The sequence below is a fragment of the Peromyscus eremicus genome, chromosome 8a (genome assembly GCF_949786415.1).
Source record: "Peromyscus eremicus chromosome 8a, PerEre_H2_v1, whole genome shotgun sequence".
In the NCBI taxonomy this organism is placed as follows: domain Eukaryota; kingdom Metazoa; phylum Chordata; class Mammalia; order Rodentia; family Cricetidae; genus Peromyscus; species Peromyscus eremicus.
In genome coordinates this window covers 35,327,616-35,397,514 of record NC_081423.1, presented here as the reverse complement: position 1 = coordinate 35,397,514, position 69,899 = coordinate 35,327,616, and the positions used below count along the sequence as shown (strand labels likewise).

The 69,899-nt window shown below is 49.1% G+C and overlaps 2 protein-coding genes across 5 annotated transcripts; one reads left to right on the top strand and one right to left on the bottom strand.

Annotated features, from left to right (window-relative positions):
• Nucleotides 1–11,251: 11,251 nt before the first annotated feature.
• Tcf7 (transcription factor 7) lies at nucleotides 11,252–41,211 on the top strand. Of its 3 annotated transcripts, none has more exons than XM_059270531.1 (11): nucleotides 11,252–11,539; nucleotides 11,699–11,765; nucleotides 12,200–12,324; nucleotides 31,364–31,475; nucleotides 32,453–32,543; nucleotides 35,345–35,464; nucleotides 36,268–36,430; nucleotides 36,539–36,646; nucleotides 37,121–37,169; nucleotides 38,255–38,327; nucleotides 39,466–41,211. In XM_059270531.1, the coding sequence occupies exons 1-11, from the start codon at nucleotides 11,288–11,290 to the stop codon at nucleotides 39,761–39,763; spliced, it is 1,458 nt and encodes a 485-aa protein (XP_059126514.1). In that variant the 5' UTR covers nucleotides 11,252–11,287; the 3' UTR covers nucleotides 39,764–41,211. The 3 variants fall into 3 exon arrangements, with proteins under 3 accessions (XP_059126514.1, XP_059126516.1, XP_059126515.1); XM_059270533.1 differs by lacking the exon at nucleotides 38,255–38,327 and adding an exon at nucleotides 34,152–34,244 and having other exon boundaries at nucleotides 39,466–39,666; XM_059270532.1 differs by lacking the exon at nucleotides 38,255–38,327 and having other exon boundaries at nucleotides 39,466–39,666.
• A 4,972-nt stretch (nucleotides 41,212–46,183) lies between these two features.
• Nucleotides 46,184–61,600, bottom strand: Skp1 (S-phase kinase associated protein 1). 2 transcript variants are annotated; one of them, XM_059270529.1, is made up of 6 exons: nucleotides 61,466–61,600; nucleotides 57,469–57,565; nucleotides 51,693–51,766; nucleotides 49,768–49,911; nucleotides 48,502–48,642; nucleotides 46,184–46,878 (listed from the first exon to the last, which is right to left on the bottom strand). In XM_059270529.1, the coding sequence occupies exons 2-6, from the start codon at nucleotides 57,563–57,565 to the stop codon at nucleotides 46,843–46,845; spliced, it is 492 nt and encodes a 163-aa protein (XP_059126512.1). In that variant the 5' UTR covers nucleotides 61,466–61,600; the 3' UTR covers nucleotides 46,184–46,842. The 2 variants fall into 2 exon arrangements, with proteins under 2 accessions (XP_059126512.1, XP_059126513.1); XM_059270530.1 differs by lacking the exon at nucleotides 61,466–61,600 and adding an exon at nucleotides 60,900–61,157.
• Nucleotides 61,601–69,899: the final 8,299 nt, after the last annotated feature.

The following is a 69,899-nucleotide window of genomic DNA, read 5'->3' as shown; positions in this document are numbered from 1 at the left end:
ATGATACGAGCAGTCCCAGCCTGGTGCTCAAAGACACTAAGCCGGGGACCAGGGTTTCCGGATCTTAGGCCCTGGCCCTCCAGATTGTTTATGGTAACCCAGCTCCCTCTGCAGGATCACCTCCAAGGGACATACAGCTAGTCCCTCTTCTAGACTGTCCAGCCCAGAAACTCTCTGTTTTCTGGTCCCCATGGGGGAGATTGCTTAGCAGGTCTACAATTTGTAATCCAGCCTCCAACCAGTAAGTTCTCGAGCCCAAGGGGCCGACTGGCATATTGTTACCCATTTAGGGGGACACCTCCTCTCTTTTGAGAAGCTGCCAGCCTCAGAGCAGAGCCCACTAAGGCTTTAGGCCTCAGTGCTTTGTCTCACTGCCTGACCTTGGACAAGACACATGATTGTGATCTTCTTGGATTCAATTTTTCTAAAAGTGCTCCTTCCACCGGATCCCGGCTGTTTGGAAACTAAACAAGATAACTGGTGTAAGTCCTAGGTAGGGCTGAGCTGTCCAATTAATTTTTATCTATTTAGTTAATATGGGACTATGCTAAAAACAAGAACTCTCTAAACATTTTATTTGCAGGCTGGGCAGTGGTGGCACATGCCCATAATCTCAGCACTGAGAGGCAGAGACAGATAAATCTCTGTAAGTTTGAGGCCAGTCTGGTCTACAGAGTGAGTTCCAGGACAGCCAGGCTACACAGAGAAACCCTGTCTTGAAAAAAACAAACAAACAAAAAACCAAAAACAAAATTGTTTATTCACTTTTTATTACTTTTTTTTTGAGTGTACACACGTAAAGGTCAAACCACACGGGAGGGTCCATTGCTCTTCTTCAACCACGGGGGTCCTGGGGATCAAATTCGGGTTGTTAAGCTTATGGCAGTCACCTTACCTGCTAAACCAACTCATTAACCCTTTATTATTGTTGTTGCTGTTCTTTGTTCTTGCTGGTGTGTGTGTGTGTGTGTGTGTGTGTGTGTGTGTGTGTGGTGTGTGTATGTATGTATGTATGTGTGTGTGTGGTGTGGTGTGTGGTGTGTGTGTGTAAGTGTGAGTGTGTGTGTGTGTGGTGTGTGTGTGGTGTGTGTGTATGTATGTATGTATGTATGTGTGTGGGGTGGTGTGTGGTGTGTGTGTGTAAGTATGAGTGTGTGTGAGTGTGTGTGTGTGTGGTGTGTGTGTGGTATGTGGTGTGTGTGTGGTGTGTGGTGTGTGTGTGTGTAAGTGTGAGTGTGTGTGTGTGTGGTGTGTGTGTGGTGTGTGTGTGTGTGGTGTGTGTGTGTGGTGGTGTGTGAGTGTGTGGTGTGTGTGTGTGTGGTGTGTGTGTGTGGTGGTGTGTGAGTGTGTGGTGTGTGTGTGTATGTGTGTGTGTGGTGTGTGTGTGGTATGTGTGTGGTGTGTGTGTATGTATGGTGTGTTGTGGTGGTGTGTGTGTGTGTGGTGTGTGTGGTGTGTGTGTGTGTGTGGTGTGTGTGTGGTGTGTGTGTGAGTGTGTGTGGTGTGTGTGTGAGTGTGTGTGGTGTGTGTGTGAGTGTGTGTGTGGTGTGTCTGTGTGGTGTGTGTGTGTGAGTGTGTGTGGTGTGTGTGTATGTATGGTGTGTGTGTGTGAGTGTGGTGTGTGTGTGAGTGTGGTGTGTGTGTGTGAGTGTGGGGTGTGTGTGTGTGTGGTATGTGTGTGAGTGTGTGTGGTGTGTGTGTGTGAGTGTGTGTGTCTGTGTGGTGTGTCTGTGTGGTGTGTCTGTGGTGTATGTGTGTGTGTGAGTGTGTGTGTGTGTGTGTGTAAGAGGGGGCAGCACTATGCCACCAGGACAGTCTGATGCCATTGTTTCTCTCCTTCCTTTAGGAGGGATCGAACCCAGGTCCTCAGGCTTGCACCACGACAAGCACTTCCCTCACGAGCCATCTCACCAGCTGTGATAACTCCTCCAGTCCTCACAAGAACCCATGTGCGAGACAGGAAGTGTGATCACGACCTCCGCAAGCCCAGAGTGACTTTCCCAAAGTCAATGGCAAAGCCCCTCTGGCTCTCCTCCCTCCCACCCCCGGTTTTAGAACAAACTGAAGTCATGGGGGAGAGTCTACCTCACAATCTGCTCTTCCTGGTTCTAGCGAGGTAGAGAGGGTACCGGGGCGCAAAGCTGGCGGACTCCAACTCCACAAGGGACCCAACTGTCTCTCCCCAAAGATGCCATTGTTGCCTAAGCACCGTGGAGATGGATCTATTGTAGGACACCCCCCATCCAAAGCAGTCCCCAGCCCCCATGTGGAGCCTATTACCCCACATCTGGTCAGATGCCTGCCCTGGCTCATGGGACCAAGGCTGAGCAGAGCCACCCTGAAAATAGAGGGGACTGCCCTCATCCTTGGAGGGCTCGTGGTGTAAAGACACCTGGGCAGCTTGTGTGCCGCAAAGCTCTGCTGCTTCTCCCACGACTCTGTGGACAGAGAACTCAGCTGAGCTGGGCTGCCATGGTCCACCAGACCTGACTGGTTGGTACACTTCCTCAGGCCCAGATGAAATCTCTTGAGTAATTTCCTTCCATTAGTCCTGTCTCTACCCTCAGGGCCAGCCCTCCTCCAGCCTGCAGACATCTGGAGATTGGACTCCTAGCTGGAGGAGGCTTCTAGCAGGCAGAATGTTCTGGATGCTTCTGCTAGCAGCAGAAAGCAGGTTTCGTACCCTTTTACCCTGGTCCCCACTCTCCACCCACGATCATGGCCCTGCAGCTATACGCCGAGCCGGTGCCTGGCTGGGAATTCATGTCTCCAGCATGAATTCACTCTATCTTCTCAAATCTGACAGACCAAGTATCATTCCTTATCCCCACTTCAGAAGGTTCCAGAAGGCCTTGCCCACAATGCACACAAGTCAGAGTTCTGATGAAAACCAGCTAGTTTTGAGGTTTGCTTGCTTTTTGGTTTTTCGAGACAAGATTTCTCTGTGTATCCCTGGCTGTCCTGGAACTCACTCTGTAGACCAGGCTGACTTCAGACTCACAGAGATCCGCCTGGCTCTGCCTCCCAAGTGCTGGGATTAAAAGCATGTACCATCGTGTGTGTGTGTGTGTGTGTGTGTGTGTGTGTGTGTGTGTGTGTACATGTAAGTGCCTGGGGAGGCCAGTTACAGGCCTTTGTGATCTACCCAAATAATATGGATGCTCAGGATAAAACTCAGGGTCTCTGCAAGAGCAGTAAGTTCTCTTAACCACTGAGGCATCTCTCCAGCATTTTTTTTTTTTTTTTTTTTTTTTTTTTTTTTTTGAGACAGAGTCTCATGTAGCTCCAGGCTGGCCTCAAGCTATGTGGTCAGGAAGGTCCTTGAACTCCTGATCCTCCTGTCTCCACCTCCCAAGTAATAGGACTACAGACATGCACCCAGTTATTTGATGCTGGGGATCAAACCAGACTTTGCACATGCTAAAAGTTTGCTCCACCAACTGAGCCACATCTCCACCCCTTTTTAATCTTTACTTTTCCTTTCCCTTTGGAGACAGGGCTTGCTCTGTAGCCTATAACTGTCCTGGACGTCTTATATAACCCAGACTGGCCTTAAACTCAAGACCTTCCTGCGTTAGACTCCTCTGCAACTGGAGTCAGAGACCTGTGTCACTATGCCAGACCAAAATCCAGCTCTTGATCTCCAAGAGGCAAAGACACAGCCACCAGAGGACGAGAGACCCAGGGATCAACCCGAGGGCCTGGGATGTCTTGAGCATCTTCAGTGCAGAGGCCCATGGGAGCCCTGAAGGGAAAAAGGACCCTGCAGACCTGCAAAGGTGGGAGGCTTTGGGGATTGGGAAAGATTACCAACGGTCTTAAAAACACACAGGCCTCTCCGACACCGTAGAGATGCCAACTAATAAGCTGAAATGCTACCCCGGTGTTCCAGGAGCTTGGAAACCATGCTGGACCTTTGTGCAATGGCTGTGTCCTCTGGTGGAAAGCATGTATTAGTCACAACAATATGCATGGGTCCTATTTACACTCAGAAAAGGCACAGATGAAAGGTCCACTGGAGTCAGTGAGGTGGTCCAGCCTGTAAAGATGCTTGCTCCCTGTGCCTGGTGATTGGAATTCAACCCTAGAGACCCAAAAGGTGGGAAGAGAAAGAACCAGGTCCACAGAGTTGTCCTCTGACCTCTGAGTGTGTCATAGTACACACACACACACACACACACATACACACACACACCCATAATAATAATAATAATAATAATAATAATAATAATAATAATAATAATAACAATGAGTTCAATTCCTAGAACCCAGATGGTGGAAGGAAAGAACTGACTTCTGCAGTTTGTGCACAGGTCTCCACGTTCGAACACTAGCACTTGGCTCACACTAAATAAATAAACAAACAAATAAGTAAATAAATGTAATAACAATTTTAAACAAAAAACAAGGAAGCAAACTAACAAACAAAAGCCACAGGAGCCACGGAGATGGCTCAGTGGATGGAAGTGCTTACCACGCACTCTCGGTGACCTGAGTTTAAATCCTCGGAATGCATGAAAAAAGATAGGGTGACACACATCTTTAATCCCAGCACTCAGGAAGCAGAGGCAGGCGGATCTCTGTGAGTTCGAGGCCAGCCTAGTCTACAGAGTGAATTCCAAGACAGCCAGAGCTACATAGAGAAACCTTGCTTTGAACACCACTCCCTCCCCGCCCCCCTCCAAAAAAAAAACTCCAAGGCAAGCCACCCTGGAGTACAGTACAAGACCAGAAATGACAGATTCTGCCTCAAAAATAAAGTGGAATGAGAAAACCAACCAACGAAAAATTGTCCTATGGCCTCATAGCATGGCATCCCTCCTGATAAAAACACTGAAAGAATAGTGATCTAGGGTGGTATGCTGGTGGTGTGTTTCATGACAACTTGACACAAGCTAGATTTATCTGCAACAAGGGAGCCTCAATTGAGAAAATGCCTCCATAAGATCCGACTGTAATTAATTAGTGATTGACAGGGGAGGGCCCAGCCCACTGTGGGTGGGGCCATCCCTGGGCTGGAGCTCTTAGAGTTCTATCACAAATCAGGCTGAACAAGCCATAATGAGCAAGCCAGTAAGTGGCCTCCTTCCACGGCCTCTGCATCAGCTCCGTCTCGAGGATCCTGCCCTGCTTAGTTCCTATCCTGACTTCCTTCAATGATGAACTATGATATGGAAATGTGAGCCAAATAAACCCTTTTTCTCCCCAACTTGCTTCTTCGGTCCTGGTGTTTAATAGAGGCCCTGACTAGGACTGGTGGAAATCTGGTAGAGTTGCTACAGTGCTTGTCCAAGCATGAAGCCCTGAGTTCACTCCCAGCACCACATACACGTGTGGAGGTTTGTAACTCTAGTATTCAGAAAAGTGGGAGCTGAAGGCCATTCTTGGGTACCTAGAAAAGCGAGAGAGAGAGAGAGAGAGAGAGAGAGAGAGAGAGAGAGAGAGAGAGAATAAAGATCTTAAGGCGGAGTAATGGTTCACACCTACCATCCCAGCCTTTGGGAGGCAGAAGTAGGAGGGATTTATAGTAAGTTACAAGGCAGTGTGGGTTAGATAGGAGCGTACTGTCCACACGAAACAGACAGACAGACTGACAAATAGCTAATGATGCTTTTTGCCTTATGAGACATTCAGGAGGCCTGGGAAGCCCAAACCAGTGTCCATATAGGTACATCTCTCTTGAAGTTATAGGCACACCTCCTTCTTTTTGTTTTTGTTTTTGTTTTTGAAGACAGGGTTTCTCTGTGTAGCCTTGGCTATTCTGGAACTCCCTCTGTAGACTAGGCTGGCCTTGAACTCACAGAGCTCTGTCTGCCTCTGCCTCCCAAGTGTTGGGATCAAAGGCGTGCGCTACCACCACTTGGCACCCCCTTCTTTTTTTCTTTTTTTCTTCCGGAGCTGAGGACCGAACCCAGGGCCTTGCGCTTGCTAGGCAAACACTCTACCACTGAGCTAAATCCCCAACCCTAGCACCCCCTTCTTATAATGCTTCTTGACTTTCAGCTCTAGGCTCATGTCTGTGGACCCCTCACTGCATCCCCGAAACCATGTAAGGGATACCTGCAGTTTCTGGATAATTCTGGGCCCAGAGAACACACAGGAATTACTTAGATTTGCTCCACAAGCCCCTGGTAGATTGGGGATCCTGGCACAGGCCTGGGCCTATCCAGTATTAGGGTGACCAGTGCACATGGCAAACACCCCAGGCTTACCTTGGAGCTTCTAACCTAGACCATTTCTTCTGGTGAGTGAATTCCAAGCCCATTTATTAGGAATTCAGTATGGGATTTGGCCTGTGGGAAATAGTGGTAACAGGCCCTCTGTGGTACTGATTTCTCTCTTTCTTTTTTTCTTTTTTTTTGTTTTTTTCAAGACAGGGTTTCTCTGTGTAGTTTTGGTGCCTGTCCTGGCTCTTGCTCTGTAGACCAGGCTGGCCTTGAACTCACAGAGATCCACCTGCCTCTGCCTTGAGAGTGCTGGGATTAAAGGCATACACCACCACCACCAGGCACAGTCAGTGCTTTTAACCAGCCCTCATATTTTAAAAAACGTGTGTGTGTGTGTGTGTGTGTGTGTGTGTGTGTGTGTGTGTGTGTGTGTAGGCCAGAGGACAATCTCACAGGTCATTCTCAGGAGCTGTTAACCTCCAGACAGGATATCTCATGGGTCTGGAGCTCACAATTAAACTAGGATGGCTGACGAGGAATCCTCAGCCTATGTGGTGCTGCAGACTAAAGCCAGAGCTTGAGCCATGCTTGGCAAGCACTCTACCAACCCAGCTACATCCCAGGCCTCATCCTTCTCTATGAAGGAAAAAATGGCTCCCTATCACTTCCTGCTCCATTTCTAGGCAGCTGCCTTGCGCCACTGTATCATTGTTGTTGTGTGGCCATACAATCCTCCTTTACACACACACCCTTACACACACATACCCTTACACACACACCCTTACACACACATACCCTTACACACACACCCTTACATACACATCCTTTCTTACACACCCTGACACACACACACATTCCCCCTTAACACACACATCCCCCCTTACACACAGAAAGAGACTACCTAGCGTCCAGAGAGTTTCTAGGAACAGACCACAGTTTGCCTCAGGGACTGTGTGTCCAGCTCTGGCCCGAGAGAAGTTTGCCCATGGGGAACGGTCCTGCCCGGAGCCTGCAACCACCCTGCAGGCAGCTCCTGGCAAGTCCCAACAGGTTGGCAAGTGGGCTGGCAGGCAGGAAGAGGGCTGCCCTCTGCTTGCTCCTGAGTCTCTCCCTGCTCTAATTTACTCAATCCATCTGGGGCTCCTTTGAGCTATTTTCTGGAAATGCCACATTTCAAGGATCTCCCTGTTAGTAAAGGTCAGAGAGTTCATGAGGTCCTTTCATGTTAAAGGAACTTGAAAGGAAAGGAGAGGAAATGTGTATTTTCAGCCTTAGCTATGATTAAGTGGGCTCAGGCCATGAGAACAGTCAGATGATTTACATGGCATTACATGAAGAGCCAATTAGCCTAACAACTTCCGAAAAATATCTAGCTCACAAGCACCCATTTATTAGAGCCTTGGAATGTGCCAGGCTTTGTGCGGAACTCTTTACTAGGAGACAGTGATTCACCCAGCCTCACACTAGCATGAAGGAGAGGCAGGCCTAGATCAACACCCAGGTCCCCCGGGGTAGAAACTCCAGAGGGGTCCTTTGACTCCTGCCTCTGAGGCCCATCAAATTCACCTGGTTCATTTACATAACGATGAAGTCTGTTTTGCTCTTACCACTTGTGGCTTGGCCACAGAAAATTTGGATCTCCCCCACAGCTAGACTGGTCCTCCAACTCTCTGGGAACTTCCACGGGAGTAGCCACCAAAGGGCTTGGCCGCTGAGACACATTTTGAGAGAAGATCCCCTTACCCATTTGAGACAGGGTCCTATGTAGCCTTGGCTATTCTGGAACTCCCTCTGTAGACTAGGCTGGCCTTGAACTCACAGAGCTCTGAGACAGGGTCCTATGTAGTGGGTCCAGGATGACCATGAACTTCTGACCTCCCTACATATATCTACTGAGTTCTAGAATTGTAAGCATGAACCACCACCCTCAGTTTATGTGGGATCAAACCCAGTGCTTCCCCCAAGCTAGGCAAGCATTCTACCAACAAAGCCACACCCCTAGCCTCTAGTCCTCTCCATAGCCTTTCCATGAAATAAGAATCGTCCTCAAAATCAGGATCTTCTATTAGCCATTCCTGGTTCCTCAGCATTTTGTTTGCCAATGCTATACAACCAATAAGAAGTTCCTTCCCAGCCCTCCAATGGCAGAGGCAGGCAGATCTCTGTGAGTTGGAGGCCAGCCTGGTCTCCAAAAGATGTTCTAGGACAGCCAGAGCTACACAGAGAAACCCTGTCTTGAGAAACCCTTTCTCTGAGACCTGACTGGGATCTAAGTGTGGCAGTCAGTTAGGTTCTGGAGTCTGACCACCAGGAGCTGGAAGCTCAGCTCAGCACCCTCATTTGGAAGCTGTGACACCTTGGGTGACTCACACAACCTCTCTGAGCTTGAGTTTCCTCATTAGTAAAATGGGGACAATTGTCCCTGTGTCACAGGGTTCAGTAATGATTAAATGAGATGATATGTGTGCAGCTAGCTCCTAAGGATGCTGGCACACTGTAATCACCTGGTATATGAAGCCATCTGTCAGGTGATAGTCAAGGAATTCGTTCTGTCTGGGCAAGGGGCTCCTGAGGGGGATACCTGCCCATCTATTTATGTATTTGTTTGTTTGTTCGTTCATTCATTCATTCATTTTCTTCAGACAGAACTTCACTGTGTAGCCCAGGCTGGGTTAGCTCTCCGGGTTAGCTCTCCAAACCCTGGGGCTTTCCACACCCTGATGAATTCCACCACCCCCACCTCACCCACCCCCCAGCCATCCTGACTGCTCCAGGTCCTGGGACCCCACTGTGCCTGCTCTACTGCCCACCATCTTGTGTGAGTGCACAGTAGCGGCTCCTCAGCAAGCCGTTAGACTGAGCGCAGATGTGGATGTGAGCTCAGCCCTTCTATCCCAGGCCTCCCCTCCTCAAGCTCCTGGTCTCCTCACTCCTCCCAGTCACTGCTCATCAGGATGGGGTGAGGCTGGGAGCCAGAATCCCTCAGGGCAGTGCTTCCCAGGCTTGGGGGATTTCACAGCTCTATAAGTCGTCCAAAGACACTTGAGGGTGAGAGGGCGAAGAAATCAGGAAAAAGTATATTTTCTTTTGCCAAATAAGGGCATATAAAAAATTCCCTTTTCACCACCATTTCAGGACAGGCTATTGCACCAATAAAGTGGAAGGGCCTTGCTTGCTCTTTGATAAAAAGGCAATACCAAGCTAGGAAAAAAAATTATCGGGGGGGCAGGGGGCGGGGATCACAAGACCCCTTCCCTGACTTTTCTTCGTGGATAGAGAGAAATTTGACCCCCAATGGCCTGTGTCAGTTGGGACATCATGGTCTGCCAACCAGCACGGAAGTGACTTTGCCAAAACTGGAGTCTCCCATAAACACAGGAGGATCCACAGTGCCTGGGTTTAAGATAATCTCAATTCCTGTGCAACTTTCTCAGAGAGGAGCTCACCCCAAAACCATCCCCAACAGCCTCGAAGCTGAGGTCGGCGAGGCCTCGCCCCGGGACCGTTCCTCTCCTGTAGCTTTCCATTGGAGCCCCTGCCCTCCCTCAATCTAGAGAGGATGGGGTCAAAATCAGCTGCAAGCTGGCACCTGCGGGAGGAAGACTCGCGAGGCGCCAAGGGCGGGGTCTGCACCGCATCTCTATTGCCAAGCTGAGCACTAATGGCCAAGTCCCCCAGCTCTGGGGAGGGGGGGAATGGGCATCCCGGCCGGGAGCTGGAGGACCCAGAAGCCCCGCTGGCAGGGCGCTGATAGGATCTGAGCGCCGAGAAGCAAGGCTCTGTCTCTTTGATCCTTGGCCAGGCAGGCTGGGCCTGGACCGGGAGGGGCGGTGCGGCTGTCTTCCGGCCGGCTTTGCACCGCTGCCAGGGGTCCTGTGGGGCCCGGAGCCGGAGAGGCGGCTAGTGTCCTCCTCCACAAATTGCCCTCTGTTCCAACTGCTCTCGCAAGAGGTGGAAGGGTCCACACTGACTCCCAAACCGAGACGCGCTTGGGGCGGAGGTGTGTGCGCCTTCAGTTTACTGCATCGCTTTCCGAAGGGCCTAGTGTCTTGCAGAAGCAGTGGCCGGCCAAGGCCACCTGTGTCCTGGAGGTCCGCGTGGATACGGCCCTGGGTGCCAAGGAGATGCCACTGAAGACGCGGCCCTAACTAGCCTTAGGGTCAATGGGCTCCGGGATGCAACTTCTCGGATTGGGTTGCTGCCTGAAGAGCCCAAGACCGAATCGCGTGGCCCACGTGGCCGCCGGAAATCTTAGTTCCTGGGCAGCAGGTTCTAGGCGTCGAACTTAAGTTGGGAAAGTCTTGGCGGGCTGGTGAGTGGCTGGAGAACCCGCGTGCGTGGCCACGGTCCTTCCTCGTCCTCTGCGTCTTGGAGCCGCCACATGTCATATATTTTCAGTGTTTGAGTTGCGCGTGCAACAGGCGCTCAATAAGCGTGAGGCGCGAATGCTTGTGCCTATGTTGGTGGGAGGTCTGGAATAAGGTCCCTGGTCGGAGCAGTGAAAGAGGCAGGGATGTGTGTGTGCGTGCGTGTGTGTGTGTGTGTGTGTGTGTGTGTGTCTGGGTCCAACCTGCAGCAGTCCGGACCCCTAGGAAGCCTCCAGATCAAGCACAGGACGCTGTTCACACCAGGGTTCCAAGCCACCTACATATCCCATGGGTCTTAAAAAAAAACGTATTCTCCGCAGCTGGAGGAGAAACTCGGGCGCAAGTTGTGACTATCTTGTAGGTAAGGAAGCGGAGTCCTACAGTTACGCGATGGATTTCAGGCTGGGAATAGCTCGAGGAGAGCGAGCCCTTTAAGACTATGTAAGACTATGCCCAGTAGGCCTGTCCGGGTCTCTCCAGGGAGAGGAGGGGCGGGGCCTGGCGCGTTAGCCCCTCCCACCCGGGCCCCGCCCCGGCGCCCGTCCCGCCCCCGGCTCTCTGCCCGCGGCGCCTTTGATGTTCCGACCCGCCAGCTCCCGAAGCCGCTGTGCCCCGCGCCCACTGGCCGCTCAGGCGGAGTCAGCGCGCGCTCCGCCCGCCGCGCTCCGGGCTCGGAGCTCCGCACCCTGGGCTCGCCGCCTCCCGGGCCGCCTCCGCGCCCCGCACCCGGCGCCCCGGCGGGCGCAGCGCACCATGCCGCAGCTGGACTCGGGCGGGGGCGGTGCGGGTGCAGGCGACGACCTCGGCGCGCCCGACGAGCTGCTGGCCTTCCAAGACGAAGGCGAGGAACAGGACGACAAGAGCCGCGACAGCGCCGCGGGCCCCGAGCGGGACCTGGCCGAGCTCAAGTCCTCACTGGTGAATGAGTCCGAGGGCGCGGCCGCGAGCGCCGGGGTCCCGGGTTCCGGAGTCCGGGTGCATGGAGAGGCCGAGGGAGCGCCCGAGGTGAGCCCGGCCCGCTCCTCCCCGGAGGGCCTCGTCCCGGGTTGGGATCGTGCGGACCCGCCCCCCCCACCCCCCCGCGCCCGCGGCCCTCGTGGGTTCCATCCCGGGATCCCCTTGTGTCTCCTCTGCCCCTCACGACCCCTCTCCTTCGCTCTGCAGGCCCTCGGACGAGAGCACACTTCGCAGAGACTTTTCCCGGACAAACTTCCAGAGTCCCTAGAGGACGGTGAGTTCTGCGCGGCTCGGCAAGGCGCTAGAACCCGGGGTGGGGGAGTGGGGGGCGGGTTTCCCGGGCGCCGCTGAGCTAGAGTCACTTCCGGTGCCCTGACCTTTATAGGAGTAAACAGACCCCCGCCATCTCCGCCTCCCCTCCAGCCCAGGTGACTGACTAATCCTTTGCCTTGGGGAGCAAGCCTTGGCTAAGGTTCCCAGGCGGAGGGCGGGGTGAGGAGTCAAGTCCCGGCCGCTAAGTGGAGGCCTGGACTCTGGGTCTTTCCCCCAAAACTTGGCATTGCGGATATTGTCACCCGTTCGCCGGTCAAGTCACGAACCTGAAGGGGACCCCTTGGCAGTTTTTTTGTTTTTCTCTTGATCAGACAGCTTTCAGCCCTTAGGAGCAGCTGGCTGGGCTGGTGTCTGACCCAGCTGTGGTTTTTCCAGGCCTGAAGGCCCCGGAGTGTGCCAGCGGCATGTACAAAGAGACCGTCTACTCTGCCTTCAATCTGCTCATGCACTATCCACCGGCCTCCGGAGCAGGGCAGCACCCCCAGTCTCAACCCCCGCTGGTAAGTGACCCCAGAAGTCAGGCACTGTAATGGACTGGCTACCTCCTTGCCTATGCAGATGAAGCTTGGACAAAAAGGGACTTCTGCCCGGATGAGAATTTCTAGATGCGCTTTTGCAGTTCACACTCAGTGGAGTCTGACCCAAAAGGAGAACTCTGACATGCCTGCTCTCCGCTCTTTCTCACCTGGGGTGGGGGGCCTGTCTTTCTTCCCAGCTTGCTCAAGCAGGTGCCGGTGTTGGACCATGCTGGGGTTGGGGGTCGGGGTCTTCTGAAACCTGTTTGGAGTTGATATGCTTCCCTATCGTGATGTGCGTGCTCTGAATAAGAGCTTTGCGGTTAGCCTTCTCCAGAGAAGCAAGGTTAGCTTTCTCCAGGGAAGCAAGGGAGCTCGGGTGAGAAGAATGGGTCGACCTAATCTTTTCCGTTTCCTAGCTGTGCCTCAGGAGTTACCGTCACCGGTCCACTGTCCTTACTGGCCATACATAGGCCCTTGCTAGGGACCCTTTCCACACGGTGTGGGTTTTGAGCAGGCTGGCCTGGCCTCACACACACCAGGAAGAGTGCTACAACTCACGAGTGTTGGTTAGGGGTCGTCAGGCTTTGTGACGTGGTTGTGCTCGTCGTGAGCCAGACCTTTGGCCCTTTGCTGCAGGTAAAGTGTGGCGAGCTGGTTCTGAGCTGGGTAGCAGCAAAACGCTATTTTTGAAAAGTGCTAGGATTCCGGACTGTCCTCAGTTGGGGACTAGGGTGTATGGAAAGCATGGAGGTCTGTTGGGTATAGCCACACCAGTGCAGGTTCCCCAGGCTAGAGGCTCTGATGGCTAGTGGCAGGGTCCATGCAGAAGACAGGATAACTACAAGAATGGTCGTTCTAAAAAGCAGCTCCCTAGTGAGGCTTGTGGGAAGCGAGAAGATGGATGCTGTTCTCCAGGAACAAGCTTTGTCTAAGGTTTCCTGCTAGGAGGGTGAGGTGGGGAGTCTGGGCCACTTAGCAGAGGAGAACCTGGTACCCTCTAGAGATGGACTCCCGTTCTTCACCTGTAAGCTGTGCGTGCCGGCTGTGCGGTCTGTCCGCCTGCCTTTCTGCTCTGGGGTGGCTTGGTGTCTGAAGTGCTTCTCTTGTATACGAAGAGGTGGCTGGCTCCGGACACTGTCACTTGCTCTAGAGACTTGTGCCTTGTACAAGCAATGCTTAACAAAGACAACCTTTTAAAATCCCCTAGTGGGTGTAAAGCCATTGAGCTGGGGGCCAGCTGGCATAACCTACCAGTTTGAAATCACTGGCAAGCATTATTTGGGCTGGGCCTAGGCTCACTGTGGTAACCATGAGTAGACAAAAGGCAGAGCCCCCCAGGATCTGCCTGGCAGGGCAGTCTTTCAGGACGGCACAGCAACACAGGAAGAGGGCAGTGTGATTTGGGGGTTCACTCATAGATTGAGCCAGAGACAGGAGATGCCTCGAGCTGCCAGCGGTGGGTGGAAGGGCTATTCAGCCTGCGTAAGGGTGATGGGACCCAGGGAGGACCATGAGCAGGAGAGTGGTGGTGGATTCCCACAGTCAGGACCAGTAGCACTCACCTAGCTTAGGGCTATGCGGATTTTGTTTTGGAGTCCTTCTCGAGGTGCAGCAGATGGACAGCTGTGTGTCACTGTCCCCTGCCTTCCTTGTCAGCCACCGTCCTCTGGTAACACGGGAGGTGGAGGACAGGCTCTGGTACTGAGTTTCTTGACCATGGCAAAAGCTGCTGAGCAGGGCTAGACAGACAGAGGCAGGGGCTTGTATTGGAGGGGTGCTGGGTTAGGGGGATAGATGTACATGAGTGTAGAGAGACTATCGTGTGTGTGTGTGTGTGTGTGTGTGTGTGTGTGTGTGTGATGCATATGAGGGCGTGCACACTCCAAGGATAACTCTGTGAAGTCTTCTCTCCACTCTGTCATGGGTTCTGAGGATGGAACTCAGATCATCAGGCTTACACAGGGTTTTTAGCTGCTAAGCCATCTTCCTGGCTCGAGAGAGTCTCTTAAGCAAATCTGACAGAACACAGAGCAAATATAAGTTTAAAAAAAGTAAGAATAGCTTGCAACCTGTGAAGTGTTGGGTGTTTCAAGTAGAGTTTGGTTTTACAAAGCAAAGTTGGTCATCCCGTGTTTTGGGAGCACATTGGTCACCTGACTTCAAGGCTCACTTGTGTGGTGCTGGGAAAGACGCCCTCATTCTCTTAACAGGTAAGGAGTGCCTTGCAAGGGCCCTGGGGCAGGGAGTCTTTTGCCAAAGCTGATTCTTTCCCACACCCCTCTGTAGGAGTACAGACAGTAAGCCACTCATGCCCTGCCGACTGGCCTTGGACACAGGCTTCCTCTCTCTTTTACCCGGCCTTTCCTGAGGACATACAGGAGATCAGTAGTTATGCTGAGATGCTGAAGACCAATGTGTAGACCTCCCTAGGTATTAGGGAAAGCCTGCTCCGGGGAGCTTCCCTGCCCACGTGGCTACCACATTGGAGACATCTAAACAGGCCAACTTGAGCCTTGCCCAGAGCAGTGAGCCAAATTCTGAGTCACAGCCAACTGCCGTGGAACACAGACTCTCATCCCTTGCCCAAGTAGCTTTTTTGGTGTTTTGGCGTCTTTTACACCTTCTCCAGGAATGGGAAATTGGTCAAAGTTGACTCCTCCACCGGTGTTGGTGAGGCATCTCCTGTTGGCTTGTAGACAATGGTCTAGACCAATAGCCGGGGATTGTGTGGGTTTTTGTTTCTACACACTCATGCATGCTGCTGCGTGTGTGTTGGGTCAGAGAACTTGGGGGAGCTGTATTTCTCCTTCATGTGTGTCCCAGGGATCAAACTCAGGTTCTGGTGCCGGGCTGGGCAGCAGGCCTCCGCCTGTTTTTTGTCCTGTTTCCTCTGATTTCAGACTCAGAACAGGGTTGGGTAGGGAGAGTGGGGAGTGAGCTGATGCGCTAGGCTGGGCTCTGGGGGTGGGTGCTGGGCTGAGTAAGGTGTCATTCCTTAAGGAAACTCAGGCAAATGGCTTTGCATGATGGTGCTATCCTGAACAGGACAGAGACAGCATGAATCTTTGGCCCCTTCTATGGGCTCTCTTGGTTGTTTTTTGTTGTTGTTTCGTTTTGATTTTTGTTTTTCGAGACAGGGTTTCTGTGTGTAACTTTGGAGCCTGTCCTGGAACTCACTGTGTAGACCAGGCTGGCCTCGAACTCACAGAGATCCACCTGGCTCTGCCTCCCTAGTGCTGAGATTAAAGGTGTGCGCCACCACCGCCCGGCTTCTATGGGCCCTTGTTGGAGCCTGTGAGCTGGAAATAGCAAATCATTGAAATGGTTGAGAATAAGGGGGCTGATCGCTAGTGGCCGTGGGGTTCCTTTTGGGGTGACGAAGATGTCAGAATGAGCTTGTGGTAACTGATGCACAGCCTTCCATAGCTACTAAAAGCCACAGAATTGGATGCTTTAAAGAGGTGCACTTTGTGGTACATGACTTACGTCTCAATTTTTTTGTTCGTTTGTTTGTTTTGTTTTTTAAAACTGAAGCTTTTGTCCATGGCAGAGGTCACATTCCGGGTTCCTAGTCCCCGCAGGTCTCTGGTACTTGTCTAGGTGCTCATCCGGTGGGCCTAACCGCCCTTCCTGTTTGGAGGCTGAAGGTGGAGACAGGACGCATCCTTGGGCCCCCGGCCCCTCTGTGCTCCTGAGTTGAGGTCCAGGCTGAAAGCCGTGCAGTGAACAACCCTTGGTGGAGCAGGACTCCTGGGAGCCCAGGAAGGAGGTACCGTTGCCTTGTGTGCTCCCGTCAGAGCTAGGTGAGGAGAAGTCCCTACCATCCAGCCGTCCCCACAGAGAGGGTTTCCTGCAGGCCTTAGCGGTAGCACCAGTCTAGGTCATAGTGAAGCTTGTTGGGGGAGTTAGGTGGAGTGTGGCACCAGGGTGCCACATGACCGTAAGCAAGGTTGGCCCCAGGAATGCCCAGCTCTGGCTGCGAGGGACTCCAGTGAGCAGCATTGTAAACCACTGGGTGTTCAACAGAAGAGGACAAGGAAGGGCCCAGCATGCACTGGGGCCTCCCTCCAGAAAGTTATGTGGATCAGGGATGTGTCTCCAGAGACATCTCAGACCCCCCTGTTCTGGACTTTGTCATGCCACCCGCCCAGTACCCACCCTGTTGCTGTCTTCTGGATGGCAGCAGATGCCTCCTCCAGGGTCCCCTTGCTTTGCTCTCTGTCCCCGACCCATACCTTAACCAACAGTCACATACTAGTGAAAGGGTGCCTTAGGAACCTGGGTCAGATCTCATCTCTTGCCTCACTGGACCACTTAGGACTTGCACTGCTCACGGAGGAAGTCTAAACTGCCTACCACAGCTTGAGTGCTGAGGCTCCCCATCTTCCCCTTCCCCCACAGCAGCTGGCTCCATGTCCTTGTGGGGCCCACACCTAGAGGGTCGTGTCCCGTCCCGTCCACCCCCTCCCCCCCCCCCCCCGTGCTGTCCCTTCCCCAGCTCTTCGTGTGGGTACCACCTCATTCCTTGTTCGGCATTACTTCAGGAACCTCTGACCAGTCGTGCTCAGGGCCTTGGCTACCTGGCAGCTCATCAGACCAAGGCAGTGGGCGCTGCTCTCTAGGGCACTTGCTGTGTCCTTCTGTTAATGTCTCCTGGTTTCCCTTCTGGACAGTGGACTAGGAAGCACCCTTCTAGAAGTAGAGTGAGGATGTGCAACTTTGCCAGAGAGGAGCCAGGGCACTTGGGGGCAGCCATTGGCCGTGGTTGATCTCGGCTCTCCTGGGCCCAGGAGTGGCTCATCGGCCTTCACGTGGCTTCCCATCTAGAGGGCTGTGCTTCCTCTTTGGGCCAGAGAGTTCTGATTGTCTGAACCCTGAAGGTATAGGGCTCAGGCTGCCAGGCTCCTACCTGGCACCTGCCCCGCCTCAGGGGGCTCTTGGGTGGGATGCAGTATTCCTGAAAGGCCCCACCACCACCACCACAAAGGTTTAGTCCATACAGAGCTGTCGTTGAGAATGTGAGGGAATCAGATTTTGTAAGGAAAGGGGAGAAGAGATTTCCCGTCTTTGGCTGCTGAACCACTGGCAGACTTTTTCCTGGCCCTGCACACACAGGCTCCTGGTTTATGGAGCTCTGTGGAAGTATAGCCCCCAGGCGCCACCCATGCATCTGCTTACAGTTCTTTACCTCAGTGTCCATTTGGATGATGCTCCCAGAGCACACATCCAGAGTCATTCTAGGACCAGGAAACAGTGCAGCCCCAGGTCATTCACTGTAGGTTTTGAGTCTGCAACTGTCCCCAGCGGGTATAAAGCCTGAGTGCCCCTGGGCTGAAGTGACATTTTGTCTTTGTTGCTTTGCACTCAGTGGGTGGGCAGTGGGACTTGAAGTTCCCAGGAACTGCATTTCTTTGAAGCCTGGGAGGGCTGTGAAGGATTGGGGTAGCATTTGGGCTATTTGCTGCCTCTCCTCTGTCCCTAAGCTGGAAATTTCTGAAGGTGCCTTGCACCTTACTGCTGTTATCGGGGCCAGGAAGCCTGCCCTGCAAACTCCTGCTTAGAGCTGGGCTATCCTGCCCTGGGCAAGGATAGCTACAACTCAGGGCTGCTTCTGACTCCTCTGGGAGGGCAGGAGGAGCTAGCTCAGCAGGGCACAGAGACTGTATCCTCAGGCTCAGAGGCCAACACAAAGCCCTGATGGGGTGGTTGCTAGGACCAGTAGGACCCAGTTTTCTGCCCCAGCTCTGCCTGGATCTGTGGTTGTATCTGAGCCATGGGTTGGGGTGCAGTTACAGGAGGGTGGGGTGGAGGGTGTACTCTGTAGGGACCACAGAGCTCCCCTGTCCCTGAAAGCAGCAAGGGTGAGTTGAACTGTTAAGCATTCTGGGGGTGCCAGTTTAAAGTCCTATAACTGCTGGGGTTAGATTAGGTTGCCGAGGAGGGCGGGGAGCCACAGTCCCTCTGAGCCTCCTCAGGTCTGCTGTGGTCCCAGAACCATAGAGTCACACCCCCTCACACCTTGTGACTGGGGTTTCCTGCCACTGTGTACAAACAAGGCTCCGTTGGAGGAAACAGGTGTTTTATCAGGTCACAGGAACATCACCATCCCCCAACTGTACAGTCCTCAGATTCCTGAGCAACACCCTCCTGCAGTGGGGACAGGGAAGCCAGGTGAGAAGGAGTTTAGCACAAAGAGGAAAACCATTTAGTCTGGAAGGTCCATCCTCTGCTCCTGGTGGGTATGGCACTCCCCAGCTGGATGGCCCTGGGAAAGTTACCTGCCACCCTCTGAAAGCAAGGATGTGAGGGCTCTGTTCTCTTTGGGGAATGAGACATGACATGTGAAGTCCACATTGAGTGGGCCATGGCAGCTTGTGGCCTCCTATCCTTCGGGCTGGGCTGGGGTCCCCCAAGCAGCCAGCATCTCCTAATAGTAGTGCCTGTTAGAGCCTTGGGTCCACGCTCTAGTGTTGAGCCACATGGATGGGAAGGTACCACTGCCCACAGAGCTCAGTCCTTGGCGAGACAAAGAGCTGCTGCCCGAGAACCCCAGCTCAGCTGAGGTTCTGCTTTGCTGAATGGAAGGCACAGGAGTGGAGGAGGCTGCCGGGCAGGGGCAGCTGCAGAGGCTTCCGGAGAGAAGCCTCTGCCGCGGAGAGTGGGAGGGCGCCCTGGGTGGAGCACAGCAGAGCAGAGGAGAGAGGCCTAGATGGGCTTGTTTCCATCACCTGGACAGACCCAACCCCAGGGTCCTTGAGGAGTGTGAGGTGAGGCTGGGGAAGGCTGCCAGTAAGGATCTTGCTTGTGACCCTGGGGCCCAGGCCTCACTGGTTCCAGAGCCTGGGGGGTGGGGGTGGGCACATGCCATGGGTTGGCAGCCATGGCAGGGCAGGGCGGTGCCCACCACAGATGGTTTGGGTTGGACATGGAGGCGGAGGGCCGTGGCAGGCAGAGCTGGCAGCTGGGGCAGGGTGGACACTGGGAGTGGCGGGGTGATTGGAGGAATGTGAGCAGACCGCAGGAGGGGTGAGCTCTGGGCTAGGGAGACCCAAGGATGCTGGCCAGTGTAAAGGCTAGAGAGTCTCCAAGATGGGTGCTCTTGTCATTCAGCCCATTGGTGATCCAGTCAAGGTGGAGGAGGGCCTCTAATCAGGAATTCATCTAGCAAGGCTCTGAGGTCCCAGACTTAAGGAGGTTCCTAGAACCCAGAATATTCTCTGCCGCCTCCTTCAGGCAGTTTGAGGCCTCCCATCACACACAGACTCTAGTGGTGCACGCCTTTAATCCCAGCACTTGGGGGGCAGAGGCAGGTAGATTGATGTGAGTGCAGGGCCAACCTGGTCTACATAGCAAGTTCCAGGACAGCTGGAACAACAACAAAACCAAAATGAAAACCAAAAACCCACAACAACAAACCACTTAAAAACTAACAAACAAAACAGACTTTAAAAAGATGTAGCTAGGCTGGAGCTGGAGCTCAGTTGGTAGAGTGCCTGCCTAGCATGCACATAGCCCTGGGGTTAATCCCAGAGTTCAAGGCCAGCCTGGGCTACGTGAGACCCTGTCTCAAGAAAAACAAAGGAGCATGGCTTCGGTAGTTGGCTTCAGACTGGAAAGCTTTCTTCAGCCTGGGTGGGCTCATCATCCATTTTCCTGGGTTTTTGTTTGTTTGTTTTTGGTGGTACTGGGGGTTTAAACAAAACCTCTCCACCACTGAGCTATATTTCCAGGTACCCCTCTTCTCTCTCTGGTTAACTTGGAACTGGCTGTGTATGTAGCCCAGGCTGGCATGGAATTTGTAAAGATCCTTCTTTCCTCTGCCACCCAAGTACTTAGGAGTTAGGAGCCGCCATACCGCCATACCGGTCCATGCTCTGTAAGATAGGTCTCACAGCGTCTCCTCAGCTGGCCGTGCATCCGCTCTGGGACACTTGCAGCTCTTGAGCTGCTCCTGTTTCAGCCTCCTAGGTCATTGAGGTTACAGGCTCGTGTCTCCAAAACTCAGTGGGGTTTGCTCTCGTCAGAGGTTTTGTACCCATCTGCTGCCGCGGGTCCTTTTGGTGAAGGCCCTCGGGATGGAGGATGTGTCTGTCACTTGCTGGGGGCCTTTGCCTCAGCAGAGCTGGGAAGGGTGTGAGTTTGGTTTTCTCCTGCCAGGAGGCTGCTCTCGTGGCCTGTCCCACCCATGGAGACTGCCTCCCTGGACTGCACCCAGATTCTGCCTTAGAGCCAGAGCCAAGCGGGTGACACAGCCTTCCCTCGAGGCCCCGACTCTACAGCCAGAACTCCCTGGAGATCAGAGGAAGTAGACACGCTGTCAAATAAATACGCTTCCTTCACAACCCCTCATCCCCCATTAAAACAGCCACCTCCCTCTCCAAGGCCAGGGGAGCTGTCTGGGCCCCACACTGTCTGCTTCCAGATGACGTGTATATAGCAGAGACTCCAGGCCTGGGTGGGCAGGTCTGGGCCCCAGGGAATAATGGGTGTGGGCTCAGGATGTGCATGGTTAGTGCTACCCAAACCCCATTAAGTCTGAGCAGGCCTGGGGTCAGTGGTGGTGGAGCACTCCCTTCAGGCTGGTTTCCCTGTGAGGGCAGGGGGTTGTGGTGGCCTGTTGACTTCTCTGGGACTCAGTGTCCTCAGTGGGTCGGAATCCTGGCCCCAGCAGGATTCCTGAGGTTCAGATAGGTATAAACTGGAAAGGCCTGATGAGGTGGGCCTCAGGTAGGATTTGAAGGCCATTGCAAGGACCAGCCTCACCACTAGGTAGCAGGAGCCATGGGAAGGGACGGACAGGGGATGGGAACCCAGGACGGAGACGCTGAGTAACTCTGACTTGTCTCTGGTGTCAGGGGCCCAGCCTCCTGGCCTGCTGGGCCGCCATCTGAAACGCATTACTGATGCTTTGTAAACTCCCATCATTCAGCCACATGAAAGCCTCAGACCTAAAAATAGCTGCTCCCAGAGGACGCCCCGCACTGGTGGGGCTCAGCTGACCTCTGCACACCAACCCTCCTCCATGCCACCTCCCTTGCCCAAGAGCCCCGAATGGCAGGGCTGCACATACCCACCCACCCAGTGTGGGCAGCCACTGCCTGAGGCCGCTCTGTGTAGACATGTCTCTTACTCTGCTGGCCAAGGCTTCAGGCCCGAGGCCTTACCTGGGGCGGACTGTCTGGAACAGGAGAAAGGCTGCTGGAGGGTGTGTTGTGGACCCTTCCTTAGGCTTGTCCTTTCCTGGAATCCTGTGGGAGGCTCCATATGCAGCAAGTGGAACCATCAAGGGCACCAAGGCCCATCCCAACATTGACTGTTAAGTGTGGGACAGGAGGGTCACTGGCTGAGGTGCTGGGAAGGGAAGGCTGGGCCTGTCTGATGATGGGTGGCGTGGAAAACCAGCAGCAGGAGGCCTCCCAGCTGCTAGCACTGACTCCTTGCCCTGCTTTCTGTGGGCTCCCTCTCCCTATGGTCTCTGACCAACTGCAAACCACTCTTTTCTCTAAAAATAAACACGCTTATGGAATTGGGGGAAGCTTTGTAGCTATCAAAGGAAATAATAGGGTGTTTAAGAAAATTACATTGCGTTTTAAATAACCAGCATGAAAGTCATTAAGTTTGAAGTTTCACTCAGATCAGATGGCTCTGTGGCCGCCTGGTGGCCAGGCAGGCAGAGGGTGGGTGGGCCTCTGATGCTTAGAGGCAGCCTGTGGGGAGCAGTGGGGTCTTTGCCAGGCATGGCTGGACACTTGGGGTGTGCCGGTTGTGGCAGCCACCCCAGAGCGTGATGGTGGGCTTTGAAGCAGTGTGCGGCCCCAGGAGCTGCCCTGCTGTGGGGGGTAGCCCTGTGGGTGGGGGTCTAGGGAACAAATGAAACAGGGAGATCCAAGGCCAAGAGGTTGGTTGCTATGTCAAGTGAAACACGCAGGGATGCTTTGATCAGCAACGGCTGGAAAGGATAAAGGGTCCAGGCTGCATCTGCTCCTTTTAATACTAGATTCTCAGTGCCCACTCAGGGACTGGCACTCACTAGGTGCTCAGAGAACAGTTAAACATTTCAAGCCGGGCGGAAGGCAGAGCCAGGCGGATCTCTGTGAGTTCAAGGCTGGCCTGGTCTGCAGAGCGAGATCTAGGACAGGCTCCAAAGCTACACAGAGAAACCCTGTCTCAAAAATCCAAAAAGAAAAAAGAAAAACAAAACAAAACAAAAAACATTTCATGTATCGTGATATATCTTCCTTTATGCCAGAACTAAAACAATATAGGTTCCAAGTACTGCCTGGCACACTGGAAGCCCTCCCTAGGTTCAGTCCCTAGTGCTGCATAAACTGGGTATAGTGGTCGACCCCTATGATCCTAGGATCAGACAGACCTTCAGGGTCATCCTCAACTATGTATCGCGGTCAAGGCCAAGGCTACACAAGGCCCTGTTTGGTTTGGTTTATTTAGCGGGGGGCTCATTTGGTAGCGTGGTTGTTGTATAAGCAGAAAGACCTGAGTTTTAGCTCCTCAGCACCCATGAAAAGTTGGGTGGTAGTGTATATTTGCAACTCCAGTACCAGGGTGCAGGCATAACTGACCCCGGAGCTTTCTAGCCAGCCAGCCTAGCTGGTGAGCTCTGGATTTCGTGAGAGAGACCCTGTCTCAGAAAATAGAAAACGAGGAGGAAATCTTTGACCTCTGGCTGCCATATACACACACTTATGCACATGTTCCTACATGCGCACAAACACAGAAACATAAACACACACACACACACAGTGAGTGTGTTATTGCCATCATCTTCAGATGGGGGAGCTGAGGCTCATAGAAGTACGTGGTGGTCAGGATGGGGATGTGGCTCTTACCCTGCTGTCCATCTGTTGCTGCTTGTCTCCATCTGTTCTAGAATATGAGAAATGGGAACAGTGCAGGTATGGAGCTCCATGTTTTCCTCTGGCCCCAAGAAGAGACTTGGGCTCCCCCTGCCCTCCTAGCTCTGGGCCTGGGCCTGGGCCGGGCTGGCCTGTCCTTGGATACCTGGCAAGGTCAGTCCTCCCAGAGTGAAGAGGGCTGCATTTCTTGGTTGGGAGACAAGGCTCCAGGACTTTCCCTTCTCCAAGAAAATGTCACACGAAACAGTTTGTAAATGACCTGTGAGGTTGAGCCAGCTTTGGTGTGTGGCAGATGATGGTTAGAAATCATCCGTTGTGGAATTTTCCTTACCAGCTAGGTCTTCACTTAGCCCACAGCCTGTTGCTAGGCTTCCTGGGCCAAGGTAACCCCTTCTGGGATGTCTAGGGTCAGACTGAAGAGTTTCCTAGGCCCCGAGTCCTTGGAACTACCTGGGCTAAGGAGTTGAGGGCACCCCAAAGGCCTGGGTATGACACCTGTGGACAGAGCCTCCTGCCAGCCTCAGGGGGGCATTTTGAGGACAGCGTTTTTGAACTGTCCCTGTGGTCACTGCAGGCCAGAGAGGAGCTCAGAACCCTGGTCTGGTGACCAGGCAGTGGTTCAAAGGACATTGAGGGCTGGCAGTCCCCATTTGGCATGGAGCTGGCTTTCCTGAAAAGCCTTTATCTAGGGACAGGGCTTGCTTTTGTCTTTTTTTTTTTTTCCTTTTGATCTTAAGTACAAAAAGAATATTAGCAAATGCAATTAAGAACTCACCTAGGCCTCAGTACAGTCCACCAGCTCATGGGCATTTTATAGGTCGGAAAGTGTGGATACCAAGAGTGCAAGTGTTGGAGGAGGGATTTGAACCCAGCTCCTCCACAATGCCCTGTTGCTCTGTAGGCAGCATGCACGGCACAGGCAGCTGGGTGCTTTTGGCTCTCCTGTGCATCTGCCTCCTTGCCCGTGGGAGGTTGGTGTTCCCTGCCCTGCATAGGAACACACTGTTCCTACAGGCATGTAGCAGTGTCTTTATAGTGTGATTTTACGTGAGCCCCAACTCCGCTTCCTTAGGGGCTTTGTCTCAGGGCCCTGTGTTGCCGATTAGAATAGCCCCGCCCTATCCCAGCTCACACTGGGTGTAGAGGTTGTGGAGAGCACTCTAGGGCAGGGAGCCTTTAACAGCTTCTTTCTGTACGTTGTCTCGTGACCTTGTGGATGCCTGGCTGGACTGCGTCTGTACAGAGCTCCTGGGCCTTAACCCAGAGTAGCGGGAGGGTCAGTCCAGAATGAGCATCCTGATATGGCCTCCAAGCAAAACTGTCTTCTTGAGGCAGTCTAGGCAGTCCAGGTGACTTGGAGGGCCCTGCACTGTCCTTCATGGATTGAATTGGGGCAAAAATGCAGGCTGTCAGCATGAGGTCTCTAAGTTTCTTCTCTTCTACACCCTTTCCCTCAGCTTCACCTTTCAGGGCTTGTCTGGGATCTCTCAGGCCAGCCTGAGCTACAGAGTTGAGACCCTTTCTTAAAAACAACCGACCAACCCTGATTTCTTTGGCAGAGAACCGCCAGCGTAAGTACTGCCCATGAGGTCTGGCGGGGTGGTAGAGCTGCTGACCAAGAACACAGAGGGCTGGCCTCAGATCCAGACTGCTCACTGCTTGCTGTGAGACCTGAGTGGTTCCTCATCTGAAGACTCTTCATGCACAGCACAGTGGCTGTGGGAAACTGGTTGGAGTCTGGCACAAGGTGGGACTCAGTGGACTGCTGGGGACTGAGGAGGCCATTACTGGACTGGCAGGGACCACCAGCTCTAAGTCTGCCCTTCTTTGCTATTCTTGGCCGTCCATCTCTAGAAGCCTCCAGCTGGGCCCCCAGGGGCACAGAGCTTCTAGCTTGCTTCTGTGCCTCCCTATTGCTAAGGCCACATCCACGGGAGGCCTGACGTTGGATACTTGGGAGGAGCAGAGTGACTACCTGCACTTGGAGCATGGCCAGCCCTAGGCTGCTTGCAGAATCCCCAGACAGGGTGTTCGTAGTGTCAGCTAGCAGCTCAGCTGCAGCAGTTCCCGGAAGCTTCTATTTTCCTCTGAAAACATCCTGTCCTGAGGGGCGTTTACCTCAAAGATGACGAAGGAAAACACAAGCAGACAAATGAATAGAAACCACGAGAGGCCATGGGCAAGGCCACTCAGCTTGTGGGGTTCAGCTCACTCTAGGCTGGGCTGGGTGGAGAAACCTGCGGTTTGCCAAGGCTGCGTGCAGGGACTCTGGTCCTCACCTCCGGTGAGGCAGGTCCCGTTATCTGATGTCAGGGCCAGGAGGCTAGTGGACTAGCCACATGCACTTGGCAGGGCTCTGCAACCATGGCAACAGCCTTGTTGCTGGCAGGTGGATCTAAGGCCTCCTGGACTAGGGTGGGGCCCAGCCATCTCCAGGCCCTTTCAGCCCTGCTCCCCCAAGGCCGTGGCCCTGGTTCTGTGGTAGGCATCTGGCATAGGACGTTGGTGAGAGCTTCTAGGTTGCTGTTCCCTGGAGAGCACTGTGTGGTGGGTAGTAGGAGCTGTGGCCAGAGCTGGGGACGAAAGGACCAAGGGCTCTTCTAGTCTCTTCCTCTCTGCAGCCAATCTTGAGTGTGTCTGCAGAAGAGGGCCTGGGTAAACTGCATCCTGGGAAGCTCATTCTCATGGGCTCAGGCACTAGGGAGTACCCTGGTCCAGCTCCTAAGTGCCCTTGGTGCTGGACAGTGGTACTGTTGTGCTCCACATGGGGAACTGGTCACCTGTCTGTCTGAAGACAAGTGAGATTGGAGGGGACTTTTTCAGTGGCCACCACTGGATTGTTTAGGGGAGCTAAGCTGAGGATGAAGCCAGCCTGCACAGTGTTCCCCAAGACAGAGGCTTGGGTGTCTGTGCCTGGGTGTACCTTTGCTAATTAATTCGAGCAAAGACACCCTATGTACTCGTGGCAGGTCTAATTGTGACTTTCTGAGTCCCTCGGGGACAGAGGTGTAGGAAGGAGGAAAGCAAGGGGGCTCGGATGCCAGACGGACTATCCCCTGACCCTCAAGTGGCCCCAGTTCCCTCCCGTATGCTGCTGTAACCCTACATCCAGTCCCAGGCTTCCCCCATGCTCCAAGGCTTCTCTTTGAACGTGGGCTTATCTGCACCTGCTACTAGAGAACCAGCCTGGATGCCAGCTTTAGTTCAATGACAGAAATTAAAGGCATAATCCCAGAACACAGGGAGGAGAGAAGGCAGATAAGGAGCCATGTGTGGAGGGCAGAAAGGCCTCCCAGAGAAATTTCTTTTCTATGAGACAGGGGGAAGAGCACTCCAGTCTTCTGTGGCTGGTGCTGAGTGAGAAAAGGAAAGTTCAGAGGGGTGTGACTATCTGGCATCCTTGGTGACCCCAAGAATCCTTGAAGGGGCCCAGCAGGCTGTGTGCTGTGGATGACATCCCCTCCGCAGAGCCCCGCTCCATGCCTGGCTGAGATGAGGCGCCTCCTGTTTACACTACTCCGTCCCACTGTGGTGCTCGGCAAACACAGTGGGCCACCGTGGCAGGAGCCCACGAGCCTAAAGAGTGAGTGCATCTGCCTCTCCTCTAGGTGTTCCCTAGAGGCCACTCTCCAGCTCTGCACGATGGGCGGGAGGCAGCCTCTTGCCCCAGGGACTTGAAGTTGCAGTTACAATGACAAGTTTGGGTGGGATGTGCAGAAATTTGGGGCACCAGGAATTCCCCAGGCCTTTGTTCTAAGGCTTCAGGGAATGACTGGAGTGCAAAGCCCAGAGAGCCGGAGATAACTAGTTCTCTAGGATGCTCAGGTAGCTGCTTGCCAGGCTGGCAGACCCCTAGCCAGGTTAGAGGTGACCTAGGTCTGTGGAGGAGCCAGTGCGGCAAGGAGCAGAGGAAGTATGAAGTCTCCTGGGAGTGGGAAGAGGCATTGATACAGAGAGCTGGGTGTCTAGGTAGCACAGGGGCATGCCAGTGGTGGGCAGGGAGACGGGGCTAGGGCCTCGGGTGTGTACGGCTTTCACTGTAGGTAGGCTTTGGACGACTGTAGAGTCCGGAGCACGGACTCAGCAAAGTGTAAGCTGGTCCAGCCGAAGGGAAAGACGGATAGAGCCTCCTCTGCACTCCTGCCTCCTGCTCTAGCCATGCTAATCCCAGGTCTTGGCACTGTAGCAGTTGGCAGCAGAGCTCTAGTTGTGACCTTGTGCTTTGGTCTCCTTACCTGCCAGTGGTGACAGTCACTGTGCCTGCAAAAGGTAGGTCTGTTCAAGGAGGGTTGTCTGCTCAGAACTGTGCCTTCCTGAGGCCAGCACCAGGTCATTAGCAGATGCTGTTCTCAGCCTCAGACATTCTTTGGTCTGGCACATGCTAGGAGCTCAGGAACACATCCTGATACTTGTTCAAGCTCATGGGTCCTGGCTGTTCAGGGAGGCTTCTTTTGGCTCAGACCCTGCCACAGGGCTTTCTTGAGAGGACCTGTTCTTCCACCCCCATTGAGCTTGAGGCCAGAGGAAATGGCAACTTTCTTCGCTGGGAAAGTGTTGTGGGGCTTAAGCACTTGGGGGTTTTTAGAGTCAACCGTCAGAGGCGAGGGAGTTTCTCTGCTGGCGGTGACAGGGGCTCTCGGTGAGCTCACAGCCCTGTGAACAGACCGCTGCGGTCTGCAGGGAAAATGCCGACTGTGTTTATTTTTTACCTGAACCTACAGGAAGTGGCGGGCCAGGGGCAGCCTAGCTAGGCCCAAGCTCAACTCTTGAGCAGAGAGCTCAGGGGTCCCCCATCTCTACCTTGTGCTGCCTTGCCCTAAGGAGGTAGCCAGGCTAGGGCACTGGAGTTGGGACTTCGCAGAAGATGCCTTGGGACCATAGCTGAGGGTGGGTGTGGGAGCATCTTTGAATAGTAAGAACATGCCAGTAGCAGGGAGGGAAGGGCGACCTCTGTTGGGAGGGAGCTGGTCATCAGGTGGGTAGCAGGCTAGATAACTCCTGGCAGGAATAGCGGGGTAGCTGTGGGCACCCCTGGGGCCCGAGTTTTGGACCTGTCCTGGAGTACCACAGGCTGGTGGGAGCAGCTGCCCCCACTCAGGCCAAGGCAAGGAGTTGGGATGTGGGGAAAAGAACCAAGTGCAGTTGAGTCTCTGACTCGTGCTTGCATGTTTATGTCCCATTATGCTCTGACACTTACTGTGTCCTTTCCTAAGGAGATGAGGGACTATGCTGTTGAGGTGCTCAGTGCCTGGTGGGGACAGTCAACCCAACCTGCCTGCTTCCCTTGGAGGCTAGGGACAGTCACCCTCAAGCAGAAGAGGGAGGTGGATGTCACGTCCCTGGACTTCCCAGGCACACGCCAAGCCCTAGGCGACCCCACCCTGTTGGGGTGTCTGGCGCTGAGACAGCCCTGTGGTGAAGCCCTGGAGCGGGACGTTCTCCCGGCTGAAGGGGGTAGGGAACTTTGTGCCAGACAATACCCCCTGGCTAGCACCATGAAGCATGGAAGGGGCAGAGGACTTGGATGTAGAGGCAGACTGCACAAGCATGGGAAGGACTGGCCAGGCCCACAGTGCCTTCCCTGGAGCCCTGGCCTCGAGGGCCTCTGGCGGCTGCTGGGTTCTTTGCCCCCAACCTGCCCACCCAGTGCTTCTGTGGTTTGGCTGCAGACTTCTAATTAATGAGGCTTTCCCCAAATACCAGGAAACACTAGTAGACAGGACAGGCCCACCTTTCCCAGGACTCCCAACCCTAACCTTGCTGCCTTGTGTGTGTGCGCGCGCACAGACAGACACAGACACAGACACACAGACACACACACACACACACACACACACACACACACACACACAGTAGGAGTTACAGGCCAAGCTGGATCTCTGAGGTTTCTTAGGCAGCAGAGCTGCACTGCACCCTGGGGCTCAGGAAGCAAATCTAGGCCTTAGGCAGTGAATCGGTGTGGTGCCTTATGCCAGAGTCTAATACTCACGAAGGAGTCGAGTTACCACGAGGCTGCTGGCTGGCTGGCACTGTCTTGCGATCTATGAGGATAAAAAAGGCCTTAAAGATTATCAGGAAGCTTCCTATTGTAAAGGGTCTCAGCAAGATTTCTTTCTTTATGACTGATGAGGTAGGTGGGCAGGACTGATTGTCATTCCTGTTTAGGAGCGGAGAGGTCCAGATCAGGGTCCTGGAGTGACAGGATCAGGAAATGGTTAGCAAGCCTAGAGCTTCCAAACTTCCTTCACACCATGGTGTACCTCAAAACTTAACCCTGGGTAAGAGTGTTGTGGGGTTCCTTGGCACTGTAAGCAGGACATAGTGAGCTGTTAGGGAGCTGGGGTGATCACAGACCTGTCACCAGGTAGAGTGACATGCTCTGTGTGCTGGAGCCTGGCTAAGGGGCAGAGAGGACCACTGGTCCAGGTGAGAGGTGATGGCCTAGACTGGTTGGGAAGGAGGCAGGAAGTGGTTAGGGTCTAGATTTTGAAGGTAGAACATTAGAATCTGCTGAGAAATTGGACACGGGTCAGTGTGAAGAATGACAAGGTTGCCGGGCGGTGGTGGTGCACGCCTTTAATCCCAGCACTCAGGAGGCAGAGCCAGGCGGATCTCTGTGAGTTCGAGGCCAGCCTGGGCTACCAAGTGAGTTCCAGGAAAAGGCACAAAGCTACACAGAGAAACCCTGTCGCGAAAAACCAAAAAAAAAAAAAAAAAAGAATGACAAGGTTATCTGTTCTGAGCAGTCCTCAGTTAATGGAAGGATGGAGCTTCTAGTAACCCAGTTAGTCCGTAGCATACAGGCAGAGTCAAAGGTTCTTTTTTGAGGGCTGAGGATGTAGCTCAGTAACAGAATACTTGCATAAGTATGGAGTTTGGGGACATTTTAGGACTAGAGTTGAGGTACTTACAAACGTATACACAGTGCCTAACATGTGTCCACATATCTCATAGCTACCCCGGTTCACTCCTCACCTCCCTTAATGGACACAATATGTGCTCTGGCTGTGGCTGGCTGGAAACTATGCAGACCAGGCTGGCCCTGAACTCATCCACTTGCCTCTGCCTCCTGAGTTCTGGGATTATAAGGGAGCACCAACATACTTCGCTTCAGACATCAACTCTTGTTTGTCTAAGACAGAGGGAAGCCTGGGTAGCCCAAGACTTGGGAAAGGTATATATTACAAGCTAAAGGCAGGATGCAGAGAAGGAAAGATGGCAGACCAGGACTTCGGTAGAGATCTACCGGAGCTGTGCCCAGTTAGAGGCCTCGTGCCCAGCTTTCCCTCTGGGTTCACCCTAGAGCTGCAGTGCCAAGTATGAGTGCAGTGCTAGGCCTCATTCACTTCCAGGAGAAGACACACAAGATCTGAGGGTTGTTCTGCCGAAATGCCCACAACGGCCTTTACCTGCTTTTCCCAGGCGTTCTATCCATTGTCTTGCTCCAAGATGTCTCGTTTCTTCCTTTGGTGCCATAGTGAGTAGTCACTCCTGTGTGCTTTCAGCCAGGAACATTCCCACTGACAGGTTTGTCTGGGTGGGAGCTGAGCCTCAGTTGTAGATGCCCCCAGGACTCTGCCCTGCAAGAGTTCTGAAGACCCAAGGCCTGGCAGCGACTCCCTGTGGCTGGGCCCTGTGCTCTCTCTGCCTGCTGAGTCATCTCTTGACAGAACTATTTGACTGTGAAAAGAGTCCTGCAGCTGAGGAAACACAAGAGCTGTGTGTGAACAGGCTATCCCTTGGGGGAGCCAGGTACCACCTGACCTCACCAAAGTTAGAGGCTAAAGGAGGTCCCTGCCCTGTGCCAACATACGCAGTTAGAACTGAGGTGGGACAGTCTGGGCCCTGCAGGAGGAAAAGGCTGCAGACAGCCATTGGGGGTCTCTGGGACCAGGAGGCCAGGAAGGACTTTCTGAGAGGAGAAACACTTGAGTGTCCCAGAAGAGGCTCACTAGGAGGTGGGACAGCACAGGCAGTCCTGCAGGGTTGGGATGCAGGAAAACAGTGTCACAAGGACCCAAGGTATGTAGAATGCCCTCTTCCCATAAGCTTGTGATTTTGACTGCTGGGCTGACCACAGAGCTCAATCCCCTCTGTCCCTCTGTCCAGAACACTCCATGTTTACCAGCCTCCTGGTTGTTTTTCAGCATAACAAGGCTGGCCAGCCCCCACATGGCGTCCCCCAACTTTCTCCACTCTACGAACATTTCAGCAGTCCACACCCGACCCCTGCACCTGCGGACATCAGCCAGAAGCAAGGTATGGGATGGGGATGGGAGAAGCCCATTGAGGTAGGAACTTGTGGCCCAAGTTCCTTCTGAGGCCGCATAGGCTGGCCAACATTTTATAACTGTAGAAGCTGGGATTTTGCAAACCCAGGGCCTAAAGAAAATGTCAGAAAGGAACCAGGTGTGGTGGTACATACTGCACCTATAATGCAACTAGTTTGGAAGGCACAGGCAGGGGGATTGAAAGTTTGAGGCCAGCCTGGGCTACACAGTGAGTTCCAGACAAGCCTGGGCTACAAAAACAAGATCCTGCCTCAGAGGGGGGCGTTTAAAGAACAAAACCAAACAGAAACAGACTGAGAGTCTGAGAGCACCGTGCACAGAGCATGGGGAGGTGGGCCAGATGAGAACGAGGCTTCTGACCCCCATGCCAGGGCGAGAGTGGCATCTGTGCAGTGCCGCAGCTGTAAACTCATGGCCTTTCTCCAACCCCGGTGAGAAAATGGAAAGTAGTGGTTGTGACGGCTGACTCACCTCAGCCTCAGCCAGAGTCATTCTGAAATCCACCATTGTCAGCTGTGGGAAACCTGCTGACTCAACCTGGGGCTGGGTGGAGCCCTGGCTCCTCAGGCCAGGTTCCTTTAGACCAGGGGGCTGCCTTCTACCCAAAGAGCCAGGCCAGAGTCCTAAGCAAGACAGAGCAGCAGTGCCCCAGGAATTGGAGAGGTCTGACCTCATTCCTGAGTGACTCCAAGCTTTCCCTCTGTCCAGCCAGTGTTCTCAGGCAAGTCCCTCAGCACCTCTGTCCCTGGTCCCTTTTGCTCTGTCAGAAGGCCGTTGTTATTACCCTAGGACAGTTCTAAACAAACCAGCTGATATGTGGACCCCTGGCCAAAGGAAGCGGGATCTTAGAGGTCCCTGTAGGAGGCTCCAAAGGTATAGTAACTGCTGAATGTCCCAACCTCCCAGGTGAGGGTGGCCTACTCACTTGGCCCCTTTCCACTACAGGAGTTCCCAGGCCGCTGCAGACCCCTGATCTCTCTGGATTTTACTCTCTGACCTCAGGCAGCATGGGACAGCTCCCCCACACTGTGAGCTGGTAAGTGTGGGCCCAGAGAAAAAGGGGCACTGTGTCTGCCCTCCCATGCTTCTCCTTTACCCATCTTGCTGAGACCCGAGCTGCCAGCTCTGTAGCCAGCAGCTTTAGCCTGCCCTGGCTCTGAGCTAGCAATTCTTGTGACAGTAAGCATCCCGCAGGTAGCTTGACGTACTTCCTCTATGGAGGTAGGAAAGCTGGCTGCTGGTCTCAGCCCTCCCCAACTAAATTCTCCAGAAGGTGAGAAGGAAAAGTTGAACATGTGCAAGGAGGCGCATAAACCCCCACCAGGAGAAGCTACTGCCTCTGAGCAGCCTGGTAAGCAGACAGGCAGTTTCCTGGTGGCCTCAGTGTCTGCTGCTGGTCTGACCCTTCTTTGGCAGAGCAATGTGAGGAACATTTTGGTCTTCCTGGTCTCTGATGTTTGTTTGAGCCACACTCCTGACCAGCCTACTGGGAGGGTCTGTTAAGGCTGGACCAGGCCTGACTGTGGACCAGAGTCTGTTCTCAGCTGGAATTGGGTCTCAGTAGGCCACTTGGCCGACCTTTTATTCATTAACCAGTGTGACCTGAACAGGTCTCTAACCAGTAGCAGGAAAGGCTGTCTCCCCAAGAAGGCAGTGAAGGCCAGACCTTCAACCTGGGCCTACCGGTCCTGTTCCACTGGCCCATTATCCATGATCAGCACACTCCTCCATTTCCAGATTGTTTTGGACAGAGTTCCATTCTACCCTGTGATTACCCCCAGGACCAAGGTGGGGCTCAGTGCTCAGCCTGATGGTGCCAGGCCAATGTTCTGAACAGCCTCCTAATAAGTCCCTTAGGCCTGAAGCTCCAAAGGCCAGGAAATCTGAGCCTTAAGAGGATATTCATCAACTGAATCTCCAGAGAAGGGTATAGGCCCAGGGAAGGGAAGCTCTGTGTTCTTAGCTGCTGCAGGGTGAGCCATGGGTCATTTTCATCCTCTGCACTGAGTCATCCGTGTGCTGGGAAGGGAGCTGAGTGCCAGAGAAACACCAGTGGAGCTGACTGTGACCTTAGGCCCTGCCCTTTCAGAACAAAGTCTGTCTAGTGGACAGCTAGGCAAGAAGCCAACAGTTACGGGCCACTGGTACCACTGTCTTGACTTTTGGGACTAAAGGAGCCCAGAGAGACACCTCATTCACCTTGGGACCCCTGGGCTTTTGAGTGGAAGCAGGGCTGAAGAGACGGCTAAGCAGTTAAGAGCATTGGCTGTTCTTTCAGAGGACCCAATTTGGTTCCTAGCACCCATATGGTGATCCAGGGAATCCAATCCCATCTTCGGACCTCCTAGAGCACCAGGCATGCATATGGTGCACAGACATACATGCAGGCAAAACACTCATACACATTAAAAAAATAAAGAGTTGAAGCAGGCAGATTGGGACGGAAGAGCAATCCAGACAGTATCAGTAGAGGGGCTATAGATACCAGTTTCTGGGAGAAGGCTGCCATTTCTAACCTTTAAACATCAGTGAAAGCTGGCAGATGTATGCAGCACTCTGTGAGTCCCACCACACAAGGTACAGAAGTCCTTCCCCATGTCTGGCTAGCAGTCAGACGGCTAACAGCTGTCTCTCCCAACCACAGGCCCAGCCCTCCTCTCTACCCCTTGTCCCCTTCCTGCGGATATAGACAGCACTTCCCTGCCCCCACTGCAGCCCCTGGCGCCCCCTATCCCAGGTGAGTCCCCTATCCCTGCAGCCAGGCTCCTGCTTCCTGTTGCCCAGGCTTCAATGCCCACACAGGGCTATGTTCAGGCCAGTGCTTACCCTGTGTTAGTTGTTTGTCTATCTGTCTGTCTGTAACCTTGGAGTCCCATGCTGCTCTGTTCCTGAAGATACTACTAGAAGTAGGAGTCTCAGCCCAAGCCACCCTGGATAGAGCACCCCAGAGCAGCCAGGACGGCAGTGCATATGTGGTTAACAGCAGCTCTATTGCTCACCCCTGCTGGGGCATCCTCTGAGCTCTGCCCAAGCCAGGGACTACAGTAGCCTCTGGACTCGAGAGCCTGCCTGCTCGGGGTTCTTACACCTGGCAAGCAGCACAGGGCAGAGGAGTCTCCACACAACGGCAGGAGAGAGGTGTGTGAGGGAGTGGGTGTACATAATGCCCCCTTTCATTTAGCTCATTCTAGTGACACACCTAGTGCCAGGCATGCCGTGGGCAAGGCGTTCAGCAGCCCGTGGTAGGAGGTAAAGATACAGCACCAACAGCTGAATGGGCCAGCTGGGCTGAAGACAAGCCCCAAGAAGACCCCAACCAAGCATGAGGTCAGGGAGGCTTACGGGAAGGTAATTCCTCAGCAAAGTGGACCGAGAAGCTGGAGCTGGCTGGAGGATGGGGCAGTGGTGACAGGAAAGCAGGAAGATGGGATGAGAGATGCAGTGTGGGTGCCTGCAGGGTTTTAAAGGCCCCAAGCAGGAGCTTGAGTTTTATTCTGTTATGTATCAGGGAAGCTTGAGTTGGAGTGGGCTAGCAGCGTTCTTTTTAAAAGTCAGTCTCTTGTGTGGAGAGGAGCCTGGAGGAGCGAAGTGGGAGAGCAAAAGGACTCACAGGTAGCTACCGAGCATGTGGATAGGGGCAGGATTGAAAACCACCTGAAAAGCACACACGTGGGTCTTCTGCAATGTCTGTGCATACATATCTGTGTACTGTGTCCAGGCCAGTGGATATAAGGTATCTATCTGTCGATTGTGTCCTCTGTGCAGGGACCGCTTGCTATATGTGTTCAAAGTCTACCCAAATCTCTGGTTTAGTGTTGCCTTTCCTCCTCCCTCCAGGTTCACCCACCCGTCCTTGATGCTGGGATCCGGTGTACCTGGACACCCAGCAGCCATCCCTCACCCAGCCATTGTACCCTCCTCAGGGAAGCAGGAGCTGCAGCCATATGACCGAAGCCTGTGAGTTAAAACACAGGCTGGGAGGAGGGAACAAGGTGTGAGCCAGGCAGGTGAGCCGAGTGGTTTGATCAGCCAGGATATACATGCCTCCTACCAGGTTCAAGATCCTCTTCCTGGCATCTTAAAGGACTGCCTGGAGGCCCCTGCCAAGCTGTCTTGCGGCTCTGGTACTGACCATTGCTGTGCTTTGTAATCTTCAAAAACATGAGTGGGTGGAGAGCACTGGCTGCTCTTCCAGAGGACCCAGGTTCAATTCCCAGCACCCACATGACAGCTCACAACTGTCTGCAACTCCAGTTCCACCCTCACATTGACATACATGCAGGCAAGGCACATGAAATAAATAAATGAATGAATGAATGAATGAATAAATAAATAAATGAGGGAGGGAGGGAGGAAAGGAAGGAAGGAAGGAAGGAAGGAAGGAAGGAAGGGGATGAGTCTCTCTGTGCTTTCCCACTTGGCTCTGGTATTCTTGAAAGGAACAATTACTTCATTCTCTGCTCATTAATGTGGGGCAGTTAGAAGATTCTGCTTATAAACCACTACACAAAGAGTGGTGGAGCCGGGCAGGGGTCGCGCACTACTTTAATCCCAGCATGCAGGAGGCAGAGGCAGACGGATCTCTGGGTTTGATGCCAGCCTGGTCTACAGAGTGAATTCCAGGATGGTCAGGGCTACACAGAGACCCTGTCTCAAAAAAAAAAAGGGGGGGGGGAATGGTGACATTAGGTAATGATCACTGCTGGGGCGGGGGAGAGGGGGGTGCTTCCCAAGTAATGCAATCTGCTTGTGCACCCTAGGAAAACACAGGCAGAACCCAAGGCAGAAAAAGAGGCTAAGAAGCCAACCATCAAAAAACCCCTCAATGCCTTCATGCTTTACATGAAAGAGATGAGAGCCAAGGTCATTGCAGAGTGTACCCTCAAGGAAAGTGCTGCCATCAACCAGATCCTGGGTCGCAGGGTAAGGCCATGGCAAGTGGGCTGGCAGGGATTGCCCCCAATCCCTTTCACCCTGGTACAGCTTCCTAACTCCCTGATGCATCCCATCTACCCCGCTTCCCTGTTGCAGTGGCACGCACTATCTCGAGAAGAGCAGGCCAAGTACTATGAACTGGCCCGCAAGGAAAGGCAGCTGCACATGCAGCTGTACCCAGGCTGGTCAGCGCGGGATAACTACGTGAGTGGCCAGTGATACACCACAGGGAAGGGCGCGGGAACCTTTGAGAGACCATACCCAAGACAACCACCTCAACATGGGAAGGGCAATTTTTGTCTTGACAGTACAGGCAAGGTAACACATAGAGAGCCCAAGACCTCCCCTGACTGTTTCAGAAGAGGAAAGCTTAAGCAACTTTCCTTAACGGCAGTTCTCCACTCCAGGATACATTCACTTGTGGGACTGTTGCCTGCTATTTGGTTTGGCATGAGAGAGGGGGAATGAAGAAGGGGCCTAGAAATCCCTCCCTGTACTCAAGGGGAGATCAGATTGACAAAGGGAGAAACTCCTAAATGTATCCTATCTACAGTAGCCTTCTAAGTACTACAGCCAAGAAAGAGGAGCCCCAAAGTAGGTGACCTAGAATCTCAAAGGCAGAGACTGCAGATATCCCAGTGTCTACCTCCTAGAACCAGCCATCTCTTATTCGTGCAGGGAAAGAAGAAGAGACGGTCAAGGGAAAAGCATCAAGAATCGACCACAGGTGAGGCCTTGCTTCAGTAGTAATAGAAGTTCCTCTCTCCATGCTCCCATTTCAAGAGCAGCCCTCCTCTGGGCCAAAGGGTGGGGTGGAATACTCGGCCCAGAACCTTTAGGGCCTGAGCCCCCGGAAACAATCTGCATTTCTGGAGTCTGATTCCATGCACTAAGAGTTGAACTGTATTCTAGGGACAGACCAGCAGCAGTCAGCTCTCTAGTGACTTCCCGTGCTACCTTTGCCAGCCCTGCTCCCAGCTAGGTTCCCCAGAGAAGTTAATGAACTGGTTATATGGTTCCATGTCTAAAGCAAAAATGTCGGCCAGGACCCAATAGTAGTCACACAGCCGGCTGACAGGTGCCTGGTGATTTCTCCGTCACTAGTTCCCATTTCTCCTGGCAGTGTACAGTGCTACAGAGCACCCACCCTGCTGCATGTCTCTTTCTTGTCCCCAGCTCTGACTTAGATGAAAATCCATGACATTCCCAGCTGTGTTGCCCCAAACAGGAAAGCTGGAGCCTAGGACTGGGACAGGACAGGAAAAAGTCTCATAGCCCTTTCTCTCAGGATAGGAGCAGGTCCTTCTTTCCATCTCTTAAGTGTAGAACATGAGGTATAGTTATGCTGTCTGTACCTTTAGTCTTTTTAGGAATGTGGGCCAGAAAGAGATGGGGCATTGACAAGAATGAGGAGAAACCACATTAAAACATGCAGTAGTTAGGGGAAGGGAACAGTCAGCCCAGGATAGAAAATGCAGAAGCCCTAAAAGATCCCTGTGCAGTTCTGGAACCCCCACGCCAGGATGATCAGCCAAGGGAGGGTAGCATGAGGACTTTCTCCACACTCCATCATTCTTCCCACTGACTCTTGCCCAACTGGGTGACTGCCTTTTCTCATACCTTGCTCTGGGTCCTAAGGCTTCCCCTGGGGCCCGCTATGCCATGGAGAGGTCCATTCTGCCTGTGGGGGCTATGGGGTGTCTGTAACTGGCTAACACTGATGTTACCTCTTCTTTCTGGGCCCTGTTCTGCCCTGCTGCCTGCCTGCTCGCCCTCTGCCCTGTTCTGCCCCTCTGGCATGGCTGTGAGCAGACCCTGGCTCGCCTAAGAAATGTCGTGCTCGCTTTGGCCTCAACCAGCAGACGGATTGGTGTGGTCCGTGCAGGTGGGTTGTCCCCACCGTCATTCTCCCTGTGCTTCAAGCTGCTTCCCTTATTGCACATGTTCCGCCGGGTCTGCAGCCTCTCTTTTGGTCCCTCAGTCCCCTAGCGAGCCCTGTACAAAGGGAACCCATGCCTCCTAAGAATATGTGTGAACACGGAATACAGATTGTGGAGATGACTAGATGGCACAAGTAGCGAGGGAAAGACAATGTTTCAGAAGGAAAGAAAGGCACACACAAGTGGGTAGCTTTGGTACCAGCCAGATTTACAGGTCCTCAGGAAACAAATCTGTCACACTTAGGTGGCCTGAGCCCCTACTCCTAGCCTCAGAGTGATTAAGGTCCACAAACTCCCCTTTTTCCTTAAAATTAAATTCCTGCTTAAGAAAGGCAAAATGATGGTATCAGAGACTTCTAGAAATAGTCTGATCACCAGGAAGCTGTGTGTGACTTGCCATCTTGAACCTGTTAACACCAAAAAAGGTTACAGAGGCTAGAGGAGAGAAACATTCAAGAGAAAAGAGGAAAGAATTCTGTGTGTGGTGTGCTCACAATAGGAAATGGAGATTCCATCCCTACAAGAGGTCCTATCCCATCCATTTGTGCTGCTCGAGACAAACCATGGCTGGGGACAGGTGTACGCCTGTAACCAGCATTCAGAGGGCTGAGGCAGGCCAGGCAGCACTGCATTAGGAGACCCTGTCCAAAACAAGGATGCCCAGAGTGCTGGAGTTATCAGTAGGCAACAGTCACCATGCACTTCTTCCACTAGCCTGGTTGTGAGAACCAAGATTATTCACAAGCATCATGGTCCCTTGACCTAATGCAGATCTAATCCCTGCAAGTACACATGGAGCAGTAGCTCAAGGATCCAGACTGAGATAGTTCCCCTGGAGAATAGAAGGAAGCCCACAGGCCTACCCACAAAAGGTTCCTCTTGCCATCTTGTGGCTGTTCTGTGTAATTGCACCCATCCTAGGTCTGGGCCAAGTGGTGGGGCTGAAGGAATGGGCATAGTTTCCAGTCCACAGACAGGACAAAGTGGTTAGCCAGGCCAGTTCAAGGACAGCCATTTTCTGGTTGTGATGTGTGACTGTGGATTCACCCTCTGTTTACAGATAACTCTCTTCACTATTCCTAGGAGGAAAAAGAAATGCATTCGGTACTTACCCGGAGAAGGCCGCTGCCCCAGCCCCGTTCCTTCCGATGACAGTGCTCTAGGCTGTCCCCGGTCCCCAGCTCCCCAGGACTCACCCTCGTATCTCCTGCTGCCCCACTTCCCCACAGAACTGCTTGCTAGCCCGGCGGAGCCAGCACCAACTTTCTCAGGGCGCTCTGCAACGCTCACTCTTCCAGCCCCTGAGTCCCCAAAGACCCTCCACAGCACCCTCCAGAATACCCAAGTACAGCAACAGGAACCTCAGAGACAGGCAGCCTAGCATGCACAGGACACCTGGCTTGCTCCAGGGGCCCACCCCTAACTCAAGAGGAGGCGACAAGACCAGATCACTCGGAACCAGCTAGGGGTCCTCTCTAAGGTGCTGAAGATTTCCAAGCCGCTTAACTACTCCCTGAACTGGAGGCCATCAATTAAATGGGTAGAGATAAGATCTGTGGAGCTGTCTCACCAAGGGCATCCTGGTGCCTGTGGCAGCCACACCTCCTCTTTTTATCATGTCTTGCTAGCTGGATGCCCCTACTGGTTTTGGTTTTTTTTTTTTTCTTTGTTTTTTTTTTTTCTTTTGCTGCAGGTCAGATGAGCTGGACTGACTGAGTCCAGCTGCCTTCTTCTCTCCAGATGCTTCTCTTGCCCTCTGCCACACTTTCCCCATGCCAGTACTTCTTGGACCAAGAATACCTGGTTTACCACACAAGATGACTTCGTGGTTGGTCACCAGCCACAAAAGTCTAAATAATAACGCTTCTCTCTTAAGGAGCTGAGAAGCTCTGTTTACAAGTAACAGCTGCTGTTCCTAAGCTGGGCCAGAGGAAGCTTCTTATGTGTTCTCAGGAGCTTGCTCCTCCTCAGGAGGAGGAAATGGGATAGGTGAAGTTTAAGGCCTTTCACCCTAGGCACCAACCCTCCTCGCTGGTGGACAGTACTCAGCTTTAATTAGAATGACTGGGACGTCTTTCCTGAGAAACTCACCAGCCCTAGAAACTACAGTTAATAAATTGAAGTTGGCCTAAACACAGTGTGCACCCTTCCCAGTTCCATTCCCAGCTCATCTATGTCAGCTGAATCACAGCTCGTGGGCAGCTGTGAAAGGACAAATCCCAAATCCCCCAACAGCCAGAGCCCATCTCTGCATTTAGAACTGGCCAGCCAGCTTCCCTTTATGGGGCTGCAGGAAGAGATCTGTTACAACCAAAGCAAGGAGTCCATAAGACCTCTTGTGGTGGACATGGTTCTTTGCCACATTCTAGAAATCCTTTTTGAGCCAAACTTAACCTTGAGCCTTGAAAAACAAGTTTCTTTTTTGTTTAACTGTTTTGTTTTTCATTCACTGTATATAGCTTGAATCCAAAGAAAAGGGGTTATTCATGTATTCTACACACCTTAAAAAAAAGCCTTTAGTTCCTACTTTTAGCCACTGGTTTCTCAATCCAAAGATCATGTTTCTAGTGTAGTGTTACAAGTGTTGAAAAGACTGGCAGAGTGTGGTGGTGCACACCTATAATCCCAGTATTTGGGAGGTAAAGGCAGGTGGATCTCTCTTGAGTTCCAGGACAGCCAGGGTTGTATAGAGACCTTGTCTCAAAAAGGAGGGGAAAAAAAAAAAAAACTGACGTAGTATCCAAAATATTTTTGTATTAATGCATTATCAGAGAAAAACTTTTTTAAATGAGAATAAAGATACTTTTTACTGGGTTTGTTTTTCAAAGACTGAGTAGTAAGCTGTCTGAATTAACAGTGCCTACCTAATGTTCCTTTCCTTCTTAGCTGTCACAAAATGTGGAGTGTATTCCCTAGTGTGTACAAAGATCCCAAGACTGCCAAGCTGCAAAATCCAAAAATCACTCTCGGCACCTCCTCCAGGGCCTGGTCCTGACCACTCAGCATCTCCTCCAGGGCCTGGTCCTGACCACATCTGAGCTCACTTTCCAAGCTCTCCTCTTACTCCTTGACACTCCAGCAAGGCAGGCCAGCCACTCCCCAGCACCCTTGTGCACCAATGAGTGGGCAGTTGCCATCCCAGACCCTGGACAGTCCAACCTGAAATGTATTCAGGATCTGCTTTCCTCTAACGGCAGAAAGAAAAGAGAATCCATGCTTATTTCAAGGAAAATAAGCAATTCAGTCTTAAAATTTGATATCACAAAAGCCCTACACAGACTTTTTTTCCCCCAAGATTTATTTAGATGGTTGTGAGCTGTCATGTGGTTGCTGGGAATTGAACTCAGGACCTCTGGAAGCCATCTCTCTAGCTCCCTACACAAAGACTCTATTTTTTTTTTTTTAAAAAGACTTAGCTATTTATTATATATACATATTCTCATTACAGATGGTTGAGAGCCACCATGTGGTTGCTGGGAATTGAACTCAGGACCTCTGGAAGAACAGTCAGTACTCTTAACCACTGAGCCATCTCTCCAGCCCGGCACTCTTCTTACAAGGACTGCCTGTTAAGGCACTTTCTCCAGTTTCATATAAGACCTGGGAGGTCTGAATGATAACTTTTTTACATGCAGGTCCCACCATGGGAAAGTATACTGTGCTGCTAACTTCTTTGGATCTACATCCCAAAGTTTTTATGTAGACCACTGGAACTTGCAATCCTGGACTTTTTCCTCTTTTTGGGAAGATGCTAAAGATGACACCTGTCTCATTTTAAAGAATTGTGCTGTGGCTGTGGACCTAGTTTAAAAAAAAGAAAAAACAAAAGCTACATTTTTACCAGGTACAAGCCGGGTTCGTCTTTTTTTTTTTTTTTTTTTTTTCTGATCTGGTGTGTCTTTTAGAGTACACTGGGTACATGAACAATACACTCTTTGTAGGGTGCAGGGCTGGTGTGTGTGGTGGGGAGGACACATTGGCAACTTTGTTAGGATCAGAATAACTCTTTAGAAAACAGATTCCAAAAACAAAATGTGAATCCTCCCAAATCACAACACTACATTCCTAAGACCTGAGGAGGTTTTAAAGAACTTGAGAATGCAAACTGAATTCAACTTCAAATATTATACAAATCTCTTCACACAGCCAGCCAAGAACCAACCCAACTTGCAGAGACATTAGAAAATAGGATATCCCCAGTCTTTCTGATCCATGACAGCTGGCATACTTAAGACCTGCCTGCAGTACATTCTTAGTGCTCTCCTCTGCTGCAGCTGCTTCCTATTCTAGGCTGAATGGATACATTGAGAGTGGAGTCCAGCACACTGTCAGGGCCTGCAAGTGTCTCCCAGTTTGAAGGCAGTAGTTTCCCTCTTTTCCAAGCTCAGTGACTGGACTCTTCTTTTATCAAAATTTCCTTTTGGCTCTGAAGTCCTCCCTATCTCTGTCCAGGAAACAATGAGCAGTGATAGGAAGGCCTAGCCTAACTAAAAGAGAAATGGGATGGCTCTTTACATTCTGTTCTTTCCTGTTATCTGTTCCTAGGAAAAGATAGAAGGGGCAAGAATTGCAAAGCTATATCAAATCCTACTTGCCAGGCCAATGTGTCAAAGAAGAATCTAAGATGCCAAATTAATTACATAAAGCTGAGCGGGGTTTTCTCTGTAGTTAGGAAGGCTATGTTAAGTTTTGAGTCTCTTCAGAGCTTTCCTAAAGTTCCCCAGGGATTCTGGTCCTGTAATCCCAGTACTTGGGAGGTAAACACAGAAGAGAATGATGATACACGCTGAGTTGGAAGCTAGCCTTGGCTACATGACGGAGGTGCAGACAAGATGAGGGGAAGCTCTTCAGACTTTCGGAATTTAACAAGTTTGTAATACCAGCGAGTAAAGAATGTTGCCAAGGGGCTGGAGAGATGGCTCAGAGGTTAAGAGCACTGCCTGTTCTTCCAGAGGTCCTGAGTTCAATTCCCAGCAACCACATGGTGGCTCACAACCATCTATAATGTGATCTGGTGCCCTCTTCTGGCGTGCAGGCATGCATGCAGATAGAACACTGTATACATAAATAAATAAATCTTTAAAAAAAAAAAAAAAAAAAAAAAAAAAAAAGAATGTTGCCAAAAGTGATGACTTGAGCTTGATTTGGTCAGAAGTGATTCTCCCGAGTTGTCATCCGACCTTCATATGAGCTCCTTAATGTCCGTGTTTGCACACACACACAGTTATAGGTAACACAAACTAAAGGCTGACAGACCAACAACTGTCACGGAGTTTACAGCATTAAAGAGCACTGCACTGTAGGTGGCAGCTGGGTACTTTGTATGGGTACAGACATAATCTGACATTCTTCAGTCCTAGCTGGCAATCACCAGTCTGCCAAACACCTTCCTCTTTGGTGACAAAAGGCAATTTCCTAATTAAGCCTGAAGGTTGATCAAGAACCTTGATGTTCTTGGTTCTGGGGATGTAGTTCTGTTGGTAGAATGCTGGTCTGACATTTACAAAACCCTGGGTTCAAATAGCAAGGCTACGAGCAGTTTCCCCTCATTGTCATTCTGTGCCTAACTCATCTGCTTCATGGGGTTTCTCACTTCTCATCCTGAATGCATGAACAGTGCTGCGAAATTAAGGTAAGCCTTGCCATCAGTGGCCTCCAAATCTGGATCAACTGTCATTTAAAAAAAAAAAAACAAAAACAAAAAAACAGATGGAAAGGCTAAAATCATAGCAGATACTGTATTTCAACTTGTTCAGCGCCATACAGAGCAGTGGAGGCAAGACTCAGCCTCAAGTACCACTTCAAGCTAATGTTCAAAAAAAAAGGGGGGGAGGGGGAAGCAGGGCTGTTGTGGCACACGCCTTTAATCTCAGCACTCAGGAAGCAGAGGCAGGAAGATCTTTTTGAGTTCAGCAGGGTCTATCTACAGAGCAAGTTCCAGGACAGCCAGGGCTACCCAGAAAAACAACAACAAAAAAACTCCAAACAAAAACAGTAGGGATCATGTTGAGACTATTGAGCTCCTTGGGAGATGGAAGTTTGATACAAGCCAATATAACAATATATAGTGAGACTCACATCTAAGACAGACGGGCAGCAAGAAAGACTAGGTTATAGCTTTCAAGGTCAAGGAAAAAAAAACTCTCATCCTCTGCTCATCTTTGGAATAGACAGTGATGTCCCTGTTCGTGCCATTCTCACAATTCCTGAGCTTACTAATTCACAAAGTAACAATGACACCAGGTGATGTAAAGCCCTCACCCCCCATTCCAGCCACTGGAGATGCTGGGGTAAGAGTGCTATGTCCGTGAGTTGCGATCAGCCTGGGCCACACAGCAAGATCTGGCACTTGTGCCTCCTCGTCTCAAAAAAGGATCATAGGCTCTTTTTCCTAGAAGTTAACACTTGCTTTATAAACATGGTATATATATCAGCAATCCTAGAGCTTTAGCGAAAACTTGGGTCTTTCCTGACACAAACAGGGTTGCTGGGTAAATGTGTTTATTATAGTAGTAACTGGCAAGTGAAACACTCCGGCTAACACTAAACTGTTACCTACCTTCCTCACTGAACCAACACAATGGGGAAAAACGGTATTTCTTGAGAATAACCACAGGGGACAATGGTCTTTCTAAAAGAACTCCAGATAATGGCCTGTTTCATCTTCACATATATTTTTAAGCGTGTGTGTGTGTGTGTGTGTGTGTGTGTGTGTGTGTGTGTATGTTTTTGTGCCATGCATGCAGTGGCAGGGCCCCTGCAGGAGTTGGTTCTCTCCTTCCATCTTAGGCGTTCCTGGGATCAAACTCAGGTCATCAGGCTTGGCAGCAAGTGCTTTTATCTACTCAGACACCTCACAGACATATTTTTATTTTTTTATTTTTGGTTTTTTGAGGCAGGGTTTCTGTGTAATAGTCCTGGCTGTCCTGGAACTCACTTTGTAGACCAGACTCGCCTCGAACTCAGAGATCTGCCTGCCTCTGCCTTTTATCACCATAGACCAGCTATATTTTTACATTTTAATAAAGGTTTCAATTACACTCAAGACAGAACCAGTCTGAAACAAGATATGACATATGTTACAGTTTTCTCTCTCTGTGCAGAAAATAAATGGGAATGTAGCTCAGATACAGAACACTTAGCATGTACAAGGTCCTAGGTTCAATCCTCAGTATTACAAAAAAAAAGTACAAACCTTTCTACCATAAAGGGGAAGCTAGAAATAGTGGCTAAACAGGTCTATGTCTTAGGAACTAAGTAATGCTTAAGAAGGTGGTGGGGGGGGCAACAAGATGGCTCAGTAAGTAAAGGTGCCTGCTACCTAGTCTGACACCCTGAGCTTGATCCCTGGGCTACACAGGTAGCAAGTGAGAACTGACTCCCACACGTCATCCTCTGACCAACACAAGTGTGCCACGGTGTGTACACCAAGCGTGCATGTACACACACAAACAAAATTAAAATGTAATTCAAGTATCTTAATGTAAAAAGGAAAAAAGGACTATGCATTGGCTTCAAGTAACCACATGTTAATAGCCTCTAGTGAGAGCAAATTGCCTAAAAATCTCTTCAATTAAAAATAACCAAACTTAATTCATCTGTTAAGTGAAGAGACACAGTTACATCCACAAAAGCAACTGTTTACTACCTATTGTATTACTTTTTATTGAAAAGCATCTTGCACTTAGGATGGCTGTTTTCTGAGTTTTGCCATACACTTTAAAGATTAAATTACTTTTTACATGCAAGTAGTGTTTTTCCTCACATGGGAACAATGATGATAAAAAGATGACATACCACATGAAGTAAGTGTCTTTTTTAATTGAAAAGCTAACAAATTGTCTAGTTACAGCCTCCCTCCCAAACCAAACTGGGTAGTAAACTGAACATATTCAAAGGTGAGAAGATTAAAAATTAAGGGAGAAAAAAGACAAAACAAGTCCTCAGATCCAATTGAGAGAGCCCGCTGCATACAAGCTTACCAGCAGCAGGAGGCTGGAAGACACCCTAACCTAACCACCTGACTTGCAACAATAACTTCAAGTTGCCTTGTTCCAGTTTCCGACTCATGAACAAAGATCATGTTTTGTTAATTCTAGTTCAGAATACTTCTCATAAGCTGTTTTATTTACAATGCCAACTTTGAAAGGCTCACTGAAGTTAACTGGACAATGAATTAGGCAGAAATCGCTTTACAGAAAGAGGGAAAGCCCAAAATGCCACTTTCCACAGAGAACCCAAAGTTCAGTTTTATTCAGAGTAATGGAAAAAAAAAAAAAAAAAGAAACTTCTGCTCATAGAAGAAACTCAGCCATTGGTCAGATCTGTACTGGAACTACACATGCAGTGAGGACAAGGCTGCGTTTGTCTACTGTTCTCTAATATTAACAATTATAAACAGAGCAGTGCAACTAGCATTTGGAACAACCCTTCTAGTGTTACAGTGTCAGGCACAGTACTTCACTTCTCTTCACACCACTGGTTCTCTTTGCGTACCTGGAAGAGACAGACAAGGAAGTACCTTGAGTGGTCTTTTCTGAGATGGCTAAGCACCACCTACACTATACCATCAGTAGCCTCTGTGATGTGAGAAGGGCAGGTGGAAAGCTGGGAAAATACCAGGTTAAGTAAGAGTAGACTTGGGCTCCCATTGTAAATCAAACAGCAAATACAACTGGGAGCTCTAGTCCCACTTCCTAAGCTGGCAAGCAAACTAAACTCATCCACTCTTGTATTATCAGGCTCCACTTTGTATAAACAGTTTGCATGTATAAACAAGCTTTTTTATTATTATTTATTATGTATACAGAAGAGGGTGCCAGATCTCATTACAGATGGTTGTGAGCCACCATGTGGGTACTGGGAATTGAACTCAGGACCTCTGGAAGAGCAGTCGGTGCTCTTAACCTCTGAGCCATCTCTCCAGCTCCAGGTTCCACTTTCTTTTTTTTTTTTTTTTTTTTTTTGGGTTTTTCGAGACAGGGTTTCTCTGTGTAGCTTTGCGCCTTTCCTGGAACTCGCTTTGGAGACCAGGCTGGCCTCGAACTCACAGAGATCCGCCTGCCTTTGCCTCCCGAGTGCTGGGATTAAAGGCGTGCGCCACCACCGCCCGGCGCCAGGTTCCACTTTCTAAAGCCAGCTATTTATGGCCTATACAAATGTCCTAGGTAAAAATCTACAATCTGGTAATGAAGAACCCCCTTGGTTCAAAATCCATTTTTTTTATGCTTATAAAATAATAGTATTAGGCTGGGGGACTGTAGAGAGGGCTCAGCAGTTAGCACTGACTGCTCTTCCAGAGATCCTTAGTTTAATTCCCAGCACCCACATGGTGGCTTACAACCATCTGTAATAGGATCAGATTCCTTTCTTCTGGTGTGCATGAAGACAGAGCACTCACATACATAAAATACATGAATAAATAAATCTTTAAAAAAAAAAAGTATCAGGCTAAAGATGACTCAGAGGTTAAGAATGCTGTTAATTCCTACCCCACAACCACCTGTAACTCCAACTCCAGGGAATCCAATGCTCTCTTCTGGCCACTATCCTCACATACATGAATAAAAATTAAAAACTCTTCAAGAACAGTATCATCTAAGTACTTAGATTCAGAGACAGACCAGAATGTGAGACTCAGAGGTGCACATTACCCCTCTGTATCAAGACTTTTGTTGTTCTTATTGGGTTTTCTTTGTTTTCTCAGACAGGGTTTCTCTGTATAGCCCTGGATGTCCTGGAACTCACTCACAGTCTGCCTCAGCCTCCTAAGTGCTGGGATCAAATGCATTTGCCACCACACCTGGTTGGTATCAAGGCATTTTACAAGGCATCCTAGGTAAGTGTACTAATAAGCTGTAGCCCTAGCCCAAGAATTCATGACAGGCATCTCCCCCGCCTCTCCGCGCCCCCCACCCCCCAGACGGAGTTTCTCTGTGTAGTACTGGTGCCTGTCCTGGATCTCACTCTGTAGACCAGGCTGACCTTGAACTCACAGAGATCTGCCTGACTCTGCTGGGACTAAAGGTGACCATTGATGCCGGTATAGGCATCCATTCTTGTTACTGGGTTCCAGTTTCTTTTTAAAAAGTAATCAAAAATAGGCTGTGTTCTACCTACCTGGGCCTCTTCCTCTTCAGTAAAGTCGTTTTTGATATTGAAGGTTTTACGAATCTCCTCAGGAGTTTTCCCCTTAATCATATTGGCCACAGTCTTGCATGTGACATCAAGCAAACCTTTAATGTCTAAGTAGTTTGCAGCCTGTAAATGACAGCGGGTTTTTAGTCATGTGTACTGAATGTTTGAGTGATAAATAATCTACATCAAATTGAGCTTAAAATGATACCTCTTTTAATGAACTCTATGAAATTCTCTTCCCTTTAATACTAATTACTTTCAATTTAACTTCACTTTTTATCTAACTTTTCTCCTATATACTACTTTACCTTTATCCTAGATTTTCATTGTTTTATCTCAATTCAGTTGCGAATACTAATTTAAAATTTTTCTTTGGTTTTTAATAACTAGAAAATTACTCAATTTTCAAATATTTGCAAATTTTTTTCCAGATTTTATTTTGAAACAAAGTCTCACTATGTAGCCCTGAATGTCCTAAAACTTGTTATGTAGACCAGGCTGGCCTCAAACTCAGAGCTCAACCTGCCTCTGCTGCCTATATTCTGGGATTAAAGGTGTACACTACCACACCCAGCTTTAGACATTTTTTATGCTTCTATCACTGAGGTCAAAGAACATACTTTGTATAACTTGAACACTTTTAAATCTGAGACTTTTATGGCTCAGAACTTGGTCTATCTTGATAAGAATTTATATGGCTGTTATTAAATGTAACATCCTATATGCCAAATAAGACAAGCTGTTCAATAGTGTCCCTGAACTGGTTTTCTGTCCACTTGTGATAATTACTGAGACCCAATATTGGAATTGGTATGACCGCACCACTGTGTATTGACCTTTGTATTTCACTACTTTTTTCACTTTCTGAAGTTCTGCTTCTAGGTAGGTATTTATAACTTTATTAATCAGTCAATCCCCTTATCATTATGAAACAGCCCTCTTCAGCTTAAAACTATAACCATTCCAACTTTCTATTTGTGTTAGCATACTCTTTTCCACCTTTAATTCTAATTGTGCCTCTTAAAGTAAGTTTCACACAGACAGCAAAAGAGACTTTTACTTTATCTAACCTGACATTCCTACCTCTCAAAAGTTCTTGGACCATTTACATTTAATGTAATTAATTACTAATGTATAGCACTGCATGAGTCCAGGGAATATCCATAGTTGAGGATCAATGCACCTAGCAAATTCAATCCTTTAAGTGGTGAAGGCTCTGCAACAGAATGACCTTATACATTCACATACCAGAATAAGTTCAAAAAGTGTTCCTTGGTCAACTTTCAGGAATTCTTGGTCCCAAACAGGAATATCATCTGTCCGCTTTTCTTTGTTCTCATCATCTTCAGGAGGAGGGGGGTCATCCTTGTGATGGGTGCACCACTGAATGACCTACAACAACAAATTCTTCTGGCATTCTGTTACAAGACTTTCAGTTTAATGCTGGGGGCATCAATTCTACACTGAGATAAGAACTAGCCAAAAGTTGAGCTAACAAGAAGAGTCAATTTTTAAAAATAAAGTTTATTTACTGGACACACACAGGAAGGTTGGACAACTGGGCAGGAGTTGGGTCTTTCCTCCCACCACATGGATTCATGGATCAAATCAGATCATCAAGCTTGGCGGTAAGAGGCATCACCCACTAAGCTATCTTGCTGGCCTAAACTTGCTAGTTGCTGCTGATTACCTTGTACTCCTGATCCTCCTGCTACCATCCCACACTCCCAAGGCTAGGATTACAGGCACATCCTCTAACAGCCAAGTTCAAAAGACAAAATACAGCTTGAATAATCTTTTTAACTTTAAAGGATAAACATCTTATTAGATGTAACCAAATCATTCATAGCAATACACTTGACTCTGTTAAAAACAAACAAAAAACTGGTAGAGGAACCAGCAGTTGGAAGAATAAGGCAGGGGGAGTCTGAGTTCCAGGCCAGGCTGAGAGATACAGCAAGATCTGTCTCAAAAACACAAAACAATAAACTCCCCAGAAACCAAGCCACTGGACAGATGACTCAAGAGATTAAAAGCATTTGCTGCTCTTATAGGAGACCTAGGTTGAGTCTCCACCCAATGGGCAGCTTACAAGTGCCTGTATTTTCTGTCGCTCAGCCTCTGCAGACACTGAATGCAGACGGTACACTTACAAAACACTTGTATACACATATATAATAATAATAATAAAAAAATCAGAGGGGCTGGAGAGAGAGCTCAATAGTTAAGAGCACCTTGCTGCTACTCCAGGACATGGGTTCAATTCCCAGCACTCACATGATAGCCCACAACCATCTGTAACTCCAATTCCAAGAGATCTGATGCCGCCTTCTGGCCTCTTCAGGCACCAGGCACACACATACAGGAAGGCAAGACATCTATATTCATATATATTAAAGACAAAATGTAGAGCTGGTCTGGGGGGATAGTTCAGTCAGTAAGAGTGCTTGCTGAACAAGCATAAGGACCTGATTTTGAATCCCCAGCATCAACATAAAAAAGTTGAGACAGCATGCACTTGCACCCCTAGTGCTTATGGTGGGTGGGGTTGGGTGGGGAGCTTGTTGGTTACCAGTCTAGCTCTAGACTCAGGAAATAAGAAGTAATATATCAGGACACCTGATGTCCTCAGGCTCCGGGGAGACATCCAAAACACATGTGTGCACATACCACAAACAAACAAAACCAAATTACTCATTTACACAAAGAAACAATGGAAAGACTAAAAGCTAAGTTCATTAAAGGTATGGTGGCACATGCCTGCAATTCTAGCACCCACAAGGCAACAGTAGGAGTGCTTCCTAGTTCAAGGCCAGTCTGAGGTATCAAGCAAGAGCCCATCTTTAAAAAAACAAACCAAGCCTGGCAGTGGTGTCAGAAGCCTTTAATCCCAGTACTCAAGAGGCAGAGGCACGCAGTTTGAGGCCAGCCTGGTCTACAAAGCAAGTTCCAGGACACACAGGGCTACACAGAGAAACCCAGTCTCAAAAACAACAATAACAACAAAACAAACGCAAACCAAAGAAATAAAACAACAAAATCTACCTCCCAAAAAGATCTTATCTGGGCTGGGAGTGTAGCTCAGTATCAGAACATACATTAAGTATGTTTGAGACCCTAAATTCAATCCCCAACGCCAAAATAAGAAAAACAAGAACGAAATAATAACTTACCTTTTTTAGAATTGCTGCATTAACATTTGGTAAAGGAACAGGATCATCATCTCCCTCATCATCCATTCCTAAATCTAAGAAAACCAGGAGAGAGAAGCCATTATTTCTCAACTCTGTAACAACATGCTTAGGGCTTCTACTGTAATAAAACACTAAAAGCAAGTAAGTTGGAGAGAAAAGAATTTATTTCATCTTATACTTCTAGGCTCAAGACAGGAACTGAAGCAGAAGTCAGTGCTTATCAGCTTACTCCTCTGCCTTGCTCAGCCAGCTTTCTCCCCCACCTCCCTTTTTTTGTTTTTTTCAAGACATGGTTTCCCTGTGTGTAACAGCCCAGAGTGTCCTGGAACTCACTCTATAGATCAGACTGGCCTCCAACTCACAGAGATCCGCCTTCTGAGTGCTGGCTCAGTCAGCTTTCTTATACAACTCAGAACCACCTGCCTGGAGGTGAGACAAATTCCTAACAGGCTGGGCCCTCCCACAACAATCACTAATCAAGAAACTGACCTCCCCGCCATAGGTCAATCTGGTGGGAGCATTTTCTCAATTGAGGTTCCTTTTTGACTCTAGCTTGTGTCAAGCTGACATAAAACTATCTAGTATGGATGGGCATGGGGGCACATACCTGTCGGTGATTCAATGAAGTATGGATAACTAAGAAACAATCTGGAAAACCTGAATCCTATTCTTTTTTTTAAATGAGTCAAATTTTTTATTTGTTTGTTTCTTATATTTGAAGTACTCTTTGGGGATATCCTTAGCCTGAGATTCTTTGTCACAGTCCTTAGCCACTACACAACTGCAACCAACAACTTTACAGGGTTTCCCCCCTCCATCAATTTACACAACAGTCTGTAACTCCAGTTCGAGGAGAATCTGATGTTCTCTCCTGGCCTCCGTAGGGACTGCATGCACAGAGTGTACATAAATACACGCAGGCAAAACACTTATACATAAAAAAAAATATCCTGGAAGTCAAACAAGAAGTAAAAGATCAACCCTCAGGTACTGCAAATCTAGATGAGAACCAAAATCGACACTGCACTTGAGCACGAGGCACTCACTAAGGTCCTTTACAAGAAGTTGAAGTTTCAGCAGAGTGGTAAAGAGTCGATCATCTCCTCTCTCCTAGTAACTCCAATACTTGTCCTAGACCCCTTCCCACCTTCGAGTAAACAAAGATAAAAACAAAACAAAAAAGCAAAGCCTCAAGTTTCATATATAAGCCCCACCTTACTCCCCTACCCCAAAATAGTACTGTTAAGAGAATCTATACTGTAAAATTTTTCTTTGGGTAACAGATATTGATATTGTAAGAAAACATAAAAAAATACTACCTTTGTTTAAATACAAAGCTATTTGGAAGAAGCTTAAGTAATAAAAGGTCCTGATAGCTACAAAGAATTGCTTCTCTAGTATTTAGATGAGCAGTGGTTTTTTTCTTTAGGACCATATATGAAAGTAGCAAAATACATTCCTTTAAGCTATTTAGTTTCTGGGACTTCTAGAAGATGGACACCTGTATCTGATACCACATCTTTGACTTGGACAAATAAGCCAATCCACATGTATACATACCAAGATTTTTTTACTTCGGATTACCCTGAGTTTAAGAGTTTCATTTTGTTTTAAAGTCACAGGAAACTACCCAGAAACAATGTAGATACAAAACAAAACCATTAAGAAAGAAGCCAAATTTAAGAACTCCAGACCTCAAGAGGCTAGAATTCTAAAAGCTACAGGTACTTCAGATGAAACCATGCAGCTTTGAGCCCACAAAGGATACAGAGGGAAAGACTCCTTTACTGCTATGTAACAGTCTACTTACTTCTGAGATCAAAGCTGGTCTGTATATGTTTCTAGATAACTAATGCTCTTAAATTGGCAAATGCTTCTTTGAATCACAAGACACATCAAACAACCGCTAAGATGGAAGTAAGTACTTCCATTGCCAAAACAAGTATTCAGGGAGCAAGTTTGCCGTTGGTTATTTACTTACCTTTACAGAGACACTTGGATCACTTTCTCTTTATTGTGACCATTCCATATTCCTTCATTTAACAGGTACTTGATAAACCATGACTAGGGGTTTACAGGCTTGTAATAGAAGGGATCTACAATGTTCGTTACCAAAATATAGGACTTCAGGTACCACATGACACGTATCAATTACCAAAGAGAGGGTGTCCACAGCTTTTATTTTAAAAAGTCATTCACAAAGAAGACATATCCCCTGCAATAAGCATTACAAGTCCTCTATCTCAGGTGAAGCACTTGTCTAATTATGCACAAGCCTTGGGTTTAGTCCCCAGTACTGCAAGGGGGAGAAAAAGCCCCCTACCTCTATTAGTTATGCAATCCAGCAAGCACTCCAGTCACCTAGAAATGTTCCCTCTTCCCTTGAAGGAATCTCCAACACAATTCAAGTTCAAAGTCATTTTCATCTTTAGTCCTCTCAAATTCATTTACATCTTTACCAATTACATTATTACACTCCTTATATCTAGACAGCTACTAAAAACTGTATGTAGGCTGGGTGGTGGTGGCTCATGTCTTTAATTAATCTCAGCCCTTGGGAGACAGAGGCAGGCAGATCTCTGAGTTCGAGGCCTGGTCTACAAAGCAAGTTCCAGGATAGCCAGAGCTGTTACACAGAGAAACCTTGTCTCAAAAAACCAAAAACAACAAAAAACTGCATTTATTTATTTTATGTGGATGGGTGTTTGTCTGAATATGTCTGTGCACCACCTGCACATCTGGTGCCTGTGGAGGCTAGAAAGGGTGCTGGATGACCTGGAATAGCAGTTACAGGGAGCTATGAGGTGCTGTGTGGGTGGCTGGGACTTGAATATGGGTCCTCTGGAGAAGCATCCAGTGCTCTTAACCACTGAAGCATCTCTCTAGCCCCCTCAATTCTTTCTTTTTTTTAATTATTTTATTTTTAGTTATGTGGGGGTGGGGAGGTTGTGCTTGTGTAAGTGCTGTGCCTACACAGGCCAGAAAAGGGGGTCAGATCCCTGGAACTGGAATTACAGCTGTAAGCTGTCTGATGTGGATGCTGAAAACCAAACTCTGGCCTTTTGCAGGAGCAGCAAGTACTCTCAGCCACTGAGAAGTCTCTCCAGTCTCTCAATTCTCCTTTTTTGAGAGGACAGGTCTCATGTAGGTCAGGCTGGCCTTAAACTTTCTACGTAGCAGAAGCTGGCTTTGACCTTCTGTATGCTGTAATTACTGGAATGCACCACAACTAGCTTAATTTTCCTTACTAATCCATTTTACCTCAGTGTAACTTCCCCAAATCACGGAATATAAAATGTAATATATCACTAGTACCACACACTGTAGTCTTTCTAAAACATGGAATACCACCAGTCAAGATGCTCCTGCAGCATCACGTGGCATACAGCTTTACTAATACACTAAGTGTACTGAGTGACAGTTTGTTCTGTGTGGTATCTAGCACCCTTTCTAATTTGTAAAGCAAATTAGAGCAAAGATCATGTTTCACCTTTTTAGCAGCTTATAGCTAGTGTTTATATATAACTCCCACACCCATTCCAAGGTCTTGCCTCAACCTCCCAAGTGCTAACATTATAGACATGAGCCACTACACCTAGATTACTCTGTTTCCTTCAACTATTTAAAAGCTTCTGTCCTTTCCTATGCAAAACCCCAGGACTTATAAGTAATGGAGAATATTCTTACTAAGTTATTTCTCCCATCAATTTTAAACACTGGTGTGTAGGTTTTCTATATATACTATTACTATTAACTAGTAAGCTTTCAAAGTTTCAGGACCCATTGTCTTATCCCACCTTTGTTCAATCGCACAAATGTAATGCAGCGGTTTTGTCAGGATGACAAGTAGACAAAAGAGAAAGCTTGTTTGAAAAATAAAGACACCTTAGGTAAAAAGTGCTTGCCATGCAAGCCTGACTACCTGATTCAGTGATCCCAGAATTCACAACAAAGGGAGAGAACCAGCTCCCCAAAGTTGTCCTGTTGTGTCCATATACACACACAACACAGAGATACATAATACAACTTGCAGGGGCTGGGGAGATAGCTCAGTGGTTATGAGCACTTATTACTTTTGCAGAGGACCTGGGTTTGCTTGGTTTCCAGCTCCCACATCTAGCAGCTCCAGTTCCAGGGGATCCCATGTTCCTTTCTGACCTCTGCATGAACACAGTACACCACACATGCAGGCAAAACAGTCATACACAGAAAATAAAAATAATTTTTAAAAAATTAAATAGATTCTTCAGGTGCAGACTTTTTAAAAAGCCTTCAACAGAATCCAATCCACAAAATAGCAGTTCTATTTAGCTGTCATACAGCAACATAATCCCTTTCCAAGTGCTTTGATTTTTTTTTTTTTTTTTTTTTTTGGTTTTTCGAGACAGGGTTTCTCGTGTAGCTTTGCGCCTTTCCTGGAACTCACCTGGTAGCCCAGGCTGGCCTCGAACTCACAGAGATCCACCTGTCTCTGCCTCCCGAGTGCTGGGATTAAAGGCTTGCGCCACCACCGCCCGGCAAGTGCTTTGATTTTTATCATTAGGAAAAAGAGATTTTTGTAAATCAAATTTATTTGAAACAGAAATGGACTATTGTAGCCAGACATGGTAGTTTGTGCCTTTAATCCTAGCACTCAGAAGTCAGAGGCCAGATCTAAGTTCGAGGCCAGCCTGGTCTATAGAGCTAGTTCCAGGACTACATAGAGAAGCCTGTCTCAAAAAACTAATAAAAAAAAAAAAAAAACCCAAGAAGAAGAAATAAAGAAAAGAAAAAAGGAACAGACCATTGTCTCAAACTTAAAGTCACATTAGGACCAGCAAGATAGTTGAGTGAGTAGAAGTACTTGCTATTCAAGAAGAGCTGAGTTTGAGCCTCACAATCACTTAAGTAGCTGAATGTCGAGGCTTGTATATGTAATCTCAGCACTCTTTGTGGCAAGGAGGTAAGGACGTGTATTGCAGTGGCACAAAGGGTGTGGGAGGTAGGGTTTAGTGGTCAAGACAATGGCTGCTCTTACAGCAGACCCAGCTCAGTTCCTGGCACCACACTGGGCAGCTCACAAGCACCGTTAACTCCAGCTCCAGCGGAATCCAATGCCTCTGGCCTTCACAGGTACTTGCAAGCATGTGCATAATCTAAACGCACACAAAATTAACAAAACCTTAAAAAACAGCAACATAGCCAGATATAATAGTGCACACCTTTAATTCCAGCACATGGGAGGCAGAGACAGGTAGATATCCCTGAATTTGAGGCCAACCTGCAGAGATTTCCAGGACAGTCAGGGCTACATAGACAGACCCTGTCTTAAGACAAAAAGCAAAAACACAACAACAAACCCCAACAAGGTGGAGCAGGGGAGGTGAAAGAAAACTGACTCCTGGAATACATTATCTGGCATAACATGGCATGCTTGCACACACAATAAAATTTTGTTTGTGTGTGAGACAGGATCTCACTATGTCGTCTTAGCTGGCCTGAAACTCAGAGATTCCCCCTCCCTCGTTTCTACTAAGTGCTTGAATTAAAGGTATAAGCCACCATGCCTAACAAATCTTAAAAACAAAAACAAAAACAAACCCCAACACTTTAATAGTTTATGGTTTTATTCATACAATGCAGGAAGGAAACTACCCTTTCACTCTCAACAGACTTGTAACAGACTGGCTCAAGTGAACCTAATACTTGCAGGTCACATGCCACCACCCTAAGTTACACGCCCCCCCCTTTTCACACCAAGTTTTCATAAAGTTACCTTCCAGCATGGTCTTGATGGTCACAGATTGTTTGGCAATTTCTACATCAACTTCAAATATCTCTCCATCAGAACTCTGCAACTTTATCGAAGGCATCTAAAAAGGATACATTGAATAAGAAATGTGAGAGCTATTAATTCTACAAGACATTTCATTAACTAGTCTATCAGGAAGCTGTAACTTAAGAGTTACTATACAGTTCTAAGTTCTTCATAAATCAGCCTATAATTGTTTGTATAAAAACAAAATTCTCAACTACACCTCCTTTAAACATCAGCCTTAAAGGTCCACTTAAAGGCAGTATTGAATTTACAACTGGTATTAAGAACTATCTGTATTTGACATTTACTTTAGAATGTGTGTGGGTGTGCATGTACCTCAGCACACATGCAGAGGTCAGAGAACAACTTGCAGGAGGCAGTTCTCTCTTTCCACTATGTGGGTTCCAGGGATCAGGCTTAAGTCATCAGGCTTGGCAGCTGAGCAAACCCTCAAAAATTTCAAGATATATGCTTTTTATGCTCTTTTATGCTCCCACAGAGTAATAACTACTCAATATGAAAAATTAACTGCCACAATTAACTACCTACAAACCTGAGTGAAGTCAATCCAAAATAAACAAAGCTATCAAACAAAAGCAAATTTCTTACAGTGAAATCTACCAGTGAAAAACAAGTAAACTACTCCAAAGAGTAGACTAGGATATGCTCACTTATAAACAAATGCAAGAGTACACACAAGAAAAAGAAGACATAGAAGCAGACGTCAATACAATCCCTAAAGCTCACAAGGAGCTTAAATTTAGAAGAGTCCTTTTTAATTTTTCATTACCTACTAGTCAGGTGTCCAAGTTTGAAATACTCTGGCTAATGCCCTACAATAAAAAAGTCTGCTTCAAAATACTTTTTTTCCCCCGTTTTTTCATGACAGGGTTTCTCTGTGTAGCTTTGCGCCTTTCCTGGAACTCACTCTGTAGTCCAGGCTGGCCTCAAACTCACAGAGATCTACCTGGCTCTGCCTCCCGAGTGCTGGGATTAAAGGTATGCGCCACCACTGCGCGGTTCAAAATACATTTTAAGCCAGGCATGGTGACACATGCCTTTAATTTCTAACTCGGTAGGCAGAGGCAGATAGATCTCTGTAAATCCAAAGCCAGCCCCGGTCTAAATAGTGAGTTCCAGGACAGCCAGGGTTACATAGAAAGACCTTGTCTCAAAAAAGCAAAACAAAACAGAATAACAACAAAATGCATTTAAGTCATGGTGGCACATGCCTATAAATCCAGTACTTGAGAGGCAGGAATTCAGACCCCAAGTAAATAGCCAAGTTCAAGTTCACCCTAGGCAACATGAGAACCTGTCTCCAAAACAAAACAAAAATAAAGAAATTTATATTGAAATTTAAAAATAAGTGGCGGGCAGTGGCAGTGTTTGCCTTTAATCCCAGCACTGAGGAGGCAGAGACAGGCAAGTTCAAAGCCAGCCTGGTCTACAGAGTGAGTTCCAGGACAGCCAGGAATACATAGAGAAACCAGTCCTGTAATGCCCAATTTTTGGAAGGTTGAGGACAGGAGAATCATAAATTCAAGGAGTGCCCAGGTTATGAGTTCAAGCCAGCCTGGGAAAACTCAGTAAGTGCCTGCTTCAAAATAAAATACCAAAGCAGCTGGGGATTTAGCTCAGTAGTATAATGATTGCCTAACACTGTCCTCTCCTACTGCCCAAAAAGTGAGCCCACATAAGCACACATCATAATCCCAGCATTTAGGCATGCAGAAGGATCACGAGTTCAAGGCCATCTTCTTGACACATAGGAAAGCAGTATGAGGCTAGCCTGGGTTTTGTGAGACCCTGTCTCAAAAACTAAACTCAACAGCCAAAAACTCCAAAAACCTCATCAACTCAGATAAAATATGAGTCATTAAGAAAAATATAATTTCATAAATAAAAAAAATTAAGCAAACTAAAACTCCTAACATGACTTGAATTTGAGGGAAAGTCAAACCAAACAAATCTAAAACTAAAAGCTCTAACTAAGCCTGCAATTTATTATCATCTTCAGAGTTCTCCCTCATTCCTCCAAAAGAGGATTAATTCAAGACCTCTTTAAGACTCACATGCAACTCTTTTTGTTTTGTTTTGTGTTTTTTTTTTTGGTTGTTTGTTTTTTGAGATGGGGTTCCTCTGTGTAGCCCTGGCTGCCCTGGAACTTGCTCTGTAGCCAGGGCTAGTCTTGAACTCAGAGATCCGCCTGTCTCTGCCTCTAGTGCAGAGACTAAAGGCAACTCTTAAGGTCTGATTCTGAGGTAGACACAATCCTTCAATGTTACCATGTACTAACTTAAGGTACCTCTGAAGCTTTCTGATCTGGGTTGTACTAAGAAATTATATGAATTTTCACAAAAGTATAGGATTTGACATTTAAAATAATTATTGCACCCATTTTAGGGTCAAACACTTTAAGACTCAACACATCTCTTAAAATACTCATTCAGCTTTCCTCAGACACTTGTCCCCATCCCTCAAGCAAACAAGCTGGGCGGTGGGGTGAGGGGGCAGAATAGCGTTTTAATCTCCACTGAAATACCGAGCTCTCACTCATCCATGGTTTGAGAGAATCAGATTTCGCTTTTCAACTCACAAACATGTCTGCTTCTCCAAGTTACTCAGTGCTTGCCAATAATGCAGAACAGAGAAGCCCAGAGCAGCAGACCCTATGATAAGGCAACAATAAAGTTAACAATAAAGGGAGGCTAGTTTTTAATAGCAAAACATTGTTCCTTTCATAGTCCCCAGTACTGTAATGAACACTCCAGAACAAGTCTAACTACGTAGTTGATAAAATTACTTTAAAAGTAACACCATTCCACATTTCCTTGAAACAATCCACAATAAATAAAGATGTGCTTAGTCATAGTCAAGTTCAGGTATTAGGTTGCTTGTACGGAAGCCAGGATCTTACTAAATGACAGGGAGGCAATCGGTTAATCTGTAATTCAATGCACTCTGTAATCCTAGACTTAACTTTCGGTGTTGTGTTGGAATTAAGTGCAAAATTTTTAAGTAATAATGCATGAGACCTCGATTTGACATGCTTTAAAAAAAAAAAAACAAAACCTTCTTCAGTTCTCCGAGCTCCCGGACTTGGAAATTAAACAACTTAGAGAATTCTAGGACACCAGACTTTTAAAACAAACCTGTTTTAGGTGACTGGAAATTCTGACACTTGTTATTAGACTGCAGGATGGAAGGGACTGCATTGTTCTATGCCACAGACACATTCTACAGTGACATTCTGAAGAGAAACTGCAAGTCCCCAACCCTGCGGACTCCATTAAAAGTGAACCAAAGGGCAGGTGTTACATACACTATCCCTTAAGAAACCCAGGCACCTCAAGTTTTAGAGTCAAGGGCTCCTAAAAGTCACACACCTCAGGCGACAGGGCCTGCTATTCCAGTAGTTAAGTTCAGAGACTGCAGGACACGACAAAACGCCAAGAAAGATCGCGTCTGTGCCTACAGTTTCGATGGTAGAACAGGCAAGACCAATGGGGATCTAGTGGCGCCAATACAGGAGAAAGAGAGGGAGCCAAAAATCGAGCCGTCTAACAACGACCGCCACCACCTGAGCGGCCAGGAACCCCCCACTCCAAGCCTGGAGCGCGGGGCGGCAAGCCTGTCGCTGAGGCAGGCCCGGGCCGAAGCCTGGGCCTTGCAGCCGCGTTCGGGCCCGACTGACGCCGCCCTCCGAGGAGCAGGCTCCTCCACAGGGCTCGGCTCACACTCCTCGGGCGAGCGCCGGGAGGACGCGCGGCCCCTAGCAGGCCTGATTCGGCCGACTCGCGCCTCCCGCGGTCGGCAACGGGCCCCCAGGGCGCCTCAGGCTACGCCAGGCCGAGGCGCCGCCGCCTCGTGCAGGCCACAGCCACCTCGGGGCTCCAACCCCACCCGCCCTCCAGGGGCCACGTCCCGGTCCGGCTCGCGGGCGGTTACTCACGGTGCTCGGTCTCAAGACCGCGGGCCCGAGGCAGACGGGCGGCGTTCAGAGAAGAAGAGAAACACCGAGGACAAGGCCACTACAGCAACGCCGCGCGGCGTCGGCTTTTATAGGAGCGGGAAGCGGGCGCCGAGGACCCCGGGCTCGTGACGTCACACTGCCGGCCGGGCTGGCCGTTGAGATCGCCTGACGGCAGGCGGAGGGCGGCTTGGCAGACCCTGAGCGCCGAAGAGGTCTCCGGGAGAGACGCTGAGGAGTATCGGGTGGAGGGGCGGCTAGGCAGGAGAGGGGCTCCCACCTTCCTCCGCCGCCCTCAAGAGCGCCATGCTCTCCTTCTAGGCAGACGCCGGCACCGGCTGGGGTACCCACGCGACCCGAAGGGTCTTTCAGGCAGGGGCTGTCTTAAAGTGCATTGAAAGCCCCGGGTCCTGAAAAGCCTGGCAACAACAAACCGCAGGACCGGTTGTGGGGGTGTGTGTTTCACTTAAAGGATTCACCTTACCCCGACCTTCGTCACTCCCCTAATAACCCAAAGAAGGGAGGTTGTGTTTGCCGACCAGGGACTCGGGACTTGAACCTTACTCCACTGATGCTGAATTTTCAAAAAATCTTACGGCTTGTTGAGACAAGGGGCACTTCAAGCCTCAGAACTCAGGATACTCCTGATTTAGTACGCCCTGTTGGTTTGATTTTAAAAGCTTTATTTTCGTTGGTTTTTTTGTTTTGGTTTTTGGGGTTTTGTTTGTTTTGAGACAGGGTCTCGTGTAGCACAGGGTGGCCACAAATTCACTGTGTAGACCAGATTGGTCTGAAAACTCGTGATCTTCTACCTCCTGCTCTGGGATTACAAGCCTGATAACTCATTCTGTTTTGTTTTGAGACGACCCGGTCTCTCTATATAGACCATACTGGCTTGGAACTCACTATTTAGACAAGGCTGGATGTGAACTTGAATCGGCCTGCCTCCAGAGTGCCGGCGCTGGGATTAGAGGCCTGCACTACCTTGTTGGATGTTTTTAACCTTTATTTCCTATCTTCGACCTCTGAAGAGGCTTCCAGACTTCAGATAGCCATTGTTGCCGTGAAGCTCCAAGCCTAGAAAGAGAAAACATCGACACAGCAGTGAGGATAGATACATTCTTTGGGTAACCATGGCCTCCCTCGGCCCTGTAAGTGAGGCCAGTGCTGGGACCCCAGTAGTGAACCAGGACAGTCAAGCCCAACCTGAACAGAATGTGCTGTGTGGACCGCTCACAAAAGGCTGTGATAAGGTCGCTAGGCTGAAACAGCTTTGAAGTAAAGGGAAAGGCCGAGAGCACCCATCTGGCCTCACCCCAGTCAGGAGGGCAGTTGCCTGCCCTGCCCTGCCCTCCTGTGTCTAGGGAGCATCACTGTCCCCACCAAGGCGCCCAGCTCATCTAGCCAACGAGCACGTGATGGTATTCCAGACACCACAAAGACAAAAGACACTTCCACACGGGGCCTCCTGAAGAAACCAGAAACTACAGTTTCTCCAGGACAGGACCGGGCAGAGAGGCCAAGCAATGGCTTGAATTACCAGGTCTTTGTCTGCGGGCTGTGGTATCCAGTGTCTGCCAGGTGCCACTGCTGATGACAGAAGATGAAAGGCCCACAGTTCTCAGGCTTTTTCCCTGCAGCCCTGCCTGCCCTTCACAGCTCCTGCTTCGGGCCTCCTAGGCAAGGCCCACTGGAAAGCCTTTCCTCCATGCAGTGGGCATCTTAAGCAGTACTAGGCAGTGCTGGGTCATATAGCTAGCCTAAGAACCCAGCACAGGGCTTGGCACAAAATAGGTATATGTTTTTCTGAATGTATGAGAGCCTCTGATATTAGAATTACCAAGAGATGCTTGGAGGAGAAAATGGAGATCTTGGTGCTGGGGCAAAGCTTACCATGCCCAGGCCCTGGGTTTAATCCTTGCCACATCTAGACTATTTAAGATACAAATTATTTCACAAAAGATGCACAAGAAGTTGTTTGCCTAAAAGAAATGGAACTAAGCAGCTGGGGCAAAAGTTGGGTGACTTTTATACTTTTTTCTGCTATTTGGCTATGGATTCACAGGAATGTATCACATACTAATTTTCCCCCTCCAATGAATTAGACACAGCACTTCAGCTCATCCACCACAGTCTATTCTCTGGGTCTAGAGATATGATTTAATGGGTGATGTGTTTGCCCAGCATGCACAAAGCCCTGGGTTTGACTCCCAACACCCTCATAAACTGTCATCCCAGCACTCAGGGGGCAGAGGCAGGAGAACCAGAAGTTCAAGGTCATCCTCTGCACTTAGTGAGTTCAACGGTAGCCTGGTCTACATAACTTTGGGTCAGCCAGGGCTATATAGCAAGAACCTGAATTTTTTAAAAAAATGCTTTTAAGTGAATAAGACAATAGTTGGCCTACTGTAAGGAAAAGCAGCTGAGTCCATTTTCAGTGTAATTAATCTAACCTAGGAGCAGGTTTTCTGCCTTTTAAACTACCCAAAGTCCTTCATAAGCTTAGGGTAAGAGGATAAACTTCTGTAGTAGGGCCTCAGTGATAATGCATTGCCAGTAAGGAGCCATTGTATTTATCAGAAAAGATTGGATCAGTGCCACACTTTTGGAATCAACCCTACCTTCCCTGGAAACCTCTGCTCGAGAGCCAGATGTCTGCAGGATTGCAGGGTATAGGCTCGAAAGATGCATCTTCGCCCAGTTTATTAGTAATTGTCAGCCTACATCAGAAAGAACTGGCTCCACGGAGTCTGCGTGTGTGTGTTCCCAAGATAGCCCTGAGGAGGCTGAGGTGTCATCCTTCATTCTCCCCATATACGAGTAATCAAAACTCCTTGTTTGGCCAGGCCTGATGATACACACATGGAACCCTAGCACTCAGGAAGAGAGGCAGGAGAATCAGCAGTTTGGGGCCAAATCTGGATTACATAATGAGTTGTAGAGCAACCTGAGTACACTCAAAGACTCTGCCTTGAAAACAACAAACCTTTTGCTAGAGAGGAAGGAAACAAAGCCGGAGAGGAGGTACTTTCTCAGCAGCAACTGAAAAGCAGAGCTGTGGCTCCCACATGCCTACCATGACAGCCCAGAGCACAGCCCCACCCCTCAAGTGCAAGGACAAGTTCTAACACACACCTGTTTCCCTGGGATACAACCTCCAGGCAAAATGAGAGCCTGGGCGTAGGGCAGGGCACTTGGGAAATGTAGTTGTTTTTGACACATTGTTTCTGGAGATGATCTGCCTTAGTGAGAGACTCTCCCCTGCTGTCAAGGGTCCACAGAAAGATTCCTGTGAGGACCAGCCTTCTCAGTGGGGTTTAAAAGGGATTTGGGGTCTGGAGAGATGCCAGCACTTAAGAGCACTTGCTGCTGTGTCGGGCGGTGGTGGAGCATGCCTTTAATCCCAGCACTCGGGAGTCAGAGGCAGGTGGATCTCTGTGAGTTCCAGGACAGCCAGAACGGTTACACAGAGAGGAACCCTGTCTCCATAAACCACAACACACACACACACACACACACACACACACACACACACACACACGAGCACTTGGTGCTCTTGCAGTGGTCGAGTTTGGTCCCCAGCACCTGAGTGGCTCACAACTGCCTGGAACTCCAGTTTCAGGGGATTCAGTGGCCTCTCTGGCCTCTGCAGGTGGTACTACACTTACATCTATGCAGGCAAACACTCTGTGCTGGCTAGTTTTATGTCAGCTTGACACAAGCTAGAGTTATCAGAGAAGAGAGAGCCTCAGTTGAAAAAATGCTTCCATGAGCTCCAGCTGTAAGGCATTTTTTAAATTAGCGATCAATGGGGAAGGGCCCAGCCCATTGTGGGCAGTGCCACCCCTGGACTGGTGGTCCTGGGTTCTGTAAGAAAGTCAGCAATGAGGAGCAAGCCAGTAAGCAACACTCTTCCATGGCCTCTGCATCAGCTCCTGCCTCAAGGTTCCTGCCCTCACTGCTTTTGATGATGAACTACTATACAAGACTGAGAGCCGAATAAACCCTTTCCCTCCCAACTTATTGGTCATGGTGTTTCATCACAACAATAGTAAGCCTAACACACACACACACACACACACACACACACACACACACACACACACATATTTAAAACAAAACCACCACCACAACAAAATCACACCAGGACTTTGGGTTAGGACTGGTCAACTGGTAGAGTGCTCGTCAACAGACACAAAGCCCTGGAGCTCAGTCTCCAGCACTATACAAACTGGAAACAGTGGCGTGCATCTTTGATCCCAGCACTTGAGAGGTAAAGACAGAAATTCAAGGTTACTCTCAGCAAGCTGGAGGCTACCCTGAGATGCATGAGACCCTGTCTCAACCAGCCAACCAACCAATAAATCAATCAAAACTACTTTGCAGCTCAGAACTCAGTTTATGTTCCCTTTCTTAGGCCTCCACCCAAAAGGCAGACGATACGTAGATGCTTGGTGTGTTCTAGGACAGAGGCTAGCACCTCAGCTAAGCAGTGGTTGGGTACCAATGTCCCCAGAGATAAAACATTCCTTCTTGGAGGGACACTCCTGATGACCCACAATGTTCTAAAAGAAGTGGTTCTCAACCTTCCTAATGCTGTGACCCCCAACCATAAAATTATCTTCATTACCACTTCATAACTGTAATCTTGCTACTGTCATAACAATTGTAATATAAATGTCTGATATGCAGGATGGTCTTAAGTGACCCCTGTGAAAGGGTCATTCAACCCCCAGGTTGAGAACTGGTCTGGAGGCTGGCCGCCTACGTGATTGGAGATCCTGTCCAGTTGTCATTAACCAGCACACTCTGGGTTCAATCTCCCATACTGTGGGGGACAAGTAGTAAAATAAGAGCACTGCCATTTCTACATCCCCAAGTCCATTCAGTCTCAAGTTCATACAATCCCAGGTGCACAGGAATCACAAAGGCCGGCTGCTGCATACTTGCTTCAGACTTCTCATGTGATGTGGGATAGTGTTCCCCCTGCGTGTCAATCTTATCTGTAAGTCAGACCTTCATAACAGTAACATGTCATGGTTTTTGTGAAATTATGTCACTGGAATGGCTACACTTAAAAGAATGACAGTATTAGTGTTGGCAAGGACATGGAACAGCTGACACTCTCAAAAACACTGTTGGTGAAGGTACAAATTGGTGGGCCCCACTAATTGGCAGTATCTACTAAAGATGAACATAAATGAATCCAGTGGTTAGGCAACTCCAGTTCTGAATATATATGCAGTAGAAATAAGTGCTCGTGTTCACCACAGGTTATGTTTAATATTCCTAACAACTGTATCAGGGGCCAATTGCTTAGGATGATTCTGCTTAAGGACAGACACTTTCTGTGGAGAACTAATTCATTCTGCAAGAACAGCATTAACCCTGTTCAAGGGTAGTGCCCCAGGTACCTCACATTAGGTACTTTAAGGGCTAAGGAGTCACTAAAAGCTTCTGCCTCCTCCGTATCACCACAGTGAGGACCGAGCTTCCAGGATGGGAATCCTCAGTGGTTATGATCAGACCACATCCGAGCCATGACAGCAGCTTTATTCATGAATCAAAAATTAGAAATAACAAATCCATCTGTTGTACAAATAGCCTGTAGGATATTCATGCCATAGAATTTTAAACTGATAGAGAAACCGATAGAACATAGATGAACCTCAATGTTAAATGAAAGCACTGGGTGCAAGGTGACTTACTGTGTGAATCCATTTCAACAAAGACCACAAAGGACAGTGGGGGAAGCCAAGGATGGCACTGAGCAGGTGACAGGTGTTGAGGGAGGTCTCTGGGACACCAGGTTCTTTCTGTCTTGATCCAGGTGGTGGTTTCATGTGTGGACACAGGAAAAAGTTATTGGACATAAGTCAAAAGCAGAGAACGTGTGGGTTGGTGAGATGGCTCAGTGCCACCAAGTCTGTCAGCCCAAGTTCAAACCCAGGTACCACATGTTGTAAGGAGAGAGCTGACTCCCAAATGCTGTTCTCTGGACTCCACAAGCGTACATGGCATGCACACACACCATGAACACAAAAGAAAATTTAAAAATTTTAATGTTTTAGGGCCAGCAAGATGGCTTAGCAGCCTTCTGACCTTCACATGTATGCCGTGACAGATAGGGATGCACACACACACACACACACACACACACACACACACACACACAGAGAGACAGAGAGACAGAGAGACAGGGAGAGAGAGAGAGTAAAATTTTTGGTTTTGGTTTTTTAAGACAAGGTTTCCCTGTGTAGCTTTGGAGCTTGTCTTGGAATTCACTCTGTAGACCAAGTTGGCCTCGAACTCACAGAGATCTGCCTGCCTCTGCCTTCCAAGTGCTGGGATTAAAGGCATGTGCCACCACCGCTGGTACAAAATTTTTATAAAATAAGTGCTAAAAATTTTAATCTATGTATTTGTTTTATATTTATTTATGTGTGTGTACCTGCAGGTATGCATGTGTACCATATGTATGCAGGTGCTCCCAGCGGCCAGAGGACGGTGCTGGATCCCTTGGAACCAGAGTTGCAGGTGGTTGTGGTCATAGTTGTGAGGTGCCTGATATGGGTGCTGGGAACCAAACCTGTATCCTCTGGAATAGCACAAGTAGTCTTAGCAGCTGAACATTATTCCAGGCCCTAAAAAATTATTTAGGACATGCCAATGTGATAATACATGCTGTGTTCTTGAATTGGTGTCAGTGTTCATTCCTGAGGGACTTAGGCGCTTCTGTGTCCTCTCATTCATGAATGGCTGCCCAGTCATTTTCTGCCAAAGCTGGAGGAGCAACGAGAGGTGTACAAAGCTTCGGAAAGGTCCATCAGATAGCTTTCATGCAGCTCTTTGGGCCACCCAATGCAGTGCCTCCTGATGGATGACATACATAACCTCAGGATGCTGCTTTGGAAGCTCAAAGCAGGAGTGGTGTCCACCCCTACGTAACAGAGGAGAAAACTGGCTGACACCATTTGTACTCCATGCCACCAAAGGCTCAGGTTGGCTCAGGAGGTCTTGTCAAAGCAGGCCTCCCTACGATGCAGGAACTGAGAAGTGCATTGTTGAAACTACTGTGCCAGTGAGCTCAACTCTGTAACACTAGGGGAGTTTGCAAAGCTGCCTCTGACTACATAAGCTACGCCAGAATGCACATCAGAAAAGTAAGGAGACATGTTGCAGAATAGTTATTTAACTGTGCAAAAAAGAGTTGCATTTGTTTAACTATGTAAAGATGTGCTGCATTTGTTTAATTATGTAAAGATGTGTTTCTGTTCTACTTTGACTGCCTAAGGCACCTGATTGCTCTAATAAAAAGCTGAACAGCCAAGAGCAAGGGAGGAGGTATAAGTGGAACTTCTGGCAAGGAGAGTAAATAGGAGGAGGAATTTAGGCTCAGAGAAGGAAGAAAAAGAGACACCAGGAGCCAGACAGACATGGAGGAAGCAGGGAAGTAGGACAAAAGAATGAAAGAAAGGTTAAAAAAAAAAAGTCCTGAAGCAAAATGTAGATGAATGGAAAAGATTAAATTAAGTTAAAAGAGCTAGTGGGACAAGCCTAAGCTAAGGCCAAGCATTCATAATTAATAAGTCTCCATGTCTTTATTTGAGATCTGGTTGGTGACCCAAAGAAAATTCCAACTACAAATGGCACCTGCTATGGGCCACAGGAATGTATCATAGGAACTCAGCTGGTTATGGCAAAGCCACTACCTGAAGGGCAAGGAATTCCTTCAGAGGAAGCCAAATCTCAAGGAGTATTTGGTGCTATTTGGCATGTTATAAATCAGCTGTCTTCTGTTATGAATATCATGTGTCCCTTCATAGCTTTTCCAATTGATTTTCCCCTAAGAATTGCTAACAGTGTGGACTGATCACTCTTTCGACATATACATTCCAGGTATTTGGAGAACAGCCTCAGGAAAGGCTTCCTTCCCTCAGGCCCGTCCGTTTCTCCCCTTTCAGCACTGAAATCAGATATCTCCCTTAGCCACATTCAAGAACTAACAGAAATAACAGTCCAGACCACTACATGCTAGTCCCCTGAATTAAGGTAAATTCCACAAGGAGACACCACCTAGGCCAGGTGGACCTGAAGTAATAGCTTCGCACAATTTAACTCAGATCCTCCTTTCTTTCATTATAGACTCCTAACTTATTACCTAACCACTTCTAGGAATGTAGACTGAGCACATAAATTCCCTTTTTGCTATACTAACCAATCATTAGCTCTCAATTGACTTCCTCCTTTACCACTCCATTTCAGGTCATAAAAGAAAGCCTGACAGTCACTGCCTGAGAAAAATTCTTACTTGCCTTTATGACCCTGCAGGAATTCAGGCCTGAGGGGGAGGATTGCTATGGCTTGGTTTTATAACTGTAAATCCGGGAGATGGGAGAGGAGGAATAAACCAATA

Excerpts from the sequence above, each read along its gene's own strand:
- Skp1 (XM_059270529.1), bottom strand. The coding sequence starts at position 57,565 with ATGCCTTCGATAAAGTTGCAGAGTTCTGATGGAGAGATATTTGAAGTT. Across the intron at positions 49,912-51,692 it reads ATGCAGCAATTCTAAAAAAG|GTCATTCAGTGGTGCACCCA; the intron begins GTAAGTTATTAT and ends TTGTTGTTGTAG. Across the intron at positions 46,879-48,501 it reads CTGAAGAGGAAGAGGCCCAG|GTACGCAAAGAGAACCAGTG; the intron begins GTAGGTAGAACA and ends TGTCTCTTCCAG.
- Tcf7 (XM_059270531.1), top strand. The coding sequence starts at position 11,288 with ATGCCGCAGCTGGACTCGGGCGGGGGCGGTGCGGGTGCAGGCGACGAC. Across the intron at positions 12,325-31,363 it reads CCCAGTCTCAACCCCCGCTG|CATAACAAGGCTGGCCAGCC; the intron begins GTAAGTGACCCC and ends GTTGTTTTTCAG. Across the intron at positions 38,328-39,465 it reads GATTGGTGTGGTCCGTGCAG|GAGGAAAAAGAAATGCATTC; the intron begins GTGGGTTGTCCC and ends CACTATTCCTAG.